At 37.9% G+C, this 65,565-nt stretch overlaps 1 protein-coding gene across 4 annotated transcripts; it reads left to right on the top strand.

Annotated features, from left to right (window-relative positions):
• The first annotated feature begins 5,144 nt into the window (after positions 1-5,144).
• On the top strand, positions 5,145-60,235 carry NT5C3A (5'-nucleotidase, cytosolic IIIA). Of its 4 annotated transcripts, none has more exons than XM_063107759.1 (10): positions 41,287-41,342; positions 45,908-45,962; positions 51,596-51,694; positions 52,920-52,989; positions 54,362-54,408; positions 55,125-55,210; positions 56,747-56,836; positions 58,000-58,162; positions 58,804-59,004; positions 59,558-60,235. In XM_063107759.1, exons 2-10 carry the CDS (start codon positions 45,927-45,929, stop codon positions 59,657-59,659), a joined length of 894 nt encoding a protein of 297 aa, XP_062963829.1. In that variant the 5' UTR covers positions 41,287-41,342; positions 45,908-45,926; the 3' UTR covers positions 59,660-60,235. The 4 variants fall into 4 exon arrangements, with proteins under 4 accessions (XP_062963827.1, XP_062963829.1, XP_062963830.1 ...); XM_063107758.1 differs by lacking the exon at positions 41,287-41,342 and adding an exon at positions 46,425-46,518 and having other exon boundaries at positions 45,912-45,962; XM_063107757.1 differs by lacking the exons at positions 41,287-41,342; positions 45,908-45,962 and adding an exon at positions 5,145-5,322.
• Positions 60,236-65,565: the final 5,330 nt, after the last annotated feature.

Below are 65,565 nucleotides of genomic sequence, written 5' to 3' on the forward strand. Positions count from 1 at the left end.
ACTATGCCAAACTGTACCAATATATCTTATTCATTCATTCAATAAATATTTATTGAGTATCTAATATATACCAGATACAATTCTGGTGTGTGTGTATATAGTAACTTTTAAAGTTTAGGATCCTAGTCATGAAATACAAAGCTATTGCTACACATCCATTTGGAAATCTATGAACTGTTGTAACCATACACATTCTACCACATTAAAAAAAAAATATGGTAAGAACACAACATAAGGTTTGCCCTCTTAACAAATTTTTAAGTACACAGTACAGTCTTGTTAATTACAGGCACAATGTTTTACAACAGATCTCTAAACTTAGCTTGCAAAACTGAAATTTTCTACCCATTGAACAGCAACTCCTCCTTTCTCCTTCCCCCGGATCCTGGAAACCACAATTCTACTCTCTATTCCTTTGACTTTGACTACTTTAGATACCTCATATAAGTTAAATTATGCACTATTTGTCCTTCTGTGCCTGGCTTATTGCACTTAGCATAATATCTTCCAGGTTCATCCATGTTGTCGCACATGGCAGAATTTCCTTTTTCCAGGCACAGTTCTAAATGCTGAAAGTATATGAGAAAACAAAAATCTCAGCCATTAAGGGATTACTCTAGCAGGCAGAGAGATATAACTGATAAATGAATAAATTATATAAAATGTTAGAGGCAATAAGTGCTATGGTAAAAGTGAAGCATATCAGAATTGACAGGGCTAGAAGGATTGAAATTATATATAGGAAGGTCAGCTATATAAAATGCCTGCTAATATGTGGGTACATCAAAAAGGTCATGGAGGGCTGGCCAGTTAGCTCATTTGGTTAGAATGTGATGCTGATGATAGGATTAGATTCCTGTACCAGCCAGCCATTAAAAAAAAAAAAAAGGTCATGGAAAGATTCATATTGTCTTTTGATTCTATTTTTCCACAAACTTGAAAGCAGAATTGAAAGATAACATGAATCTGTCCATGAACTTTTTGCAATATCCTCCTATGTCATAAAGGATGAAAAACTGAAGGCACAAACTCCACTTGGAGACAGAGCCAAAGACAGAAATTAATAGTAATCAACCAAAAAGTAAGTGATCATCTGCTCTTGTTCTGCATCAGTTAATTGAAAAGGCTCTCACAGAGAGAAAACAGGAAGGGAAGATCTGCCCAATACCCTAAGGAATCTTCCTCATGCATGCAGAAGAGCAAACCTTATGGGGCCTGCCTAGAGAATGTACTAAACACCCTAGTATGGAAGAAACGGAAGAGTTTTTTTGATCAATGCTATTGAGTGATATATAAAAAAATCAAAATGCTTACATAAGAGACATAGCTTCAGATTGAATTTAAACAGAAGTAATTATATCAGATGAAAATAGCTACAATGTGACAATGGCCTTGATCACTTTTGTTAGTTAGCAAATTCTGTAAAGTTGCTAGAATGAAGAGAAAAATTTCCACAATATGCAAAACTAATGTTCCAACATTGTCTATAAGTGTTCTGTTACAAACACTAATTTTCCATGGACTAACATAAATTGATGACCTATTTCTATTTACAAAATAACAATGGCAAATTCTATTCCATCTTGTCTCCTGTTTTAGCAACTCTCTTTAGCCGCCTCCCACTTTGTTGCTCTGCAGATCCCTTGAGAGCCCCCCATGTACAATTTAGCTCCTTGCTACTCAAAGTGTAATTCCTGAACCAGCAACATCAGCATCACCCAAAAACTTGTTAGAAATGTAGATTAGAAATGTAGATAGAATCTTGGCCACACCTCAAACAACATCCCCAGCTGATTGACATGCACCTTAAAGTTTGAGAAGCATTGATTTAACTGATACCTGATTGCCTAAGTGGATGTATTCTTGTAGCAGGGCTTCCCTCTTCTTCCTCCAAGGACCTCTGTCAAGTTACCTTCCAGGGTATGAGAAAGACAATTACTTTTTAATTAATGAGCTTTAAAAGCTAGAACATATCCATTAATCGTTGGTTCTTCTCCTTTTGCAGGACAAGAAAGCAAGGCCCAGAGAAGTTACATGACTTCCCTAAGTTATACACCTAATTGTAGAACCTTGCTTCTATATACTCTCTCCCTGATCTCTAGATTCTTGTCTTGTTAGGCTCCCAACATACCTGAGCAAAGTGTAAGGTAATGCATAGCAAAAGTTTATAGTAGATTCCATTACACCAAATTCCTGAATATTGGTTCCCCCTATCCCAGGTGGTATCATGTACTATTGTGGACAAAAAAGTTAAAAAACAGCAGAAAAAACAACCATTTGGGTTGATGGTCAGTAGTCACTATGTGTTTCTCAGTTCTGCTAAATGTTTCAAAGGCAGAAACTACAAAATCTCATTTGTGGAAAGATTACATACCATTAATTTCCTTTTGTAAGAAATTAGTAAATTAAAAAAAAAAAGATGCTCTTAACCCTTGACTTGGTGTTGCCAGCACCACACTCTCCCAAGTGAGCTAACCGGCCATCCCTGTATAGTGATCTGAACCTGTGGCCTTGGTGTTATCAGCACCGCACTCTCCCAAGTGAGCCATGGTCCGGCCCAGAAATTAGTAAATTTTAAAATAACTTGTATGTTGAAAAAAGGTTTGTTTCCTTTGGGTTTCAAAGATGGAGCTGATAGTATATCTAAATGACTTCACCTAAGGTTTCTGAATATTCTTGTTTGTCTCCAACAGGCTTAATAAAGATCCTTTGGTTTGGGGCTGGCCTGTGGCTCACTTAGGAGAGTGTGGTACCGATAACAACAAGGCCAAGGATTTGGGCCCTATATAGGGATGGCCGGTTAGCTCACCGGGAGAGCGTGGTGCTGATAACACCAAGTCAAAGGTTAAGATCCCCTTACTGGTCATCTTTAAAAAAAAGATCCTTAGGTTCAAACAAAACAAATACACAAAACATTTTTTCTTTGTACACAGCAGTTGCATTAATAATAAGCTTGTATATAATTGGTTTCTTTTAACTGAAGCTTGGTCTTAAAATCAGCTAAATTAAACTGTAGTCTGCAAAGTAAAGAGTGTAAGGAGAAATCATCCTATTAGAAGAAGGAGTTATGGGATAATAGTATGTGCATCCTACTCCAATCATAGGCTGAAATTTCCTTTAACTATCGCTGGGGACCTGTTGAAATGTAGGTCACAGGAGGAGGATGCTAAAGCACCACATGACATTTTTCAACAGAATCCTTAACACTACCTGACTTCAAATTATACTACAAAGCTATTGTAACCAAAACAGCATGGTACTGGTATAAAAATGGACATTCAGACCAGTGGAGTAGAATTGAGAACACAGATATCACCCCTCAGGCTTATAGCCATCTGATATTGGACCAAGGCAACAAAAATCTACATTGAGGAAAAGACTGCCTCTTCAACAAGTGGTGCTGGGAAAACTGGATATCCATCTGCAGAAGAATGAAACTAGATATGCATCTCTCACCATACACTAAAATCAACTCAAAATGGATTAAAGACTTAAGTATGACTTGAAACTGCAAAATTACTAAGGGAAACTATAGGTGAAACACTTCAGCAATTAGGTCTGGGCCCAGGCTTTATGAACATGAACCCAAAGGCACAAGCAGCAAAAGAAAGAATAAACAAATGGGACTATATCAAACCAAAAAGTTTCTGCACAGCAAAGGAATCCTGAGATTTCTTGTCATCTTCTTCTCAAAGATGTTCACAAGAGCTACAATATGGTGACTGTACTCGTATTTCCCCCGAACCATTACATGGCATCAGAGGGTGAGTCTTGTCCACAAAACATGGAAACGGCATTCATGAATCCAATGTATAATTCTAGACTTGTTTTCTTATCAGATGCTGATCAGGTGGGCCCTGCTCCACCTTTCTGGGAACGCTCATTCTTCACATTTCCCTTTAAGAATGCCTGAAGAGGGACCAAGGGATGGAGCAAGAATGTTGGGTGCACAGAAGAGCAACCCTTATTTCACTATGATGGGGTTCAGGACATGTCACACCGAAACATGACTGTAGGAGATCAGAATATGCCACTTTGTCATATTACTTTGACCTAAAGACTTTTGAGAATCAGCCAAAGCAGGAAAATCTCTTTACCTACCTGCCTAAAATAAAGTACAAAACTTCCTTCGTGCAGAGGAAATTTACATCTATAAATGTACGCATACCTTCGCCACTCCAAAATCATCTGAGACTTTGATCTGCATAACAAGGCTACCTTTATTTACCATAACCCCCTCCCCTCCCATAATTTGTTTCCACATACCTCCCCAACCCCCAAACCCTATTCCTTTCTGTAGCTCAGGTTGATATACAAGCCTCAATCATTTGGCCATTTCTTTCAATCTGATATTTTTGTGGACTCCCGTGCGCACGTAAGTAGTGAAATTGTTTTTCTCATGTTCACCTGTCTCATGTCAATTTAATTCGTAGACCAGCCAATGTATCTAAAAGAGTAGAAGGAAACACTTTTTCCTCCCCTACAAACTATCTCCTCTCCTCCTCCTGCTCTAAATTGTTTCACGTCCCGGGCAAGAGAGAGCCCCTCCAGGCAGCCCCGCCAGGTCCCCAGAGTTGGAGCCGTTCTCCCCAGCACGCTCGCCGGCGCCCCTTTCCGCCACCCCCGGAGACAAGCAGGGGCAGCGCATGTATCCCTCGGAAGACACCAGGCAGGCGAGAACTGCAGATGCAGCGGCTCACAGAGGAGGAACTGATGGAGAAGGCGGGGAGTGGGGTGCAGCACAAAGGGACAGACGCGGCAGAGAGGACACCTCCTCGCCCTGTTGTCACGGCGCTTTACAGCGGGCGCTACTGCGCAAGTCAGCGCTGCGCCGCGGCGCCTGCTGGGAGTTGTAGTCCACGGAGGCTGAGCCGAGGAAGGTGGCGGCGGTTTCCGAGGAGGCCGCACTCGGATCGGAATCCTACTGGGCGGGGCTCGTCTGAACCGCCGCCTAGTCCTCAGCAGAGAGAGAATCAGTGCAGTTCCCTCCCCTGCGCTCGCAGCCGTTCCTCCCACCCAGGCTCTACGAAGACCCCGCTCCCGCCTCGGCTCCGGACGCGGGCCACGCCCCCCGGCGCTCGTGGGCGGGACCTCCCTGGGGGCGGGGTTTCGCGGGCGTCTCCGAGGCGCGTCCCCGCGAGTGGCCTGTTGTTTCCTGGCGGGAGGCGTGCGAGGGCCCTGTCCATGGATCGCGCGGCCGTGGCGAGGGTGGGCGCGGTCGCGAGCGCCAGCGTGTGCGCCCTGGTGGCGGGGGTGGTGCTGGCCCAGTACATATTCACCTTGAAGAGGAGGACCGGGCGGAAGACCAAGATCATCGAGATGGTGAGTGCTGGGGCTCGGCGCGTCCGTCGCGCTTCAGGGAGCCTGCAGGGCCGCCCGTCCGGCCTCGTCTGCCTGTCCTGGGCCGATGCTCGAGTGTGATGGGGAGCTGTCGGCGGCGCCGGTCAGGCTGGGTTCACACAGCTCGCGGGACCCGGGCTCCCCGTATGCGGCGACCCCGCGGACTCGGTGACCAGGACTGGAGCCCCGGCGGCGTTACTCGGGTGCTCGCGGCTTTCGTTGTGATCCCGTTTGAAAGAACAAGGATGGAAATAGATGATTCGGAGACAGTCTGCCTCGTGCTGCAAAACCGGTTTCTGTAGAAATAAACTGCAGGTCCTAGGCAGGTGGCTCCTTCCCATCCCGTGTCCCCCAGCATCCGCGCCAGACCGGTGCAAATAGTGCACTTCCAGTTCCCACGTCGGGGCTGCGATGAGTTACGGTATGAGGGGGTGCAGTATCTTCAGTGTCTGAAGAATGCCGGTCAAACCAGTGGGAATTCGAATATTTTATTTTGTATGTGAATTATTCCTTCTTGTTTCAGACTCTCAAAAAGTATCCACGTGATTTATTTTTCCATAGTTTGAGATGTTTAGTTTTGTTGTTTAATTAGATCCGACTCAGCAAGTCATTCCCTGACATGCATTCTAATGTACTTACTGGAGTGCATAATCCTGGGTGTACTCCAGGTCGTGTGCTGTACTTGTGAACATTTGCGGTGAAGTGTTTATGATAGAAATAAGTTGAGAATCTACTGCTATACTAAATAACATCATTTTAGGTTGTACTACTTGGAATTTTTCAGCATCTGTCGTATTTTCAAACTGTTGAGATGATTTGTCCCCTTGGTTGGTATTGGCCCCAGGTTGAATACAGGAATATTTTGCAGATTAAAAGAAAAAAAAAAAGTTAACTCCCGCATGTCTCATATTCCAATAATATTCCTAGGTTTTGAATTAATTTATTCTTGGGTAACTCCTTTTCTCCACCTGTATATACCCACAGCAGCAAATGTTTTTGTCTCAGAAGTTTCATTTTATTCATGTTGGGGCCTGCTTAGAGAATTTCAGTGGCTTTCTTTTGCCCAAAACCCAAAGTTTATAATGCATATATGGGGGGGAAAACGAATTGCCATGCCTTCCTGTGTTTACTTAAACTGTGGATTGGTCTGTTACATAATTTCTCTAAACCAATTAGAGCTAAAAATCAATTGCTTTTACAAAATCCTACAATGATACCGTCATAGGAACAGTTTGCTATCTTTGTGAAAAATAATGAAGGCCCATCAAGAATACCAACGTTACTTATACTATAGAAATCAGTCAGTATTTACATATATACATAAGAATGCATTATTTTAATTCAGATTGTAATATATGTGTGGCCTGCTAGTAGCTTTTCAATGGAAAAAGTGCAAAGAGCTTCATGTTTTCAACTTTTGTAATTTTAATAGGTTGCTTTTTCAAATGGGATAATGTGACTGGGAGTCAGAAGACCTGGGTTCGAATATTGGGTCTCTCTCTGTAATAGCCGTGTTTTAGGGGGCCTGCTCTGCCCATCCCCTACCCACTTCCCTCAGAGAATTTGTACAAACCCATGCTGTCCAGTGAACATAGCTCATATTGGTTACAGTTAATGGAACCAGAGGTAACTACCTAATCTAGGTGGGTCTGTCTGTAGCTGGGTAGGGAAACAAATGACTTCTGGGACTTGGCTCAAATTGATGCTTTGTCTTTCAAGAGTTTTTAATTGAGAGACTTGGGGGAGTTGCTACTGGACTGACTGTGCATAGTATAGCTGAAATGTCCTGTAGGGCAACAAGATAAATATACAGATGAAGCCAGTCAGAGGACATGCTGGAAATGTTCAGAGCAGAGATAAGAAGAGCCATTTAGTGAAGCTGGCTCTTTCTTTCCTCCCAAAGCTAATTATTCGTGCTTTTGTGTGTTCCCTGAGACCAAGAAAAGTGAAACAATTACCTCCACTTATTTATGGAGTTAGTTTGGGTAGATTTCTCTAACTTGCACCCAAAATCTTTTAAAGATTACTAATTAATTTATCATAGTCAATACACTTTATTTTTAAATAAACTTTTTATTTTAGAACAATTTTAGATTTACAGAAAAATTGAGCAGGTAAGTATGGAATTCTCATACATCCCACCCCCAGTGTCCCCTACTATTAACATCTTGCATTAGTATAGTACATCTGTTACAATTAATGAACAAATAATGATAGATTACTAAGCACCCTTATTTTATTCAGATTTCTTTTGTTTTTACCTAATGTCCTCTGTCCCAGGATCCCCTCCAGGATACCACTTTATACTTAATTATCATGTCTCCTTGTCTCCAGTTGGCTGTGACAATTTCTCATATGTTCTTTATGTTCTTTACAGTTTTGAGTAGTTGTGGTCAAGTATTTTGCAGAATGAGCCTCCATTGTAATTTGAAGTTTTTCTCATGATTAACTGGGGTTATGGGTTTTGGGGAGGAAGAGCACAGGTGAAGTATTATTTTCATCACATCATATCAAGGGTGCATACTATCAACATGACGTAGGGCTTTACCCTTGATCACCCGGCTGAGGTAGTGTTTGTCAGGTTTATCCACTGTGAAGTTATCTCCCTCACCCCTTCCATACTGTGCTCTTTGGAAGGAAGTCACTATGAGAAGTCCATACTTATAGAGTGGGGAGTTTTGCTCCACACCCTTGAGGGTGAAGTATGTATAAATTAATTGGAATTCTACACAGGAGACTTGTCTATTCTTCCCCACTTATTTACTTATACATTCGTATTTATAACAGTACTCTTATTTATTTTATGTTTTGGGTTATAATCCACTACTTTTATTTTCTTGCTGACACAGTTCCAGCTTTGGCTATTGAGAGCTCTGTCAATTGGCTTTTAAGTTCCTTAGAGTTCCCTACTAAGTTCCCGATTGTCAGTAGACTTTCTTATTGAAACTGAAATATTGGATGCCAACCAGATGAAACTGTGAGAATGAAAAGGGTTAGAACAGAGGTCTTGGAAAGTATGCCCCATAGGCCAAATCCCACCCACAGTCTTTTTTAGTATGGCCCTTTCAGAGAGCTAAAAAGGGTTTTTTCATTTTTAAATGGTTAAACAAAATCAAAATAATGCCATTTTGTGACAAGTGAAAATTATTTGAAATTCAAATTTCATTGTTCTTAAATTAGTTTTATTGAAACACAGCCATAGCTTTCATTTATATACTGTCTGTGGCTGCTTTCATGCATTAAACATTCCATGCATTATGCTACTCAACATAATGATCCTTCACACTACTTATCGGGACACCATAAATACCAGTGACTATGGGGTAGCTCGACAGTGTTTCATATCGCCTATCTGTGTGAAAAGACATTTTCAGAGATGAAATATGTAAAGTCTGATTACAGATCAGCATTACAGACAAACATTTACAATAGATTTTGATGCTAGGGAAAATGCTAACTTTTGAGCCCCAATTAAGTGAGAAATGTTACTCCCCCAAAAAAAGATTCCATGCTCTCATTAGTAAACCTGTATTACCAAAAAAAAAAAAAAATTACTATTATATTTTAGATTTTACAATAAACTTGTGGAAATTAGTTTTTTTCTCTAGTTATGTAAGTACCTCTATAATATCCTCAGTTGTGTCTCTCAGACCACAAAGCTTAAAATATACAGTGACTGACCATTTATGGAAAGTTTCTGGACCCCTGGGTTAGTAGATAAATTCTTGCCTAAAATTTTGTGATCTGGTTGGAGAAAGCAGAATGTACACAAAAACTAACAATTTATATTCATAAGCATACTAGAGCAAAATCTTAGCCTATGAAATGAAGTGTGAGTACTTCTATTTTAATCATATTCTATTTGTTATCAAATAATACATATGGTTAAAGTTAGATCATAAATTAAAATGTTATAGAGAAAAACTCTTTGGATATTTGGAGCTTTACAAGGTGTCAGTATTTCAGTTTGTCCTCTGATTCAGGGCTTGGTTCTCTGCTTTAAAGATGTAAAAACTCGGGCCGAGCCCGTGGCGCACTCGGGAGAGTACGGCGCTGGGAGCGCAGCAACGCTCCCACCGCGGGTTCGGATCCTATATAGGAATGACCAGTGCACTCCCTGGCTGAGTGCCGGTCACACACACACACACACACAAAAAAAAAAATATGTAAAAACTCTGGTCATCATCTCAGTGACAGATTCATGTTAATGGAATGCATAAGCAATTGGAGTTTGGATCAGAATGACAGCTTTTAAAGGTATAATGCCCATAATCCTCATGTTCAGAGCACTCTTTTCCCAGGATCAAGGAACCTGGGAGACTTACATAAAAATAATTGCTTGTTGATGATGGAATCCTGTTGTCATGAGGACTCTGGAAATGCTTGATTAATTTCTCTAGTGACCATAAATATTCATTTTTGCCAGATTCAGCATCTTTCTTCTCAGGATGTTGGTTAAAATATTCTTTTAACAGATTACTGCATAGTTCTAAGATTAAATCTTTCTTGTATATTCAGACATTTCCCCAAAGCTGTTTCCTGGTACCTGGTATGGCCGTTCCTCAGGGCAGTGCTTCTCAAAATTTTCCGGTAAAGGAACTTCCCAACAGCAGAGGAGAGCGAACACTTACACCTGAAGGTCTGGAGGTAGACTACCACACATGAGAGTGCTTGAAAAAGTTTGTGGAAAAACAGAATTAAAAGATAATATGAGGGCTGGCCAGTTAGCTCACTTGGCTAGAGCATAGTGCCATGTGTAACACCAAGTTCACGGGTTGAGATCCCCATGCCAGCCAGCTGCCAAAAAAAAAAAAAAAAAAAAAAAGATAATATGAAGGTTTCCATGCACTTTTTGATGACCTCTCTGTATATATTTTTTTCAATCTTCTGTTTTAGCTTTAAAATTCATTCAGATTTTGCACTCTAATCCAGGATTATCAGACTAAATTTGTTTTAATATTAATTAAAACTTTTTTCTTTTCTGAAAAGAAAAACTTTGATTAAAATTAGTTCTTTAAGCAGATTACCATATTTTCCCCTTGTTTAGGGGTTATCTCCAGCATACCACTGAATGCCCATGAGAAGCCTAGTAAGAATGGGAACCCAGTCATAAATCCTTCAAATTCTTGCTCTTCCACTTAACAGATGGTGTGGCCTTGAATAAGTTATTTAACCTTGCTAAGCCTTGGGTTAAATAAGCTGTAACTTTGAGCCAGTTCCTCCATCCCTGTATGCCTAGATTTATTCTCCATATCTGTAAAATGGGGAATACTCATATCTATCTCTAGTTGTAAGAGTGAAATGAATTAAAGTATGTAAAGCATTTAGTAGCATCTGGCCCATAGTAAGTGCTTAATAAACTGTAGCTACAATTATTATACTAAAGCGCAGACTATCAGTCCCTCTTACATCCTACTGTCATCTTTCCTTGTGGACACTAGTAGGCCATAATTTTGAACTCCTGGTCTTGTTTTCTCTAATCTTTCTTTATCTCTCCTAAGCCTTCATTGTAAAAACTCCACTCTTTCTTTAGCCATCCATTACCTTTTCTTGTGCCCTATTTTTTTGTAATTATCCCCAGTAAGGATGACTTGGACTTTTTTTTTTTTTTTTTGACTGGTAAGGGGATCACAACCCTCGGCAGGGTGTGGTCCGCACCGCGCTCAGCCAGTGAGCACACCGGCCATCCCCATATAGGATCCGAACCTGCGGCCTCCGCGCTCTGAGCACCGCTGCACTCCCAGCGCCGCACTCTCCCGAGTGAGCAACGGGTTCGGCCCAGACTTTTTGTAGACTGAAACAAAAAGATAAAAGTGGCCAGACATGTAGCATCTAGAAGTTTGTACAGTTTACACAGAATTTTGCACAAATGAAACTGGTCTTTGAAGGTGAATTACAATAGGTAATTGTAAGCCCCCTTCCCCCAACCTCTCTTGGATTCCTGCAGTTTCAAGGCCTTTCTCATATCTAATCACCATCACTTCTCACTTGCTACTTAGTTTAACTCACCGTTCCAGTCGAGCATGCCAACACAGATATAACCTGTTCTCTCTGGGCCCTTCTTGACCAGGAGTGGGTACTCTCTTGGTAAAAACAAAGATTCTGGAACAAAGCTTGAGTGCCCATTGGAAGTTTCCTGCCAGGCAAAGAAACCTGCTCTAACACAGCTTTTGAAGGCTGAGGCTCCGAGGGAGGGAAATGTAATCATAGGTGTCTTTAATGTACTTTCTTTATATTGAATGATACATAACAACTTACTGTGTTTTACTGGGTTTTTTTTTTTTTTTTTAGCTGTCCAGTATGGGAATCCGAACCTGTGGCCTTGTTGTTATAACACCATGCTCTAACCAACTGACAGGCTGATTATTATGCATGACCATTACTTCCATATTTTATGCCCTCCAGAGATCATTTACCTGCTTTCAAATTAATTTAAGTTTAAATATAAAAGCATTACCAATAATAAACTTTTGGAGAAATAATAGAAGCTGTGATTTTGTCTTATACAAAAAAAAAACCCTAGTACTTGAAACTAAATAAAACTGCCAGTGATTAAAAAACAGCAGTATACAAGTACTAAACGTGGCTTCTAGAGAAGACAGTCATGGGAGAATCTTTACACCATTTAAAAGTGTGTGTGTGGGGCGACCCCGTGGCGCACTCGGGAGAGTGTGGCGCTGGGAGCGCGGCGGCGGTGCCGTGGGTTTGGATCCTATATAGGGATGGCCGGTGCGCTCACTGGCTGAGTGTGGTGCGGGAGAGACCACGCCAAGGGTTGTGATCCCCTTACCGGTCACAAAAAGACTAAAAATAAAATAAAATAAAATAAAAATTAAAAAAAGTGTGTGTGCGGCTGGCTGGTTCGCTCAGCTCGTTAGAGCACAGCCCGTTAGAGCAAAGCCTTGTAACACCAAGGTCACGGGTTCGGATCTCCAAACCAACCAGCCACCAAAAAAGGAAAGGAAAAAAAAAAAAAGGAAGATAAAAAATGTGTGCAGTTAGCTATAGGAGGATTGGGAAAGCACCAATGAAACTTGTTATTTTTTGGATAAGGTGCAGTCACTTTCAAGAGGAAATACATTTTGAAGTGAAATATTTATTTTATTTTAAATGCACATATGTGTATATATGTTTATACACACACATATGCTGTTTATAAGAATTTGTCTTATTCTTTCTAGAGTATGGTGGTAGAAGTCTTGCAAGGGTTATTACCAGTTATTTGTGAATGAACGATATATTTCCTATTGTATAATTATCATCCTTCATTTAACTCAAGTTTTCCACAGCTTCAGGAATCTTAGTTTTCCCTGCTATCCCTCCTTGGTTGTCATTCTTATTAGATAGGTTATCCAAGAGTATGGGTTTTATTTGTTTCTGTTCAATTTTGCATTTGGCTACCCAAATTTACTTTGATCTCTCAGTGAAATAATTTAGAATTTGGTGTTCCATTGTATTCATTCCAGAGAGTAATCCAGAAAATTTAGTGTACTATAGCACAGAATAACTCTTAATATATTGATAACAAATTGGATAACTATTCTAATTATTTAAATTCTATATGCTTAATTTGTACTTTGAAATTTCAGAAAGCTAAGAAATTTTTCTTTTAAATCCAAGGTGTTAAAACACAGTACTAAAGCTGATTTTTAAATTTAAGCCCCTCTATACTTGTATACAGCATTATTCTGTTGGCTCCTAAAGTAAATTGAACCCAGACCTTTCCTAGGAAGGTTTTAAAAACTAAAATAAGGGATCCCAAACTAAATTACTTTCACAGAAAAGAATGACTTTATTTGATAGACTGTTCAGTAGGCAGAAAGAGCTAGCCGATGAGAGCAAATAGTTCTAGCTTCACCTATTTACTGAGGGAAATAGAATTACGATCTTTAAACTAGAGAGAGAATAAGAGTTTTATGATCTAAAATAAATAATTAAATTTGATGATCTCTAAGATCTCTTCTTTTTTTGGGAGGGGCGGCTGGCTGGTAAGATCACTTCTAAATGTGAGTGGTTTGCTGAATAGACATGACGCAAAGAATGTAAATAAAACACTTAATATTTTTCTCTTTTGTGGCTCCTTTAATATTTATTCACTGGTGGTAATCTTTTCCTGGTGAAAACAGTAATAGGTCCGTGACTCTTGCTCAGTCTCAGGTAAAAGAGAATCTTGTAATACATATATCTGAACAACATGTACACAATACATACATATAGTTTTTCTTTGTCAATTTAAAAACTAAGTCAATTTTTAAAAAGTTTTTAAATCACAGGAGTCAGTCATTTCTATAAATAAAAGTGGGCAGTTCTGTGTAATATTCACAATTTCAGAATTAACTTTGAGGTGAGACTTGGAAGTGGACATTACTAGGACTCACCAGCATGTTCAGTTCCTTTCCCCTTCTTGTGTTTCAGCCCTCCATGTTGTTGGGCAGGCTCTGTGACTAATCCAGCCAATAGACAGTGTCCGGAGACCATATGGTCACTTCTGGGATAACACACTCTGAGCAGTTGTCCATGTTCTTTCCTTCTGCTGGGGCACACCCTGAAGCATCATGTTGAGAAAGAGGTGACAGTATCAAAGCAGCATGGAATATTGAGCCAGTATTGGGAGGACAGCTGCCCTGTGGAGTCATCTGCACCCATATCAGACTTTGTGTCAATGAAAAATAAACTTTGTGTGTGTGTTAAGGAACTGAGATGTTGGCGTTGTTACTGCGCTATAGCCTGTCCTAATACAGACTTCTTCACCACTCCCAAGCTATGGCTTACTGCAGGTGGCTTCTCCCCTCCTTAGTTAATGGTGGCCGGAAATCTGGGATGGGAGAGGACATCACAGTCAACTTCTTCCCCCAACCCACCTCCCCCACTAGCCTGGGACTTTTGGGTCAATGGGATAGGGGGAAGGGAACAGCACTGAGGAAATAAAGAAATGAAATAGTTCTCATTTGACTGGGTAGATTGGTGCTCTCTAGGCCTGCAAGATGCTTATTTCTCTTGTCCTTCACTGCTTCCCCTCATGTGGGCAGTGCCTTTCCTTCAGCAGCCCACTCTCTCTCTGCCCTTAATGTTTTAAAGTGACCCCATTTGGGCTCTTGCTTTTGATGTCCTTCTCTCTCAGGTGGTTTTTTTGGGCCAGATGTAAATAGGTTCCAGGCTGGTTCTAAAAAAGGAGGAGAGACATCAGCGAGACATGTACACAGAGTGACGACCATTTGCGAGCCAAAGAGAGAGGTCTTGATCTTATGCTTCTAGTCTCCAGCACGGAAAGAGAGATAAATTTCTGTTGTCCAAATCACCTAGTCTGTGGTAATTTGTGATGGCAGCCCTAGCAAACTAATATAATCCTTCTTTTTTTTCTTTTGAATTGTTTTAATGGACTTTATTTTTTAGAGCAGTTTTAGGTTCACAGCAAAACTGAGAGGAAGGCAGAGATTTCCCTAATCCCCCTGGCCCCTCACACGCACAGCCTTCCCATTACTAAAATCCCCCGCCAGAGAGGTACATTTCTTATAACCGATGAACCTACCTTGACACATCATCACCTGTGTATTTCTTTTCTTTTTTTTGTTTACTTAAAGACGCTCATGAATATCTTTGATTCTGCTTTATTTCTTATTACAGCATATGTCATCGCTTTTTTTCCCCAAAGGGATACTCAAAAGTTTTCTTGCCCAGAGTCAATGTTTAGCACTCAGAATCAAAACAGAACGACCTCACTTGATTAGAAAGTTAGATGTTCCGGGTAGCACAGAACGTCTTCAAGATGATTTTCATATCACAGAATCGTGTCTGTCTCACTGCTGACATCCTGCACGGAACCTACAGGATGAAAGTTTCACCCCAGGAAGTGACAGCCTCATCAAGGGTAAGATATGGGCCTGGCAACCAAGAACTCTTCCCCCAGAGAAGATGTGGATCTGTGTCTCCTCCACTTTTTGAGGAGCCAGCTAGGGGTCCAGCATACACCCTCCCCAGTATCATGTGATGGTCACCTGTGCACTCATCCTCCCACCCCTCTTGGATTAAGGAAGACTGAAGACCAGCCCTTTCTCAGGGGAATGACTTTCCTCCTCCCTGTATTGGCAGGGCTGTTGGGACAGTGTGATTTCTCAGTGATTTCCTACAGTGTGGTTGCCTCCCTCAAGGTTGGAAGGGGTTAACCACCATTCCGGGAATTAATAAATTTTATTATTTAAGCTGAAGTAAAAAAAATAAGTGTTTCATCTGTAATGTAAAGAAACTGAGTCTCACCTTTAAGAGAATGAAAGTTGTAAAGTATTATATTTTCTGAAAACCATTTATATCAGTGGATCTTAAATTAAGATGAGTTTGAAATGATTTAAGAAGTTTCTTTTAAAATACTCATTTTCTGGGCCAACCCTGTGGCTCACTTGGGAGGGTGCGGCGCTGGGAGCGCAGTGGTGCTGGGAGTGCCTAGGTGGGTTCGGATCCTATGTAGGGATGGCAGGTGCTCTCACTGGCTGAGTGCGGTGCTGACTCTAAGCCAAGGGTTACGAATCCCTTACCGGACACACACACACACACACACACACACACACACACACACACACACACACACACACACACACACACACACACACACACACACACACACACACACACACACACACACACACACACACACTTTTCTTTTTTGAGTGGAAAGGGGATCACAACACACACACACACACATACACACACTCACTCATTTTCTTTTCTTCTTTTTTGAGCGGAAAGGGGATCGCAACACACACACACACACACACACACACACACACACTCATTTTCTTTTCTTCTTTTTTGAGCGGAAAGGGGATCGCAACCCTCCACACGGTGTTGCTGCACCACGCTCAGCCAGTGAGCGCACCGGCCATCCCTGTATAGGATCCGAACCCGTGACCTTGGTGCTACCAGCGCCGCACTCTCCCGAGCGAGCCACGGGCCGGCCCCAAAAATACTCATTTAAAAAGTCAGATTGTCCTTACATGCAGTGTGCAGCATAGTTTGAGGACTGCAGTGTTACGTGGTATGTTTATTGAGTGCCTAATATGTGATTGACATCTTGCTCATGCCTTATGAGATGTAAAGAATGATAAACCCCATCGAACCACTACATTAATCAAAAAGAGATAAGAATTATACATATTTGGAAGGAAGAGTCTAAACACCCCACTTATAGACAATATAATTGTCTACCTAGAAAACCTTAAGGAACCAGTTGAAAACCTGTTAGAATTAATAAGTTCATTAAGGTGACCAGAAATAAGATTGAAATACAGCAAAATCTACAGCATTCTGATATACCAGCAAAAAAATTTTTCAGTAAATTGGAAAATGCAATAGAAAAAGAATCCTGTTTATCACAGCAACCAGAAAAAAAGCCCACAAAACACTAAGGAATTTTAAGCCTTTGCCATTGAGGAGATAAGGCATATATAAACATGAGAAGTTAAATAACAGAATAAGACAGTATGTGAGAATGTATATGAAACAATAAACCCTATGGAAATTTATTCATTCAGCAATTACTCGTTTGCATATCCTTTGTATGCCAGCACTGTTCTAGCTACTTAGTAACAGCAGTTAAGAAAACACAAAAATCCCTGTCCTTATGAGTACTGAGGTTGGGGAGGATCAGAGAAAGAATTAATAGTGAAATCGGAAGAAGCAGAATTTAAGCTGGGCCGTAAGGTTAAATGAAATACAGAGGGAGCTTTGCGGTACCTGGTAAAATGAGCAAAGCCGTGGAGGTAGATAATGAAAATCTGGTTGGAACAAAGATGCTTGTTACCTATTAAGGGTTGATAGGAGACAAGGTTTGAAAGCAGGTTGGAGTCAAATTTCAGACAGTTTTTAATACCATGCTGTAAGTTTTTCTTGTGCATGAATGGGGAATTTCTCATTGAAAGTAGCATTTATAAATTCTACTTGCTGGATGTGGAGACAGTGGGGATCAAAGATGACTGTAGAAATTCTCTTCCTGTGTGACAAGATATGATTGACAGAAACAAATGAGGGAGAGCCAGTTACGTAGGGAAGGAGTCAGCTGTGTTGAGTCTAAGGTGACAGCATGAAACTGAAATAGAGCTCCCTACACCCTCATAACGTAGGCTGTCTGCTTCTGTAGAATTGTTGCTTAACCTAAGTAACTCCATTTTGCCCCCGTCTGACCTGCAGACTACCCCCTCTTCTGCATGAGAAACTGTTGACCTCATAGAAACAAAAACCATTGCATAGAAACAGGAGCTGTACACAGTGAATTATTACATCGGAGCAGGAACCATACACAATGAAAACTTGTATGCTTGACTGCTCAAATGGCTCATTATCGGCCTCTGTGACCCAGCTCCCTAGCTTGCTTTGTGCACATGTATAAACCTGTGTGCCAACGGGATGTAGTTTTTGCCTTTAAAAACCCCACAAGACCAAGGCCTGAGGCCACTCTTTCTGGTTGCTCCTTGGGAGACAGATGCTGGCCAGCTGGAGTGAATAAACTGCCTTTTTCTGCACGAGTGGTGTGTAAGTGCATTTCTTGTGAGAGGGTGCCTCACAATATTTTGGAGGCCCCAGCAAGATACTTTCTCTCGCGAGTATATCCCTCCCTGCACTTATCTCCTAGGAGAAGATAGAGAAGCTGTTCCTCTTCTCCCTGGAGGCAGATGGGGCACTTTACTCTCTCCCCAGGTAGGTGAGATCTCAGTAAGGGACGGTGCACACACCAATGGTTGGACTTAGGGGGAGGCTGGACACAGCATTAACTCCCCTAGTCCTTGGGCTCCCAAGACATCACTGAGCCCATTGATAATTTGGATTTGAGTTTGGGACTTTCAAGTCAATAGGAATTGTGTTTCTGTGTTTCTTGTTCATCTTTGTTGTTGTGATTGTTGTGTCTGTGGATACCTTAGAGTAATTTTGGACGTGGCCACTTGTCTGTCTTTTTTGTGTTGCCAGCTGTGTGTTTTTGTGTCATTAACTGTGGTCTTATATAACAAATAGGACAAAATTCCTCCTAACAGGTCTGTGGGACAACCCCCTTACATACAGGTTTGGATTAATATAATCTCTGACAAGCCATCATGACTAAAAAGGTGCCTTAAAAAAAAAGTCCCAAGGTGGATGGAAATAGAACACCATCTGTGCTTTTTAACTAAGCCTTCTCTTCCAGCTTCTCCAAAGAAGATCACCTCCCCCACAGCGCCTCCTGTACTCTCTGACACCTCTGAAGACCCAAGGTGGCTTTAAAAATTGAAAATAATCTAAGAGTATTTTCTTTAGTAATTTCTTCTCCCTTCACTGGAGAAGATTTAAAAATTTGGGGAAGGTCGATGATAAGTTAAACAGCAGTAGTTCATAACAGCAATGATTTAATCTCTGAATATACTGTAACCAAAGAAAAGAATTTGAAAAACTGTTGTAGTACTGCTAGATTAGTCCCAGAATGTCATTTTTGATTTATTGGCTTTTGTTACTTTATGTCATGCTGACCTTATTGTTAAACACAGGTTTGTTTGCATTCTTTCCACTCATGGAGAAAATGGGGAAAACATTACTTTTAAGTTGGTTGAAAGCATTAACTGACAAAATACTTGAGAAAAATGTGAATTAGGCAGCTAAGAAAACATACTCTGTTCACTTAAAAAATACAGCCTTATTAACTCCACAGTGTAAGAGATGTCAGAGTCAACATTTAGGTAGATATAAATAAAATATTTAAATGGTAGTGTAAATAGTTTTTAGGGCATACACATAGCTTTTTCCTAAAGAATTGCTCTGGCAATTTTGTTAAAAACCAATTGACCAGAACTGTGGGTGTGTTTCTGGACTTTCTTTGCCTGTTTCCCATACTCGGAGTGGCATTGCCTCTCCCTGCAATTCCTCCAAACCCCCCCTCGCTCCTCCACCTGATCTTTCCCTCTGCATACTCAGAGTGGCACTGCATATCAGTCCTCTCACTGCAGTTCCTCCAAACTCCCCTCTCACTCCAACAGGCTCCCTTGCCTCCTGAAACTCCTCAAGACCAGGCTCTCTTTATGGTTTACAACTGGAAAAATCAAAATCCTTCTTTCTCAGAAAAACCTCAGGGCCTCACCTCCCTCCTGGAGACTGTTTTCTTTACCCACCAGCCTACATGGGATGATTGTCAGCAGCTCCTGCAGACTCTCTTCACGTCAGAAGAACGCAAGTGGATTTGGAGGGAGGCCCTGAAAACTGTTACTGGTCATGATGGCTGACCCTCTGATGACTCTGTTCACCTTGAACGCATGTTCCCCTCTAACAGACCCAGGTGGGACTCAAACATGGACCAAGGTAAGGGAGCTCTCGACCTGTATCGCCAGACTCTCCTTAGGGGACTCCGCACAGCAGCCCAGAAGCCCACTGACCTATCAAAAGGTGAAACTATTCAGGGACCAAAAACAACCCCTGCCACTTTCCTGGAACACCTTATGGAGGCTTACAGGACCTACACTCCTGTGGACCCTAAGACCCCAGCAAACCGGCGGGTGATAAATATTGCCTTTGTTACCCAGTCAGACCCAGATATTAGGAGAAAGCTTCAAAGACAGGAAGGATTTAAAGGAAAATTGTTATCTGAGCTGGTTGAAATTGCCCAGAGGGTCTTTAATGACAGATAGTCCAGAAAAGAAACAAACCAAAAAGCTAGATCTTAAGGATGCCTTCTTCAGCCTCCCACTGGCCGAAGTGGGCTAACTTCTCTTTGCCTTTGAATGGACTGACCCTGGGGGAGGATACTCTGGACAATTAATTTGAACTCACCTCCCCCAAGGATTTAAAAATTCCCCAACCTTATTTGATGAAGCCCTTTACCCTGTTTGTTGCTGAGATGTGAGACATTGCCAAGGGGGTGCTCACCCAAGCCCTGGGACCATGGAAGAGGCCTATCGCCTACCTCTCCAAGAGGTTGAACAGTGTGGCCACAGGATGGCCAACCTGTCTCTGAGCCATAACGGCAACTGCTTTACTGGTAAAAGAGGCCAACAAGACATATGCTTAGTGGTCCCCCCACTCTGTACAGACTCTCTTACAAAGTGTACTTGAATGCTGGCTGTCAGGCTTTACTTCTAGATCAGCCCCTAAAAACCATGGCTCTGAATCTGGCTACCCTCCTCCTGGATGACAACCCAACTGAGCCTGTCCATGACTGCCTCGAAACAATCAAGACTCTCTGAGGTCTCTGGCCGGACCTGATTGATGTACCCTGGACAGAGCCTAATGAAATGCTATTCACTGATGAAAGCAGTTTCATCTCCAATGGAATCAGGTATGCTGGGACAGCCATGGTAACTTTAGATCGGGTCATTTGGGCTCAAACCTTAAGCCAAAGAACATCTGCTCAAAAGGCTGAACTCATAGCCTTAACACAGGCTTTAAAGCATGGAAAAGATAAAACTGTTAACATTTATACTGACAACGGATATGCTTTTGCCACTGCCCATGTTCACAGGGTTTTATACAAACAGGACTATTAACATCAGAAAATAAATAAACAAATAATAAAGCAAAAATACTAGCCCTCCTTACGGCCATATGGTATCCAAAAAGAGTGGCCATCATACATCGTCTGGGGCACCAAAAATAATCATTTGAGTCCCAAGGCAATGCTGCTACAGATTTAACTGCCAAAGAGGCCACATGAAAACCAGTTGGGCCATTTGACTCTTTAATAGTTGTTCCAGCACCTCAATTGCCTCTGACTCCCCACTATAATAAAGAAGAAGAAAAACATGGGAAGATCTTAAAAGCCTCCAACAATGCCATGAATTAGAAAATTCTGCCAGGCCACAGGATTTATTTGCCACAGGCTCTAGGCAGATTGCCGATTAAACAGATACATCAAGGAACACACCTGGGATCCACAAAATTAACTGAACTTTAAAAAAATATTGTTACACTCAAAATCTTGACAAAATAACAAAAGACATTGTTACCAGATCACAAATCAATCCAGGGCCAAAATCAAGGCTGCCCATTGGAACCAGAATGCAAGGAACCAACCCTGGCGAACACTGAGAAATTGACTTCACCGAGGTAAAACCTGGACAGTATGAGTATCGCTACCTTTTGGTGTTCATAGACACTTTTTCTAGATGGGTAGAAGCCTTTCCTACCAAAACCGAAACCACTCAGATAACACTAAATAAATTGTTACAAGAAATTATCCCCAGATTTGGCCTACCTGTAATCTTGGGGTCTGACAATGGCCCAGCTTTCACAGCACAAATTTCCCAATTATTAGCTAAAACATTAAAAATAAATTGGAATTTACATTATATTTATAGGCCACAAAGTTCAGGATGGGTAGAATGAATGAATCGGACTTTAAAAGAAACATTTAGCAAATTAAAACTGGAAACTGGCAAGAACTGGGTGAGCCTCCTTCCCTTTGCCCTCCTAAGGGCTAAATGTACCCCCTACATATAAGGAATTACCCCTTCTCTGTTGCCCCACCTCAAAGATGATAAACTTGCTGAAATCACTAACCATAACCTTCTTCAGTCTCTTCAGGCCCTCCAACAGGTAATATGCCAGATTCACCCCTTGGTCAGAGAGGCCTACCCACTGACAAAAGCAGTTGGTCAATTCTGCAAAAAGGCCTCCTGGAATTTGAGAGGGGTTACATTGAATCTATCGATCAATTTGGGAAAGATTGACATCTTAACAATACTGTCTTCTATTCCATGAACATGAAATGTCTGTGCATTTATTTAGATTGTCTTTAATTTCTATTAGCATTATTTTGTAGTTTTTACGAGACAAGTTTTACATGCTTTTGTTAAATTTGCTCCTAAACATTTTATTCTCTTCAATGCTATTGTGAATGAAATTGTTAAGTTCATTTTCAGACTGTTCATTACTAGTATATAGAAGTACAATTGCTTTTTTCATTTTAATCTCAGGTCCTCAAACTTGACAAACATGATTAGTTCTAGTAGCTTTTTGTATGGATTCCTCAGTATTTTCTACACACAGGACCATACTATCTATGGATAAAGAGAGTTTTACTTGTTCCTTTCCAATCTGGACCTCCTTCTGTGTCATGAGCAGACTGGCTAGCATACAATGCTGGCCCCATACAGTGCTGCATAAAAATGACAAGAATGAGCATGCTTGCCCTATTCCTCAGTTTATTGGAAAAGCACCCAGTTTTTCACCATTAGGTATGATGTTAGCTGTGAGCTTTGTATAGATGCACTTTCTTAGATTGAGAAAGGTGCTTTCTATTCCTAGTTTATTGAGAGTTTTTCCAATTAAAAAACAATTTAAAAATGTAAAGTGCTTTGATAAAAAGATTTACACCAAGTGGTCAATCTGACAATGTTGTAAAAAGTTAATTTTTTCCTCTTTGCTGTGGTCATTGTGTCCTACACAGAGGCTGGACCTATCTGAATGTGCAGCAGTAGCTGCACCCATACATAATCCACACAGTCAGACTAACGAGGTGGATTGTACATGGCTCTAGGGAAATCTGTTGCTTCCATACCAACCATTCAGGTGTTATTAGAAACAGCCTTGTATTAGTCAGAAAACACATTAAAGAAAGAGAAGAGTCATATAGTAATAATAAAAATGGGTTTAAAAAAAAATCTCTTTCCTGGTCACCTTGGTGAATGAACAATCAACCAAACTCCTTGTTTTACATACTAAGTACAACAAATTAAGTACCGATGAATCAATGGTTTGATTCCTTCCTAAAGAGAACTTGGGAATGAAATAGAGCTCCCTGCATTGTCATAATGTATGCTATCTGCTTCTGTAGAATTGCTTGCTTAACCTAAGCAACTCCATTTTACCCCCTGTCTGACCTGCAGGCTACCCCCCTGCTTCTGCATGAGAAACTGTTAACCTTCTCATAGAAACAGTGCTGTTGCATAGAAACAGGAGCCATACACAGTGAACTACTACATGGGAACAGGAACCACACACAATGAAGACTTGTGTGCTTGATGGCTCTAACAGCTCATTCCTGGCCTCTGTACCCAAGCTCCCTAGCTTGCTTTGTGCACCTGGACAAACCTGTGTGCCAACGGGATGTATTTTTTGCCTTTAAAAACCCCACAAGAACAAGGCCTGAGGCCGCTCTTCCTTGGTTGCCCCTTGGAAGAAGGATGCTGGCAAGCTGGAGTAAATAAACTGCCCTTTTCTGCATGAGTGGCGTGTAAGTGCGTTTCTTGTAGGAGGGTGCCTCACAACAAAACTTCATGTGGAAATGTCCGTCAGGCATTTAGAGACAGGACTATGCTAGGGAGAAATGGAGATGAGTATTTGGGAGTCACCTACATAGAAGTTAAAATGTGTTCCAAGGAGAGAAGAGCTAAAGGCCAAGATCTGAATTTTGCAGAAAATTCTGTTATGGAGCTGGAGAAAAAAAAAAAATTGAAGAAGTATGACTTTAGGAGTAGTGTGTAGCTTTACCAAAGCCAAAAGGTAAGATAATGGTTAAGGAAAAGAGTGAATATCCAATTATGGGAGAGGGGGGAGTAGTGAATCAGAAATTTAGTGGAGTGAAGGCACAGTAGGGTAGCTAATGTAGGCTACTCATTTGAGAAGTTTTTTTGTAAAAGGAATGAATTAGGGGGCTGTAATAAGAAAACCAGAATCAAGCAAAGGGTTTTTGTGTTTTTTCAAAAGAAAAGGTTGAAAATGTTGGTAAAGGGTCTGATATTTATGATTTATATAAAATACAATTTGGATAAGTTACATTCAATTGTAATTATGTCTTAAATTCCATTCATTAAAAAGATTAATTCACACTCTAGTTATTAAGAATATACAAAGTCATTTATTGACTTTTACCATCATCTGGGTTTTTTTCCTCCCTAATGCATTCTGCTCTGAGTGAATTGAATATTTACTTCCAGTTTGCTTTATAGTATTCCTCTCGTGTTACTTAAGATGTCATTGATGTTTTGGGAAAAGCCTTACCTGCAGTTTCAGAAATGACCAAAAAAATAGTGAGATTTGGCATATTCATATTTTAGTTTTACATTGCAGAAATAGAGTAACCATTTATGATGTTACATAACTGAAAGAGTAAAAAATAGTAATAAGGTGAAAAGTAATAAGGTATGATCATAGTTGTTTTTTTTCTTTTTTTCTTTTTTTCTTTCTTTCTTTCTTCTAGCTAGCTGGTATCAGGATGTAACCCCAGACCTTAGTGGTGCTGGCACTGTGCTGTAACCAAGTGAGCTAATCGGCCAGCCATAGTTCATATTTTATTTGTTAAATATATTGCCATTTAGAGCAACAGGACTTTGTGGCAGCACAGATGCTACAGTTATACAAACCCAGCTTTGAATCTAGTCTTTCTCATTTATCAAGCCACGTGACCTTGGGTAAGTTACTTAACCTCTCTGAGTCTCCATTTCTTCACATATTAGTTGGGAGGTAATAATAGTACCTGCTTCACAGGGTAGTTGTGAAAACTAAATGAAATAACCTAGTGCCTTGAACATAGTCGCTGTCTTTGAGAGCTTATTTCTTATGATCATTAAATAAAGGGATTAATGACAGGCAGGAATGACTTTAAATTTACCAGATAAACACTGATTCTGGTTACATTATTAGCCAAGATAGGAAATGGGGTGTGTGTGTGTGTCAGGTTTGAATAACAGCAAGGAGGTAGGAAAATGTGGAATAATAAGTTCACTTTAAGTCATATTGAATTTGAGATAATCAAGGAATAGCCAAGTAGAAATGTCCATGAATTAATGTAAGTAAAGGGCTTAGAAAAGGGCCTGGTCCACAGTAACCAGTATACATTACCTATTGTTATTAGCAACTGAAAATGTAAAGCTGGAGCTCTGTAGATAAACTGGGGCTAGAAAGAATCTCTTCCAAAATGCCTGGCCTCTTGACAGTAGTAATGGGAATGGGTATGGTTTCTCATCTGTAGTTTTACAGCAAGAAGAAAAGAGAAAACCTGGCAATGCCAGCATTTAAGGGGTGTTCAGTAAGGAAAGTAGAAAGCTGTCAGAGGTGGAATAACGGGAAATGTTTCCAAAAGAAGGGGCAGAACCAGCAGTGTCAGTCTGCGCCAAGGTCAGAAGTTGGACTGAAAGGCTATTGTAGCAGTGAGTTGAGCAGCCACTGGAAGAATGACAAAGTGAAGAAAACCAGAAAGCGACTTAAGTAGAGGAAATAATGGTGTTAGGACAGGTGTTTTGTTTTGTTTCTGAATGGTTGACACATGAGCACGCTGATGAGCAGAGGAGCAGTGAAAAGCAAATGATTAAAAAGATGTGAGAGAGGAGGAGCAGGAGTAATCAAGTGAACAAGATTCCAGAGGAGCCAGCAGGGCAAGGGCCAGAGACACTAGTGGACAGGTGCCTGTTGAAAGGAATATGGAGCTTGTCTCTCTCTGAGTGTGCTGCTCATATTGTTTTACATATAGTTACTTATTGTGCATATTCTTTTTTTTTCTTTCCTGGCAGCTGGCCGGTACAGGGGCAGAACCCTGGACCTTGGTGTTATCAGCACCACCCTCTAACCAACTGAGCTAACAGGTCAACCCCCGTATTCTGCATATTCTTGTTTACATTATATCTTATTTACAGCGTTACATTAATTGCCCCTACCTACTTCATTTTGTACTTCTGTCCAGTTGAACTGATTTTTCCTGTTAAATGGTGTCTCCTTCCAAACTTAGTATATAACGAACTGCTTTTTTAATTTCTCCTGCATTCCCAGAATTGTTTTTTTCTAATTCTGTATTTTATCAGCAAATTTCTCATTTTCCTTTACTTAAACTATCCAAAAAAAAAAAAAAAAAGATAAGATGACTTAATTTTATTCAGTTCTTCTCATTGCCTTTATTACCCCCCCCCCCCCAGCAGGACTATCTGTCCAGTGAGGTAAAATGCAAGCACAACACCAGAACACACGTGTAGTCCTAACATTATTCATTAAAGAGCAATATGGAGGGGAGGAAGTTATTTGGACAGCAAGATGAGGGAGATGGAACTGTCACTAGAACCTCTCCAACCTGTTAAAAACTGTCATTTCTAATTTAAACATTTCAACTATTTACGGTTTCCTTGTGAACATCAACTATTACTCCTTAAATAGCTGGTGTTGTTTTTTGAAACTTTAGTATAGTGTGTTTCTTTCCAGGAGATAAATTTCTAACGAAAACTTCTTCCACTTTAAGATAATATCGGATGTTCTCTAAGTACTATACTGAGTCGAAAGCCCACTATTGAGTCTATATTTAGAAGAGGGGTGGCAGACTAAGATTTAAACAACTGCTTAAGTGAATAAACACTATGATAAAGACTTTAAGAATATCTCTGTATCTCAACTTTTATCTAATTTATACTAGTCCTAAGGTTTATGACCTTTTAGGACCTGTTTTAAATTCTTTTATCTTTTTTTTTTTTCCTTTTTTCCTTCATGCAAAGGAGCAGAATGTTTTGAATTCTTGATTTGTTTTGTGAAACTTTTTCTCTGAACTCCGTTGACATTTCCTGATGATTTCCCATAGTTTAGCAATTTATATAGGGTCTTATATTGTTTACTGTTGTGTATGGTCTTTGAGAGCCTGAATAGATTTGTATATTTTTGTCTCCCTTTTTTTAATACTTGCGCTTGACTAAGAGAAACAGAGAAACCCAAAACAGTGGCTTCAGAAAACAATACAGATTTTATTTTTCTAATGGAATGAGAAATCTAAAAAGCAGGCAGAGGCTGGCCAGTTAGAGCATGGTGTTATAACACCAAGGTGAAGGGTTTGGATCCCTGTACTTCCAGGTGCCCTCCCCCATAAATAAGTAATAAAAAATAAAAATTTAAAAATAAAAATAAAAAGCAGGCAGTTGCTGGTGTTAACTGGGGGTACAAGGATATCAAGGCACAGATCTTTGAAACTTCCTTGGCTTTTCTCATGGTCACAAGGTGGCTGTTGCAGTCATGGCCAACATTTCCATGTTCCAGGCAACAGAGAGGATGAAGTAGGAAGGAGAATGCTTATTTAGGTCAATCTGAATTTTCTGCCTCCATGTCATTGGAGAGAACAGAGTTATATGTCCACCCTAATGTAAGTAAAGCTGAGGAATTTTTTTTGCTTTAACACATTGCCACCCTCCAACAAAACTGAGATTTTACTAGTAAAAACGAAGGGGAGAATATTAGGTACTCAGTAGAGAACACAAATTCAGAATAGCTTTTGTCTTTTGTCTACCTCAAGAGTAGAGATATATTCACTCACACCTGAAATATGTAGATTTTAAGTAGTTCTCAAGATATGCCACGGCATTCATGCATTCATTCTAGTGAGGTTTAGAAGGTAGATTCTCAATGATGTGTCACAACTAGCATAAAAGCTAAAGTCCTAGCAGTATTGCAGGAATGAATGAATGTAAGTATTGTGAGAGAGACCAGCAAAAGGCTGCAGTGCAAAGAAATAGGAGATGACATTGGGTAATGAGTGATGGCTCTGGTGGTATTTGAGAGGTGAGTCATGATTGATCCAGTTTGAATAAAATATATTATAAAATAAGAGAAATACATAAACTTTTAACATTGGCAAAAGATATATCCAAGATCATCTTGAATCCCCAAATTTGCAAATATGAAAATGTTTGTATCAGGCATATGACTTTGTCCTTTCAAATCACATTTGTCACGTTTCCTGTGTATTATCCTCATGCCACAAGTTAACCACATTTTCAACTTTAATGAAAAGTTTGATCTCTTATCTAATGAGCCATTTTTATGTTAGCTAGAAACAGTTACTTCCTAGAACAGTTTCAGTTTTACCAATTTTTTTTTCTTATTCCTTTTGTTGTGAATTCATTTATGCAGCAGATGGAGCCACCTTTGAACTAGACATTAATATTTTAAATTTATCCAAAAACTGTTTTCTGGCCAAAAGCCATCACATTGTTAGATCCTTTCAGCTTCACTTGGATTACCAATAGTCATTGATTTGGTGGCAAGGAGTGGTTTTTTTTTTTTTTTTTTTGGCAAAAAAGAGTAATTTTCAACCTGGCTAAATAAGGTTTATAAGAGCTGGTTATATAAATCGTGACAACTAGAGGGCAAAACCTTGTTTTGAAATATAGGATCCAGGGCCGGCCCATTGCTCACTCGGGAGAGTGCGGTGCTGATGAAATATAGGATCCCACATGCTAGTGTTTTACACCAATGGTTCTTAAAGAGTGGTCCCAGACCAGTGGAGTCATCATGAAGGGGAAACTTGTTACATATGCACATGACCTAGCCCCACCCCAGACATTACTGAATCAGAAACTCGGGGGGGGGGGGGGGGGGGGGGGGGGGGGGGGGGGGAGCAGTGTTTTAACAAGCCCTCCAGGTGATTCTGATGCATGCTAAAGTAATGCTGAAGTAAACAATTCAAATTCTTAAGTAAAATATAAATTTTATGACACAAAACTTTCTGATTACTTGCTCACAAATAGTCAAAATTGGGAACGCCAGACAAATACTGTGAAAAGAGATAAAGCAGAGTAATGAGGATGTAGAAAACTGGACCCTTTCATTTATAGTACTCTGTTGAAGACAGTATATTGTATATTGCTTAAATAAATCATGTTGTGTTCATATAGTAAAATATTGTACAGCTGTTTGAAACGAAAGTATCGATTGAACAATTTGTCTCTCAGATGTATTTAATTGAACAATTTGTCCCTGGATATTTGTACTAAACCCTGCTAAAATCAAAAGTCAAACCAACAGGAAGTTGTTTGGATATATGCAGTAGAAGGGAATTGAAAGCATGATTTCCAAATCCATCGCACCACATAAATTCAGGCGTATATGAGTCCAGCGTGTCCGGAGGAACTCCTGTGATGGTCTTGTACTTTGCTTTACAGTTGTTCCGATAGGACTTGATATTTTGAGTATGCATGCCAAGAGGTGACACAAAATGGGCGTTGGGATCATTATGGTTAACCTGAGCATGTTGGAAACTTAGGAGAGGCTGAATGTTATATGCAGCCCATGAATTCGAGTGAGTGGTAGAACCTGGTTGCAAAATTGGCAGCAGAGTTTGTGCAGAATGGTCACCAACAGTGTCCAAAGAACCAATGAGCTGGTTGATGGGTAGTATTTACGATAGCAAAACCCCACATTTGTGGCTAAAACAGGAAGAATTTGACCCAAGGGACAAACTGTTCAATTGATCCAACATAAAAGTAAATCTGTATGAATTAACATTTTAAAAAGCTCAAGAGATAGCAAGTTGCAGAACAGTTGTGCCCCCAAAAGAAATACACGTGCATATGCTTGTATGTCATTGGAAAGTTTTGAAAAAATACATTAAAGGCTGTTTGTAGTTGTTACTGATGATAGTGGACTTGGAAGGATGAGACTGGGAAGGGAGACTTTTCATCCTTTAACATTTTACACATGCCAAACGTAGAAGTATGAGTTCTTAATACATACTCTGTTTTCCTTGTGTCTAATCAAAGTCTTATCTTCCTCTAATGTTTTATCTAAACCTTCATCAATAAGTTCGGTTTCCACGTTTTGGTTTTCTTCAGCTTTTAAAGTGTCTGGAACACAAACTTTTGTGCGATGGCTGAGAACTTCAACACACCAAATGTTTCATCACAGGCAAAAACAACACTGGCTAATACTGACAATCATACATATTTTCCCTTTACCATTAAAAAAACATTTAGAAGAGTGGGTCAGTTTGCTTTCCCGGAAAGGCATATACTCTTGAAATTTTGACTTTTCACTGTTCTTCAAAACATTATACAGTTCCCCAGAGTCACAAAGAAGTGTTGATGTTCCCCCCTCTTAACCTTTCACCTTTATTCTGTCTTCATGCTCCGTTCTGAACCAGCAAGATCGCATAAAGACAGTTCATTGACTCGAATTATATGAGACATTTCAGAATCTTCAGTCTGTAATATTCTAATAGTGAATATGCTGTGACTTCTATTAGAAGCACTGTTCAGTTTTGTGAAGGCTACACTCTGGTGTTTTACTCCTAGTTTTTGTTTGTTTTTGCCGGTGGCCAGTACAGGGATCCGAACCCTTGACTTTGGTGTTGCGACACCACCTCTAACCAGTTGAGCTAACCGGCCAGCCCTATTCCTAGTTTTAAAAGTCTTTATGCTTCTTTGGAATCAGACACTTGAATACATTGTAGATATTTTATGAAAGAATATCCCTTTACATTTTGGGAAAAGCGCAGCATCTTTCTCTTTTGGAACTTAGATGATACAGAATCAAACAAGTCATAAATACATTCATTGTAAGTCTCAAAGAAAGCCACACAGAAAACTTTACATTACTGTCCATATTCAAGCTAGCTTGTTCACGGTGTTTCATGGAGTTTTCAAACTCTGGGATATTCAGAGTTTGTTAAACTTCGTAAGAGTTTCATAATTGTCCTTATGCATACAGCCTCTTCAATTTGCCGAAGTAATGCCCTTTGCTAGCAACTTCATCTGTTTTTTGGTCTGGTGATAACCGTAAGTTTTCTCTGAATCTATGTGGTTTAAGGTTCGCCTCGTATGTAGTTTTTTCGGAAGACTCAATAAATTCAAAGTTCGAGACAGAATGCCAGTATTTTCTTCCGTGCCTTGAAATGTATATGTTTTTCCTGAATTGGTTAGTCCATAAGTAAAAACCAGCCGACTTTGTCCTTTCACGAGGGTTTTTACCCAGGTTGCATATGCAACCCTGAAAGACTACCTCCTGTGTAGTTACTGGGCCAAAAATCTTGGAAAAACTGAATTTCTGTGTCGTCTACCCAGAGCTTTTCTCACTTAACTGACCAAGGATGTTCTGAGGCTCTTTCAGCAGAACAGCCTGTGAATCCAGAACATGCATACAGCCCTTAGAGTCATGTTCTTTTTCTGACTGTCAATGGTCTTAGTCTAAGACAAACATGGAGATAATCTTTAGATTCCAAACTGTTTGCCTCTGTTTGAAACAACTAAGGAAAATTCAGGAGAGATCAAGTTTAATGCCATCAAAACGTATTAACGAAGGCCCTGCAAGTGGGTCTGCACTGAAAACATAAGATGGTCTGGGCAACCCAGTGTGATTCCAGCTAGATTCCTTCTGCAAACGTCCTGGCCAGCCCGCGCTGCGAGCGCCCCCGCGCCTGCCTTCTCAGATTCAGGCAGCGGCGCCGCGGGCGGGGCTTCCGGGCGTCAGGGGCGGGGCTTCCCGGGCGCTGTGGGTGGGGCTTCCGGGCGCCGCGGGCGGGACTCCCGGGCGTCAGGGGCGGGGCTTCCGGGCGTCGCGGGCGGGGCTTCCGGGCGCGGCGGCCCTGACTACCTTTCGCACTGCAGGTCGTGATCTGTGTCTAACACGTATTTGAAATGTAATGTCATTGACCTTGATAGTTCTTTTCCTCCCCTTAAAGCTAGCAGTCAGGGAAGTCTATATACGACAGTTTTTCTGTCAGCAGGTGGCAGACTTTTCTCTCTGCTAGGACACAGTGCTACTTTTCAAAATTACCTTGCTGTGTTTGTTTTTTTTGACCTTGGTGTTATCAGCACCGTGCTCTAACCGAGTGAGCAAACTGACCAGCCCTCAAATTACCTTTCTTGTGTTATGCACTTTCATGTTAACGCTCAGAGTTGCTTAAATCATTAATCTGTAACATTTAAACCGGGTATGACAACCTTTTGCCATTATGACTTAAATGCCATTTTGTCCATTTTTTTAAATATATGTTGTTTATCTTAATTTTCAAGGTGCTAGTAGATTACAAAATTGTTTATCAGTTGATTAGTGAGTTGCTTCCTTTGTTTGGCAAGTTCCTCCTAAGTAGGTGGAAGTAGGTAGTGGGTGCCTGCAAGATCCTTCCTGCCCCCTTTCTGTCTCTTCCACAGCCGTGTCATGGCACAGCCCTCTTATTTACCTAACTCAAATGTCCTGCCATTTGCAATTAAGGTTAGGGAAGGGATTCAAAATACCATAGTCAAAAAATCATCGTATTCAGTCTTCCCCCATGAACGAAGATCAACGTAACGTGTTAGTCTACCTAGATTTCTCTGTCAGACTGTCAGGATTCTAAGGGAATAAGCCACTAGATCAATTTTGATGAAGGGAAACAGGAAAAAGTTGAGAACCTAAGCATTATAGATTTTTGACCAAGTACACCTGCATGTTTACCTTATTTAAGCCTTAAGACACAGTCCAGCTGGTAGTTATTGTCATAATTTTCGATTAACTCGCTCAGGAACTAGCTAGTTAAGTAGCAGAGTCAACATTCAATCTGATTCTGGCTCTGTCTGAAGCTTTTGAGTAAAATTCTTACCCCAAAAGGGGTAACTTTAGAAGACGTAAATGTGTTGCTGATCTGTAAAATGTTTATGTTTTTCCAAGCTAGGTACTTTATTTTGTGTACAACCGTGTTTTTATAAATATCCCCCCCCAATTCAGATTCATATTATCTTTTAATTCCATTTTTCCACGAACTTTTTGAAGTACCCTCGTGTGTGTGTGTGTGTGTGTGTGTGTGTGTGTGTGTGTATGTGTGAGATTTTGTCACATGTTCCTAATTTTGGTAGGATAGGTAAATAAAGCTATTTAGTGTTCCATAATTATTGTTCTGTAATTCTCTGTGTTCTTATAAGTATTGTGGCTTATCTAGTAATGATATACTGTGTCTTCTTCCTTTAACAAGTGATGCAATCTGTGGTTTGAACACTAGACAATCTTGTAAGGGAATGGGGTCAGGTTTGAGAGTTTGGTAGTTGATTCATCCTTGGTTCACATCTTAGCTCTGTCACATTTTAAGGGTTTAGCCTTGGACAAGATACTTAACTTTTCTTAGTTTCAGTTTCTGATTATCTAGAATGGAGATGATTCACTTAAATATTCTCCTGCACCCTTGTTTTCTTCAGGGTATTTAATTAAGAAGGTGTTCTGTCTTAGTGTTTGTGTATTATTTCACTGGGTATTTAAAATATATTTGGGAGAATTCCAACAGTATACTATTCTAAATGTCTTCCTGAGTTATTAAGATTAAAAAAGAGATGATGTACATAAAGTGGCAAACAATGCTTACTATATAGTAGTTATTCAATAAATGTTAATTTTCTTATTTTCTCCCTTCTGTTAATAAAGCCAATTTTGTCCAATTTTCTTTTAGATATGATGCTCTCTTATAGTATCATAGATGTTCTCTTATAGTTCAGTTAAATTATGAATTGAAAAAATTTTCTCTGGACAGTATTCCATTTGAACCCTCAGATTTGGAGATAAGAGCAGAATATTTAGTCATATCATGCATCTTTCTTAAAGTTTAAAAAGATAGGATATAAGGAAATGTCCATCATTATGCCAAATTTTAAGCAACAGTTTTTGTTTTATTTTATTTTTATTTTTTATTTTTTGCTATATGTATTCTCTTTAATTGAAGGATTTCTTAATGAATTTTAAGTACATAAAATACACTAATTTTAAACATAAAGTGTTTTCAAAATATGTGTATATTGGTTTAACATCAATAAAACTACCACCCACATCAACATAAAACACTTATTTTACATATGAATGTCATGTTATTTATCACATAAGTCTCTTAAATGTTGCATCCTGTCATTGTATGTTTTGTAAATATAAACTATCTTGTTATATGCTTGGATTCTGTCTAATAAAAATGTTGCTCTCTTTCTGACTTATAATTTCCATTAGATTCATATTATCTTTCAATTTTATTTTTCTATGAACTTTTGGTACTTTGGTAACTCCAGGTACTTTGAAGTACCCTAGTACCTTTAAGCCCTTTTATCGTTTGTTTTACACAAATGAATTACAAGGTAGAAACTGATTTTTGACCCAATATGAATCTTTGTAGTAAGAATACTTAACCAGTTTATGGGTATGATAATTTATCTGTACCTCTGTCAATTTATTTTATGCTAATTTTAATGTTTCCTTGCTGTTTTTCTTTTTCTTTTTTTTTTTTTCCGGTGGCTGGCTGGTATGGGGATCCGAACCCTTAACCTTGGTGTTATAAGGCTGTGCTCTAACTTGCTGTTTTTCTTTTGCTTATACAATCCAAAATATTGGAATGTATATGTTTTATTTTTGACTGCAACACTTATCTCAATATGAAACTTATTTATATTGTTACTGAACCCAAGTCTGGCTGCCTGCCCCATACAAAAACCTTGGTTTGGCGTGGCTTGCCAAAATCTGTTACCCAAAGGCATTCAGCTCTTGGCTTAGGCTCGCCAAAATCTGTGACCCACCCCAACTCTAGTTGCCAGCCCCAAATGAAAAACAACCCGAAAGTCAAATTATTGATGGAATAGGAGAATTGCCAGACTAAAACCATCTCAAAGACTCAGTTTTACTATGGATTTTTAAAGAAGTGGTTGAGGGAATGAAATGTGGGGAGTGGAAAGGACGAAGGGAGATGTGAGCTATGAGGGCTCTGAGCAGGAGCCAGAGGCAAGGTCTCCCCAAGGCTCAATCTGGTTTCTGTTCCCATCCTTGGTGTTATTTTAGGGTTGTGCTGGATTTTGATGAGCTTCAGGGTGGAATCCATATAGCTTTTATTGATACATTTTTTGGTTTTCTGGGACCAGGATAATTTGTGTCTTGTGACAAGTTTGCAATTACAGGCTAACTGAAAAACATTAATTCTTTCATACAATTGCCTCCCTCAGTTTATGTTCTCTGTTTGCTGCAGTAAATCATTCAGCAAACTTTTCAGGGAAGGTTCTTGGTTGACATATTCTCTTAACCTCTGCATATTTGAGAATGTCTTCCATTTGCCCTTGTACAGAAATGATAACTTGGCAGGGTGTATAATTCTTGGCTCAAAACTATTTTCCCTTAAAACTCTGTAGATATTGTTCCATTGTCTTCTGGCATTTAGAGTTGCAAGAGAAAAATCTGAGGTCAGCCTGACTTTTGCCCCTTTAGAGGTAACTTGCTTTCTCTGTCTGGATACTTGGAGAATTTTTTCTTTATCCTTGAAATTTAAAAATGTCAACAGATTATGTCTAGGTGTTGCTTTTTTTTCATTGACTTTTAGAGGTACCCTGTGTGCCTTTTCCATTTGTAGATCTAGTGTGTTCAACTTTGGAAAATTTTCTTCAATTAGCTCCTTAATTACTGTGTCAGCTCTATTTGCTCTGTATTCTGTTTCAGGCATTCCTGTTCTGTGTAGATTGTATCTCCTGGACCGGGCCCTCTAGGTCTCTCTTTTTCTCCTCTTTTCTTGTCTTGATTTCTTTCCCCTTTTTCTTTGCATTCTGTGAGATTTTCTCTTGTTTTGCATTTACTTCAGTAATTTGATTTTGTGGACAATCCAGCTTGTATCTTCTCTCTATTAACTCTCTTCAACACCATGATAGATTTCAAACTCTCTGCCCATCCCTTCTCCAACAGTGGGTATAGTTTGTTAAACTCCCTTGTTATACAATTCCTAAATCTTTCTATAGCTTCTGTTTCGGGCGCTACAACTATTTCAAGAGGAGGCATTTTCTCGATTACTTATCTCTGTTCCTTTCTTCTGAACTGCAGTACTATGACCTTTTCAATAGCTCTTCTTAGCAAAGAGGACCAAAAACGAAAATTCTGAGCAACAGTTTTTTTAAATTTTTTTTAAATTTTTTTTTTTACTTTTATTTATTTATTTATTTATTTATTTTTTAAATTTTATTTTGTCGATATACATTGTAGCTGATTAATGCTACCCATCACCAAAACCTCCCTCCCTTCTCCCTCCCCCCTCCCCCCCAACCATGTCCTTTCTGTTTGTTTGTTGTATCAACTTCAAATAATTGTGGTTGTTATATCTTCTTCCCCCCCCCCCCCCCCCCCGGTTTGTGTGTGTATGTGTGTATGTGTGTGTGTGAATTTATATATTAATTTTTAGCTCCCACCAATAAGTGAGAACATGTGGTATTTCTCTTTCTGTGCCTGACTTGTTTCACTTAATATAATTCTCTCGAGGCTGAGCAACAGTTTTTAAGCTGGGCACCTTAGCACCCTAGAAGACAGGGCCTGCTCCGTGCATGCCTGCCATAACCCTTGAAAATGGTTAGAATGAGCAGAAAGTCTTGGAGCCTTGGCATGTATAATTATTTCATTTTGAGCTACTGGAATTTAATTTTACTAAAATTGTATGAGAAACATGGATTATTATAAAGAATAAAGCTTCCAGATGTGTTTGACTCACTTTTGAATCCCCTCTATTATACTTACAATGAGTACAGATCATGTGATTTACTACAGATTTAAAAAATAAACTTATGGGATTCACATTCATAGATTTCTGATCATGTGACTCAGCTTTAGGGAAGTTTTAATAATTAAGGATTCATGAGTACCTGAATTATGATCCAGCTTTTTGTAGGGAATTTGTTCATTTTTAATTATTTACCTACTTTATTTTCCCTTGATTCTCTTTCTATTTCTTATATAATACATGTTGATATAAAAGTCAGTGAATCTAGATGAGAAAAAAGAAGTAATCTATAATTTTCACCACCTAAAAAACTGTATTTTAGCAAGTGTACTTCCTTTCTTTTTAAGTACAGTTTTTCCCCCAAAGGAGATCATATTATAACATTGTTTTTAACAAGATTATTCATTTATTAATTTATTCTTTGATAATTTATACTTATACTTTAATGACTATATTAGTTATTATATCACATGGATATCATAATTTGCTTAGCCAGTTCTTCATTATTGAACATTTAGATTGTTTTCTGCTTTTCATTATGGTAAATAATGGATCAATAAACATCTTTGCAGTGTCTGTACATGTCCATTATTATTTGTTTAAATAGATTTGCTGGGTCAAAGGGCATGTACAACATTTTGTGGTTTCTTCTGTTTGTATTCTATTAAAACTCACATTACTACCCACTCATCCTTCATATAATTTCAAATAATTTGCTACTAGTTCCTAGTTATTAGTTTATGAATTTGAATATCAAAATAATTTTCTTCATTGTTTTCTTGCCTTATTTTTTAAATGTGTTTTTCTGGCACAGCAAGAAGTGGTGGAGAGTAAGTTAAATCTCACTTTGTACTCTCCATTCAAATGTACTAGATATAATGCACCACTAATAAAAGCTTAAATTGCATAACCTTTTTGCCATTTTTAATATAACCTATAACAGAGTAGCAATCTTAAACAGTGTTGTTTCTGTTCAGTAGACAGAAAACCAACTGTGTGATGTGCAAGGTGTCCAAAATTAAAACAGAAAGTTTTTCATCTTGTTCCATTTCAAGCACAGAGATCCAGCTGTGATAAAATGGAAACAACAATTTTGGTGCTAAGCATCTTGAAATAAGAGAACCATAGTGCATTTGAAAGGAGAGCTAGGAAAGACTCCCCTCATTTGCATTATTGTCCTATATCCTGTTTTCTTGAACCTGACCTACCTATTGCAACATAAACTTATTTTTCCTCTAAAAAGAGTTTAAACTACAGAATTTAATGCTTTTTAAGTGAGAAAGTAAAAAAGATATAGTCCATGTTAAAGAACTTCATTTAAGTTTCTGAATATTAAGTTACTCAGTCTAGATTTTTGCACAGTTTTTAAGAAATGCATTGAGATAGAAACAGTATGTTTTCCTCAATTTGTATATATGAGGGTATTTCAAAAATTTCGTGGAAAAATATAATTAGTACTAATCTTTCTAAGTGTTTACAATGATTTTAAATGATATAAAACCTGAGAGATAATCTTCATTTTCAAAAAATATAGTAATGCATTGTTTCCTCTGTTTCTGGTCCTTACTTATACATTTTAAGCCATATTCATATGAACATTTTTTTCCCCTGGAATACTGTGTTGAGATAAACATTTACAGTACCTTGTTTCAATTCTATTTTGAACAGTCACGGTATTGAAGTCAGTTTACTGTTGTCTTCTTCAGGAAGGTTTGAAGAGAAGTCAAATACCTAGATTGATGTTTTTTGTATGTTTAAAAAAAAACTTCTATTTACATCATGTAGCAATTAGCAGGAACAAGTTTTGCAAGAGTCAGTATAGAGAGACTTGCATCTTACCTCCTACTGAATTGTCTTCCTTATATGGCTTCATTGTTTTGTTTGGAATAACTTCCAAGGGTGTTAGTCAAGTTCAGATTTAAGTTTAAAAATATGTTCTTTGTTGGAATGATAATTGGATTTTCGTAACGCAACTGTGAGTTAGTAGTTAAGTCTTAGATTGGATTATTGTGAAATAACTGTATTTACTGCAGGTTTTATATGGGATTATGATGTGATTTCTTTCACATACAACTGTTAATTAATGATACTTTTATTCCCTTTTCTTCCCTATTACAATATTAAAGACAAAAAAAGAAACTTTATTAAGGTTTAACTTAATTTGATTTTCTGTGGTCTTTTTTGTTATTTGGAATTTCTGAGAAACTTTTTGATAGCAAAATAGAAAGTGATAACTTTTAGCTTTTCAGGTTGATTGAATAATTGACAGTATCTCAACTCTAACTGGTTACTCAGAAATACAAGTGGGTATCCCTTTCTCCACTGATGGGCGCCCAGTTTCAGTGTTACAAGAGAAGGAAAATAATCTTCCAAAGATTTGGGTTCTGTGTGAGAAATTCTGTGGTCTTTGGTATACAAATTTGAGATCTGCAGTTTTCCATTGGGAGCTAAAGAGTGAAGAACCTCCAAGGCAACAGGACCCAGTCATTGTGTACAGAGATGAAAGTCCATTATGCTGCTAAAGAACCTATCTTTATGACTTCTTTCTCCTAGATCCTTTCTATCCCTTCTCAAAACTCGAAACACACAAAAAACCATTATCCTAGAGCTATTTGAAACAAAATTCAGTTTCAGTGCTTTGCCTGTATCCTTGTTCCTGCTGTGGCATATTTTCAAAACGTTCTTATTTCTAGATTTCTCAAGCCCTCTCATGTAAGTGTTTTGTGTATGCTGTTGCCTAGAGACAGCATGATATAGTTAAAAGAGAAAGATCCAACTCGTACATAAGTCACATAAGGACTGTTATAAGTGATTTATCTTCTCTAGAGTTTAGATTCCTTATGTATAAAAAAGGGTAGGTATGTAAAGAGCTATTGTGTGCTTCCAGGACTCTGACAAACAGGGTAAGAAAGTACTCAATAAATGTTAATCCCTCCGCAAGGGACACCCCAGCAGACACTCCATCCAACCCTCACCCTTACCACATACACATAGTTAGTGGGTAGAATTAAAAAGATGAAGAAGTCCCTTATAGGCAGGAAGCAATACCCATATTTTCTCTCTTTGCTGTCTTTAGTATCAGACAACCAGGACAGGGGAACACCACCAGCACAGCCAAAAATCATCCATCCTTAGAGACTGACACTTGTCTTGACATGATACTAGCCCACTTTGTTTTCATGCCATAAAGTGGTCTGTCTATACATCCTTGCAACTAAATCTTCGTGTACCGCCTTATTTCGTTAGTATGAATATTGGTTTGTCAAAGGGAATGTATATTTCTAAGGCTTTTAATAATAGCATTTCTAAGTAGCCTTCCAAAAAGGTCGTGGAACTATAATTCCAACATTCTTTGATGTTGTTGAAGGTGAGTCATCTTTCAAAGTGATACATTTAAAATTCTTTTCATTGCTAACTATAGTAATACATTAAAGGACAGTTAAGTCTCCATTTTCATTCATAACACAGAAATATTTTCAAAATGGAGCACCTTTGCTGCCCTTGAGCCTTCATTACTAATTACATATAATAGGTTTTCCTCTTAGAGGGAAGTTTTGTTGTGAATTTTGTCACATCTTAGAAAGAAGATAGCAATGCCAACCATTTCATATTTGGTAGAGACTGAATTAATTTGTTAGTGACCTTTTTTAGAAGTGATTTCTCAATTTTTTGTGTTGCTTTTAATAGAGACTAGTACTTCACAGAGTTTACTGAAATCATTGCCTGGGGTAGATTTCTCTGAGCACAACAGAGAGAAAGCTGATCTAAAAGTTTATTGACATCATTGTAGATTAGCCATGTTCTTAATGATAAAGCTTCCCAGAACCCATGGCCTAGCTTATCAGGACCTGACACATGGTATTAGCATATTGCCATCCTACTACTCAGGTTAAAAACAAGACTGGTTCCCTTTAAAAAATGAAATCGTTTTCTTCACAACAGTTTGCTCTTATTTCTAACAGGAAAGGAACACTTTTTTTCAATTTTTTAAAAATAAAAATTTATTTGCATGGTTTTTGGATTTTATGGCATGGACTTGTTAAAGTTTATTAAAACTACAGGGAAATATGAAGAAAAACATACAAATCACTTTAAATCCCACTGCCCTGTGACACTGTGAACCTATGAATGTTTGGTGACATTCTGTGCATTCACACTGTGGTGCAGCCATCACCACCGTACACCTCTGGAATGTTTGCATCTTCCAAAAACTGAACTCTGTACTCATTGAGCGATAACTGTCCACCCCCCCCACCCCCCACCCAGGTCTGGCAAACACAACCTAACCTTTTTCACTTTGTACTGAAATACTGAAAAGTATTTCATACAGAAAAGTGCACATATCACGAGTACACTGACAAACCAAAATACACCATCAGGAAAGGAATGTTTTTAAGTGTTAATGTAGAGGTTCCTTTTTTTTCTTTTTGCAGAGCCAGTTGCCTATGTTCTTTCTAATGGTATAGATTTACCTCCTCTTAACCGTCATGTAATTTCTTTTTTGTTTGTTTTTGTTTTTGCTTGGCAGCTGGCTGGTACAGGGACTGGACCTTGGTGTTATCAGTACCACACTCTAACCATCTGAGCTAACAAACAGGCCAGCCCCGTCCTGTGATTTCAATTGATTATGTTCTGTAGACTGATGAGTGACTAGCTCAGAGCTAGCAAGGCTGTAGCCCAGAGCATAATAAAGCACCGTGCAGTAGTGCAGTACGTCACAAGGTTTTTGCATAGGGCTTAGTCAAGGCTTTTGGACCCGCCCTCAGTTGCACCTTGTGCTATATTAGTACTTCTCAGACAGGAAGAATTTTCTTTTGCTGGCGTAGCTTGTCTGGTTACCTTCAGGGTAAGTGTGTACAGTTCTTGTATACATATAAGTTTCTCTTGTTTAACTTCATATGACTCTTATTTGATTCAGTATCTTTTGAAATTTTGGGCATTAAAAAAAACAAACTTAGGAAATAAAAGTAGAATGATCCAGTATAATGTACAACTTCTTTATAGTTTGCAAAGATATGAATTCGTGCAAAACTTGGAAGTGTCTTAAGTTTCAGAAATTACATTTTATTTGTTGTAATTTTAAGAGTTTCTTGTTTGACATGAGATGTTAAGAAAAAGTAAAGTACCTTCAGAAATCTCTTTCCAAGTTGGGAGAAGACACTGTAAGATCTGATTTTGTTGTTCATTCAGTTGCTGTGTGACTCAGTTTTGCTGATAGCCACATGCTTTGTGTCACTCGGATTAGGAACAATTTACTATGGCTAGTAATAAGGATTATTGATTTTTATTTTGTGCCTGCAAGCTTTGCCCGGGATATAATTAATGGGATTATACTAGTAGGTTTTATGAATTGATAAAAGCTGTATTATTGATTTATAACAAATTGTGTATTGAAAATTTAGATTCGAACATGGATATTAAAAAACAGACACGTATGTTACAGTAAAAGTCTAGAATATTATGGCTAAGTTAGATTTAAATATTTGAATTCTCCACACTTTAGATAGTTCTTTTTCTTTTCTTTAAATTAGAAAAATTAGATCATGCAGCAGACTGTTTCTTAAAGCAGTTTGCTTTATCTGTTGGCAGCTTGTATCCAAGCCCTGCATCTCTGGATATTGTTTACCACCTATGCTGTTGTTCTAGGACAAATTCAAGGACAGAATTCAGAGTGCCATAAGGGTCATCAGTATAAATTACTCAATTCTCATGTGCCTTGGTTTACTTGTCTTGAAAAATGCTATTAGATATTAGAGGCAGTGAGGGTGGGAAGGATAGAGGAATAAACGCTAAGCTCTGAAATTGTTTATTTTCATAAGTATCTATAAAATTCTGACCGAGAAGCTGTTTTATCATTTAAGAAAATTGGTACAAATTGCCAATTTTTACATAACTACTGTTTGATATCTATTTTTTCTCTCTTTCCTCTAACACCATCTTCTTCCCCTCCCATCTTTTGCTGTTCAGTTTCGTTTTTGTTTTATGTCAGTATCGAGAAGGTTTCACTTTCCAGTTTGTGTATTTTTTTTTCACTGCTAAATTTAAAATCTGATTAGGGAGAATTATTTAAATGCCCCAAGAAAATGATTACACCCTACAGAAAAAATACACTTATAGTTTAATTTTCCACGTGCTAATCACCCTAAGTGACATTTTTAAAAACCCAAGCTGAAGACAAATAATGCAGGTTGCTGATAAGTGCAGTAAAAATTGATTCATCATGGATGTTAGTACTATTGTTGATACCTTGTCCATATTATATTAATATATACCTTTTTTGTGCAAGTAATACACAGTTTACCATTCAATATTTTATTACCTTATTGGTGCAGTTTACATGTTTCTGCAAGTATAAAAATTAAAGCAGACACAACTTTTAAAGCTATAATAACAAATTTAATCTTTTTTCACTTTCCTATAAGACAGATTAAGTAGGCCTTTAAAAATGCTGTTTGCATACAAATACTTTAACACTTGTTTTAAAGCAAGTAAATTTCTTTCATGTAGACACACCAATTTTCATTAATTGATTTGTAAACTATCATCTCAGAATGAAATAACATGTTAACTAAAATTTTCAATTGATTAAGTTTGTGCTGTTTAAGTGAAATTCTTCTTACCTCTTGCTTCAGTCTTTAGCCTTGTCCTACATACTCCTTGTAATGAACAGTTATAGTAGAGACCTTATACTGAAAGCACATAAAGTATTTTCCATTTTCTGTATTTTCCAGTCCACTTTTAAAGATTCCAAAGACTTAAAACTTTTTGAAAAAACTTCCTTTGAAGAGAGTTCATAGTTCAAGGGTAGTATTTTCTATTTTTGAACACATCTTCTACACTTGATGTGTTTTTTCCAGCAGCTCTTCTCTTGAAGCATTTGCAACAGATGACTGTTGGCAAAGTAAGCCAGAACTTTATATATCAGGTATAGGTTTACAAGTCTGTTGGTTTAAAAATACCCTGCCCTAATTTTCAGTGTCTTCCTTTGAATAATGCCAAAATGTTGACATTTATGCTTTCGTCTTTACACTTTTATAATGATACAGACTTCGGAGTGATTTTTGCATAAGGACCGCAATATCACTTCATGTGAGATCATTTTTGAACAAGGGTAATAAATTCTGATCGACTGCCAGTGAGAATTGGAAATGGAAGATCTTCAGTTGAAACTTGCACGAGCTGTTTCTTTACTTATCAAAAAACAAACAAACAAAAAGGCCTAAAATTGGCCATTATCAAATTTCTGATCACTCTTTGTCTTTGTTTTGTTTAAATAAAATTTGAAGAGACCATGAGAGAGGTGCTTATTCTTTTATTTACTAATACTGGCTTTTTTCTCTTTTTAAAAAATTAAAAATGAATGCTGAAAAAAAAGCCATACTTAGGGGTAGAGGCTAGAGAGGAACTGTGTTTCTTGACTGTGTGTAACAAAAAGATCTTGGATTCCCAGATATTAAAATGTATTTAGTTCTTTACCACTTGAATTCCATTTTCTTTTGAGCTTTTCAAACTTTTCACAGATTATGTGTTATTTTTGTAAACTCTGCTGTACTTTACCACGTTCTTTTTCAAGCTTAATAAAATGGCTTTATTATTATTATTTTTTGTAACTGGTGAGGGGATCATAACCCTCGGCTTGGTGTTGCCCGCACCGCGCTCAGCCAGTGAGTGCACCGGCCATCCCTACACAGGATCCGAACCCGCGGCCTCGGCGCTCCCAGCGCTGCACTCTCCCGAGTGAGCCACGGGGTCGGCCCTAAAATGGCTTATGATTTGGTTTCTATAAATGAAGAAACAGACTTGCAAGCGGCTTCTGTGGTACTTTCCTTGAAGATAGATGACTGTTACAGAAAGACGTTAGACTAAGGAAAGTTTACTTAAATTTGACTATAATTATCTAAAGACTGCTACTACTGCTACATCTGTACAGCTGTAGACACTACATTATTTCTCAGATGTGAACAATCGCAAGTGTCATCTTACTATTTGGAAATACTGTTTACTCACTTCTAAGATGCCATCAATGATCAATCCACCAACTTACTTGCAGCCTTTCTGGGAGCAGGGAGAAAAGACGTTTCTCAATTTCATGGACTTAAAATGGAAGAGGGAAGTGGGCTGGATTTTAGGTTTGAGAAAATTTGACATATCTGTTCTAACACCTTTTGATTATAAAGAACACAGATCTAATGCCTAACCTCTTATTAGAGATCTGTTTAGGAAACAGATCTCTACCCCTCCTCCTTCAGCTAAGTTGCTCTTTTATTTAATTTTTTGGGGTGGCTGGCCAGTATGGGGATCTGAACCCGGGACCTTGATGTGATAAGGCTGCGCTCTAACCAACTGAGCTAACTGGCCAGCCCGCAAGTTGCCCTTTTAAATGGTGCTTTGATTACAAAATTTTGCTTATCTGGAATAAAGTTAAAGTCGAGTCATTGTGGAACAACAATAAATTAGTAATTTTCCCTGAGATATAGACTGCAAAAACGAAAAAAATTAGCATAATGATGAGGGATATTTTTAAAACTGCATCTTTTGGCTTAATGAATAGGTATGTATAAACTTCACCCAAACCCCAAAATATTCATTCAGTTGACAAACCCCGTCACATGTCTGTTTTGTGGCAGAGACTACGCTAGATTCAAATGCAGCTCAGATCGTAGTCATATCATATCACAAAATTAAAGATTTTAATATAAGAAGAAGAAAAAGAAAAATTGGACTTTTGTGCATTATATTTCTGCTGACTTTGTTCTATTCATTTTATTTATTTATTTTTTTGGTGGCTGGCTGGAACAAGCATCAAACCCTGGACCATGGTGTTATTACCACCACGCTGTAACCAACTGAGCTAACCAGCCAGCCCTACTTTGTTCTATTTATATATCCCTACATTCATTCAGTAGTAGCAACACATCATATTCCCACAAACTTCATCCTTACAGGTAGAGAAAATATTCTTGCATTAAGGCATTTTCTATTAAATATGTACTTCATCGTAAGTCTTTATTCAAATATTCTTAACACAATGAAAGTTCTTATAGAACTTCACATCCTCCATACAAAAATTTTAACCCAAAACTTTGCCAGATAGAGCAAAACCTTTGCCTATAATAACTTGGTATTTAAATCATACCAAAAAATACCACCTTAGGGCTGGCTGGTTAGCTCATCTCATTAGAGCACAGTGTCGTAACACTGAGGTCAAGGGTTCATATCCCCAAGGTTCTGATCCCCAGACCAGCCAGCTGCCAAAAAAAAAAAAAAAAAAAAAAAAAATATATATATATATATATATATGTATATATCACCTTAGTATATTATTAGTATACAGGAAGAGCCTGAAATTTATGTATGTCACGTGTACCTTTTTTTCTCTCTTTTGCTGTGACATCACCTGGGAAAATCCAGAAGATTGGATAATCAAGAAATGACTAATCGAGGGTCTGCTGTACATGTGAAAATGGTGGGTATTTGAATATTTCCAGTTCCATTTATTAAGGGTGAATCTTCACCACTTTCACCTTTGTCTCTAACCAGATAATTATGGGACTGAAACTTTATGCAGATCTTTCTTCACAATGCTTGATAAACACAATAGAACCTTAAATTCTTGTTGAATTTCAGACTATCTCTGAAATTTTTCTGCTTGAAATATAATGTGCATTAATAGTGCTTCTCAGCATATGAGGATTGCTCTATTCCTTTTTATGATAACTTTTCTTTGCTAAGCAACAACACAGTTAAATCATACAGTATGAAATATTTTATCTCAGGCCTCTGAATTAAAATGACGAGCATTCAAAATTTTAAGAAATACTTCTTGCATAGCAGTAAATTCATTGCATTTTATATGCTAGGATGAGGTAGGAAAAACATAGGCTTTGAAGTCAGAACTGGTGTCACATCTCAACTCCTTCCTTAATAGCTGTGGTGCCCTTGATCGAGGACAATAATCTCACCTTCAAGAGATGGATGTGGAAACCAGCCTCACGTTGTTCTTATTTATAGCTAATGAAAAAGTATGTGAAGTCCTAATTACACATAGTGAGCGCTCAGTAATTAATCTCCTGCATCATGTTAGTATTTTAACCATGTCTGTAGCATATTTATTTGTTTTTGTGGGAGAAAATATGTCTGTTCTCTGTTTTCAATTTTTAAAATTCTGTCTTTTAAAGAGGACAACAGCCCCGTGATCCCTCTTGTTTTGTCTTCCTATTCTTTTTGTTATTTCTCCTCTTTTTCTTTTTTTCATCCTTCTCTTTCTCTCTAACTTTCTTTTTCTGGTTTGAGCCTATAAACTAGGACATGGCTTAGCAAGCAAACAGCCTTGTCATATTTAATAAATGTCTTATTCAGCATAGACACAGTCTTTGTATCCATTGCATGATTATCATTTCATTCACTGGGATTGAGTATATATCTCTGATATGTAGTATTAAACCATCTAAAATTTATTTTATTGTTTGAGTTGATTTTTTTTAAAACCAAAATGAGTACAAATGATGTAGGAATCTCCAACCATAAAACCAATGTAATTTTTTGTTTGTTTTCCTGTTTTTGTCAGCTGGCCAGTACAAAACAATGTAATATTAGTGGTACCCTGTATATAATCTGTTGTTACTTGGGTCTTAGAACCCTTTAGCATGTGTCTCACAATTTACTCAAGCCATAATTGCTCAGACTGTTAATTCAATTTATTAATTTAATTATTTAATTTTTAACTAATTAATAATGGATACTTAGCACATCTGTATTATTGCAGTGATTGACATAATTTTTATCTTGGGTTCGCTTTTCTAAAAATGTTGATAGATCTTTTACATTGACAGCTCTGTACGGTGTTGTTCTCTGTGTTTACATCAGTTCCAAAGAGCTATTTCTCTCTTTCCTACATTAGACACTGCACTTTGACTCTTCCCTAGTGTCAGCATATCCAAATCCTGTTTCTCTTCGAAAACCTTGCTCTTTGGCTCTTAATTTGTTAGCCCCAGCAGAAGTAATCTCTGTTTCTGCTGTTTCTCTCTATTTATCTGGACATCTTGGCAATGTGTTGTTAGTTATTTGGGTTCCTATATTACAATCCATGTTAAAGAATATGTGTCTTGAGTATAAACTTTCATAGCTCTTACAGAACTGCTTAATGCAGTGCCTTATACTAATTGACTGTATATGGTGAATGAATGAATGAAAGAATTTGGCCTACACTACCTTAATGTGGAGACAGGCCAAATATGTGGTAGGCAGGGGAGATGGTTGTCGTTAAAATGTAGTAATGCATAGTCTTCCAAATAAATTATAGAACGATCTATGTGTGTGCGTAAAATACCACCAGTCTGAATAGGTGGCTTTAAATCTATACGTTTAGTGTAGTGTCATAAAAATTGTAGTGCCCACTCGTTTGTACCAGTGCAGTAATAAGGTCTTTTGCCTGTACCAAATACGAACAATGAAAAACCAAGAGAGACTATTTCCCTGACAGCATCTGTCTAAGATTCTTAAGTGATTTAAACAAATTTTTATGCGGGCCTTTTCCAGAAAAATACAGGATAATATTAAGGTAATTAAAAACTCACAGAGATGAGCATTATATATATATATATAAAAAGTATAAGTAATTTTTTAATCTTTTGTGAAAATATGAATTATACTATGTGTACATTGTGAGTTATACTAACCCTTAGTTTATTTTGTGTTTTATTTTTAGTTTAAGAATAACAATACATTATTACAAAGAAAATGCATTTGTGTGTCTTTCTTTTTTAATCAAAACTTAACATTATATTTTTAATCATAGTTTAAACAGAATTAAACTTTGAAGTTGTAATAATCTCTTCTTGGGAAGTATGATGATCATTGGCCTGGGATATTATCACTGGGTTGATAATACCAAGCCAAGCCCAGAAACCTGGTAACATGGAGATACTCATTTTTGTCTTATCCCAATGTATCCAAGTAATCTAACGTTGCTACTGAGTTGTCAATAAAATGTGGCATGACTTGGAAATCAGCTTCTTTGGAAATCATTACTCTTTGAATGTGGAATTAGACAGACGATTAAGAGATCATTTCATGTGTACAAATACAATATCTTAAAGATCAGTCAGAATAAATACATTTTAGGTCTTTCTTAGTCATCTTCGTGTTGATTCAGATTAGGCTCCAGCCACCTGACATGCTCTGATTCTTGTCAGGACGGCTTTGCTCCTTCCCCAACATTTCACATTATGGCCTTATTATAAAATGAATTTGTTTTCTTTTTATCACAAATGGAAATTTTTAGCTCCTTATTTATTTTCCATAAAATTGTATCATAATCAAATTGAAAAGGTTTTGGACAATTCAAAATAACTTGGCCTTCTTGTTACCAAACCAGGTATATTTTCGTCCACGAGGAATATGGAAGGGAGGGATTTGGAAAGGTAACAAATATATGTGACCTAGTTGCTCTTTGACATATTTCATGCAGTAGTCAGTCTTCCCTTGTATTTCTCAGACTGCATTCTAAAATATTTGAGTAAAATGCCCAACAGGTCAAGTTCCTGAGAAATACTTTTCATATACTTCAGTGACATAGTGTGTGTGTTGCCAGAGAAGAGTATATAATCCTAGGCAGGTATAATGATCATTTTTACATTTCATACACGTTTCTTCCACCCTGATGTGCTCTGTGGAGAAAGTAGCTGCTCTTTCATTCATGATTCCCACCGTTATTTCACTCCAATGCTGTTTGGGTATTTACTACTTATTTATCTGAAAATGAATGGTTGCATGTTGCACAGAAGCAGAACTACCAGTGCTTGTAGCCACTGGTTCCTTTTCATCCATACTGATTTAGAATAAACCTTCCTTGCAGTTGTTAGCTCAGCAGGAACCTGCCTCCTTTGAAGTGGTCTTGGTGTGATTCTCCTGAACATTATCTGAAACTTAAGGATGTGATTTGCTGGAGGCAGGACATCTTACTCAGTTTAGACACACTGGAATAAAATGTTTAATTTTCTTGGTGAAAATATATTCGGAGACATATATCCTCTGTTGCTTTCACTATAATGGGTTAGTTATTGAATCAAGCATGTGCTGATTACTATACATCTGCTAGTTCAGGCTCAGGTAAGAACAGAATTTAGTTGTCAGGAGATGAACTTACTAGCTGAGGTATTTGGAAGACAGCTACAGAAGTGATATTTCAAAACAGCAATGGTCCCTAAAACTCAATAGGAAAACAGTATAAGTACTGCTTATCTGATATCATACTCCTAGCATCTAGCAAAAGTGTGTGGCACAACGTAGACACATGGTAAATGTTTGTTAAGTAAACAAACGGATTAATGAATGAAAAAAGGGGAGCTGACCCGTGCCTCACTTGGGAGAGTGTGGAGCTGATAACACCAGGGCCCAGGGTTTGGACCCCCGCACCAGCCAGCCTCTGAAAAAAAAAAAAAAGAATAAAAAAGGAATGTAGGAACAAGTGCCTATTTGTCGTTCTCATCTATTAAAAATCATTATAAAATAAATATTTTGATAACCTTTGATCCAATGAAACTCTTTAAAGTCCAGTTAAATTAAAAGAATCACTATATCAAGGTCAGTTGCATTGCACGTTTTCCTATCATCCTATTTAAATATGACTTTTAAAAATGAAGTATATCGTAGGCCTAGGTCTTTCATACACGGAGAAAATTTTATGTTAGAATTCTCTTTTCTGTACATTTCTGTGATCATCTTCCAGTCTTTGGAAGACATTCTAGCCTTTTTTCAGTTTCTGCTCTTGTGCTTCTGTAGGAAATACATGGAACCTGGTCAGATTCTCTTGTAGCAAAGACAGAAGGTCTAGGGAGTTTTTCATAATCATGTCCATAACACACACAAAGTACAGGGGTACTTCAAAAAGTTCATGGAAAGATTCGTATTTTAAGTCTATTTTTCCACGAACTTTTTGAAGTACCCTCATATGTTAATATTGGCAAAAACATACCCAGAATAAAAGCATATAAGTAAACAAAGATTATCCAGAACAAACCAGTATAGAATCTTGATTTGAGCTTATACTGTGTAAATTATGAAATTATGAAATGGTTCATAATTTCCCCCTCCCGGTTATCTTGCACGTGTGCACGTCCTGTAAGAGCACTGTGCTTCTTGTACTGATTTCTGTCTGATCAGCGTCATTCTGTTTGTGATAGGGTAGAAACAAGAAACAGTACTTAACACTAAACTGTGGAGCAACCCTAAAGTCTTCATAATAAACCAGCTTAGCAGCAGCCTAAGCCCAGGTGTTCTAATGCTATTTAGGAGTTACTTTAACTTGAAATAAATCTGTTGAAAAATGGATTCCAAGAACAATCAATAAGTTGTTTGGGACATAGTACAATTAAAAGGAGCAAAGATTGTGAAGCAACCTCTCAAATTTTAAAATATTTTAAATATTTTAATTATCTATACAAATACAAACCTGGTAATAACAATATAATATTTGTTTCCTATTCATATTTATAAAAGTGTAAATACAAGCTAAAATTTAAGCAAAGGTTCTTACAAGAAATAACTTTATCACAGAGTTCAAATATTATTGTCCATTCAACTCTACTGTTCCATTTTGATGAAAAAATTCTGTTAAAAACATTTTTTATAACTATACATGTAATAACATTAATTTTAAAAAGCCAGATGCAAAAGTATATAATGAGAATGGGATAAAACTAGGTACAGATACATGCATGTTTGAAATCACAGAAATTAAACTAATGGAAAATAAATTTAAATGTTTACTTGTTTTTCAAGTAGTAGAACTGTGGGCAATTTTCTTTTTAATATTTTTGTTATTTCTGTGGTAAGCATGCATTATTTTTATAATTAGAAAATTATACTTTCAGATAAAGTAAATGAATTACAAATGTAGTTGTCTTAATCTTCTAGTTGGAAATTACTGATGTGCTTTAAAATTTTTGGTGTGTATTAATGGTAATTTGATAGAGCGTCTTCCTTTTTAAAAATAATGCTTCAGCATTTTTATATCTCTAAATAATACAAGTTTTTGCTTGGTATCAAAGGAACCTGGGAAAAGAGGAATTACAAAGTTAATTTCTTTTTACTTTTTAGATGCCAGAATTTCAGAAAGGTTCAGTTCGCATCAAGAACCCTTCAAGAGTAGAAGAAATTATCTGTGGTCTTATCAAAGGAGGAGCTGCCAAACTTCAGGTGAATAATTATAAAGAAGGCTTTATTATTAAGCTTTTATTTTTAATGTTCAAGCAAACTCATTCATCTCCTGTTTTGGTAAAATCTGAATAAAGCAAGTTTAGGTACACAATTTTTGCCTGTCCTTTAGGAATGTAAAATCTACAAAATATATGTATTTATTTATTTATATTTTTTTTTAAAGATGATCAGTAGGGGATCTTAAGGGTTGACTTGGTGTTGTCAGCACCACACTCTCCCAAGTGAGCCACGGGCCGGCCCCTACAAAATATATTTAGAGTTGGTCTAAAATACCCAGAATACCCTGTTGGAAACCAAACAAAAATTAATAGCCTTGAGATAAATTTAGGTTTTCTTTAGTATTAAGTACTAAGCTAACTAATGTGCACAAGTATTAAACCATTTTAAGAACAGTATTAAAAAGTGTACAGTTTCATGTGTTTTAATTAACTGAATCATAGTAGTTCAAATTAAGATATAACCTTATTAGGAGATAATTGAATTTTTAAAGAATTCTCTTTCTTTTTTTAAGGAACATTTTAAATGTAAATTAAACTAACAATCTGGATATTCAGTAAAAAAATTTCTTTTTTTAAACATTTCTAAAAAATGATATTTAACCCAGTTTCCTAAGTCTCAAGTGGGGGAAAGCTGTTTCTTTCCTCTTCTTTTGTGGCCGGCTGGTATGGGGATCCAAACCCTTAACCTTGGTGTTATAACAGTGCAGTCCAACCAACTGAGCTACCTGGCCAGCCTGTGGCGTGCTATTTCTTTGTGTCATTCATTCAGTGGTATAGTTTCTCTTAAATGAGAAAGTTAAATCCAGCATGTAACAGTATCAGTAATTAAGAGCTTCATATAGTTTATTTGCTTCCACTGCATTTTTGTACATTGACCAAGTTGGTTGAAATTGTGCAATGTTTCATCTCTAGTGAGAAGAGTGACTGTATCACTACAATTGCACATTCCTGTATTGTTTAATCAGATTTTTGGTGGCAACGCTAGGGCACTTAAGATAGCACCTTGTAGTTAAGGTCATTATAAGGACTTTATAAATGAACTGCTTTGAGAAAACTCAGTGTAGAGAGAATAACCCACAATGGTGGCCAGAGACCAAGCACAGTTCCATGCCTCTAAGAAGCATGCAGTGTGCATTCGGATGGCACACAGAACTTCTGGCCATGGTGGCTGTGTTTACATAGTGCCTTTCTCCCTTTTCTTACAGGTGATAACAGACTTTGATATGACACTAAGTAGATTTTCCTACAAAGGGAAGAGATGCCCAACATGTCATAGTAAGTGTGGTATTCTTAAACAAATTTTTGAAAGTAATCATTATTTTAAGATCCTTTTTACCTGTACTACCTGTGAAATGACTGGGTTTTGAAAATTCTTTTTGGATATTAAAAGTGAGGGGACCTGCTTTTTCTTATTATGTTTTAAGGATTTGTTTTTCCCTATGTTATATAAATGGTTATTTTCATGTATGGCTTTGGCAGCAGAGGGAATGGAGAATTTTGAAATATTTCTAACCAAATGTGGTCTGTTTATTAAAAGAGTTTTAAACTGTGGGTTAACCTAGAGAAACAGCATTCATCAAACACTGTGTTTTTTAGGAATTCTACCAAATTTTTCTGTTATATATGTATAAATTAAATAAAAGGTAAGTTATTAAATAAATCTCAAGTTGAATTTTGTGGCTAAGATTATATATCTTTTTCGCATTCCTAGTTGGCAGTGAGTTTTTAAAATAATATTCATCAGCGTAACAAGTACACAGTGAAATAAGCCCTCTCATTTACCATTAGTACATATATAAATTGAGAAATTGTTTTGATAATTTTTATTTTTAAAAACACTAAAAATCTTCATAGCTTTTGACCCAGTAATTCTTCTTTGGAGATTTCTAAGCAAGTAATCCCAAATGCAGGGGGAAAAGCTTTATTCACAAAAGTAGTTGTAACTAAGCTCAAAATATTATTTATAATAGCAAAAGTCTGGAAGCAACTTAAAAAGCTTAACACTGCAGAAATGGTATAAATCTTGTCCTGCTCTGCCCACATACCTGAGATTATACAACCATTATGAATGATGTTTATGGAGAACTTTTAATTACATGGAAAAATATAGACTACAATGTGAAATGAATAAGAAAGGATTCAAAACTATGGATTTGGTATGATCTCTTATCTAATTGATATACATAAAACTTTAAAAGGAAATATAGTAAAATATTATTAGTAATTTATATTGAATGGTAAAAATGTAATTTTTGTTTTCTTCTTTACAGTAATCTGTATTTTCCCGATTTTCACATTGAGCATTTATTATCTTTTTATTAAGAAATAGATGTATTTCAAGGATATGTTTCTTGCTTCTGTTTGGTTTTTAAAAAAAGGAGGAAATGGAAACAATTGGTACACAGTTCACAGTGTCTGAAGATACTGAATTATCTAGCTCAGTAGCCTAACCGAGCAATCACTAAGTCTCAGCTTTTAAAACCATTAGCTTCTCTATTAGTGCTATGTGAATTGTGCCACTGAGACCAAAGGTGGTCATAACCCGGCTAGTTGACTTAGCATTTCAACTTAAAAGTAACGAGTTATTCATGGTACTGGTAGCATGAATCGGAGTATTTTTTTAATGCCTACTTTGCTTTCTCTTTAGATGTCATTGACAACTGTAAGCTGGTTACAGATGAATGTCGAAAAAAGGTAAACAATTTCAGTAATCCAGAGTTCCTCAAAGACCTCATAACTCTTTTGCCTGAGGATTCCTTCAGGTTCTTTCACGTAAACAAGAACGGATGCAAAGCGCTTAGAGCTGTACCTGGCACATAGTAAGCATTCAATAAAGGGATTATTATGTGACTTACATGTTCTCAACATATTTTAAAGAAAAAATTAACAGTAACTTTTTAACAATAACAAAACTTAGATTAAAAACTTTTAAATGATTACCAAAATACTCTGGTGTCCTTACATTAACTGGAAAATTAAAACCAATGGTTTTTTGTAGGTTTTGCTCCCTTGAATTGGCCAGGAGATTGCTTCAGTACTTTGCTTAAGTGCCTATCTGTGTATGTCTTAACAAAATCATATTCAAAATGTGAATCAAATTTAATACTTTTATATGAGACCTAAAGTTTTTTTTGTAGTAATAGTTTGATTATTGGTTAATTTTACAGAATTGCTTACCTGAAAGTACTTTACAAAAGAAAGGTAGCTTTTTGCAAAGTATATTTAATTTCATGTAAACTAAGATCAACAAAAGTCTCTTCAATTGATTGATACATTAGTTCAATTTAATCTTTACCTATAAAGCAGTTTATGGAAAACACTTGTTTACCTTGTTTTGCTTTCTATAAAACTAAGCAGATTAATGACAAAGCTCTATAATCTTCAGGATTAAATGATTCATTTCTTTCCAGTTATTTCAACTAAAAGAAAAATATTATGCCATTGAAATTGATCCTGTTCTTACTGTAGAAGAGAAGTACCCTTATATGGTAGAATGGTAAGTGTGTATTGAGTGGTGGGAGGATTAAAAGATAAAACAACATTACAGTTACAGCTGATGGTTTATTTTTCCCCTATATAGTGTATAAATAGATTAATAAATTGTACAGTGAGAGTTAGAGCAGTGAATTAAGTATAACAAAATGAATTCTAATCCTCTAATCACTCTAACAGTCTAAGATTTGTTTCGTTTTGTTTAATTTAAGATGAAGTTAGTAGAATAAATTTTAAATCCTGTATATAAGTCTTAAATTAAAACAAGAATTTTTTAAAGAAGTATACGGACAAGACGTGGCTTAAGGTGTAAAGAAAATGAGTCAGGATTTAAATTGACTGTGAACTCAGCTGGAGCCAGCGGATGATATGGTTACTGAGACACAGACCCCTGGTGTTGGGCGCATTAATCACAATCTAGCATTCCAAGCAGACCACACTGAAAGCCTTTTGCTGAGTTCTGGGAGAGCGCTCTTGAGAGAAATCTTGACGAACTTAGAGGAGTCAGCAAAGTCCACCAGGATGATCAGAGGAATCAGAGCCATCCCATCTGAGGAACATTTCAAGGAATAGAAAATGCTTTGGTTTGAGAAGTAACAACCTGTTTAAAATCTGAAGAGAACAGGGATGATATTTGTCTTCATCATCCCATTACCTAACAGGGTACCTTGCACACTTCATCTGTGTTTATGCTATCAAATGTCAAAAAGAGATTAGATTTACTCCACGTGCCTGTAGCAGCAGAACTGGGGCTAGACTTGGAAGGCTTAAGAAGATTGATTCGAGCACGATAAAGCAAAGGACTGTCTAGTAATTAGAGTTTTCTGGCAATTGTATAAGCTTCCTGGGAGAATGAACTTCCTGATGTGTGACAGAAGCTGACATAGGCAGAAAGTGTCACTTAGGAGTATTGTAGGGGTATTTCAGGAATCAGACCAAGAGATAAGTTCTTTCCTTTTATTTTTTTTTTTGTGGCTGTTTGCATGGTTACGATGGGTGAGAGTTAGATTCTGAAGGCCCATTATACTGAAATGCTGTGATTATAGGTGTTTTTACATAATTATAAAGCAGGCCAACCTATATGTTGTATAATGCTTTCCATGACAAGGATTTTCTCTTGCTCATTAGGCAACATCTTCAGTACTTAGCATGAAAATTCTAACTACAAGAAGATGAAAAAAAATAGCTTTTTTCTAATTCTTATTGCAGTCAGAGAAATAATTATGCCTCCCAAGGTTGGATTGAGTTTTTATGTGTAGACTGAAGAAAGGCTTAGAGCTAGTTTCCTTTCATTACCTTATTGACCCATTTAAGCTAAGCCCGAGTTTGAGAGAACTGGAAAATGCAGTAAGAATGTGCATGTCACATTTTGAGACACATGGGTATTCGCTGATTAGTGATGAGTTTAAATCTCTAAAATTTAAATCTTGCTAAGATGAATGAAACTCATTTTTTCTCACTGAAGAATGTTTTGTAATACAGATAATAGTTTTAATTAGTTTTAATTGATATTCTTTTTTTCTTCTCTCATAAACTCCAGGTATACTAAATCACATGGTTTGCTTGTTGAACAAGCTTTACCCAGAGCTAAACTTAAAGAAATTGTGGCAGAATCTGATGTTATGCTGAAGTAAGTAATGTGGGTGTTTTTTGTTATTGTCTACGGACTTGAATTATTATTATATATGTATTTAATAGTATATTTTTAATAAAACAAGATATAACAACATTCCATATATAAGCATATCCAAAATATGCCACCTATCTCAAAATAGATAGTGGTGAGATAAGAATTTAGAATGACACATTAGGTCTTGGTGTAGGTAATAAGAGCCTTATGAGATTTAAGTACTAATTTCTATTTCCTTCCTCCAGATTAAAAATTTCAAGACTAACCTATAAATATATGAAACCAAGACTATTTTGAAATTTTCTATTTCGAAACTTTTTAGCAAAATATTTTTGAAAGACATGAAATAAGGAATGTTTATAAATCAAGCTGAAAAGGATTTAACTGAGAACCCTATTTGTAAATTTACATGAATCTACTTTCTGAATTCTCAAACTTCTTTAAAAACTCTTTCTAAGAAAGGTGAATATGTTTTAGCTCATAATTAAAATATTTGTAATGGATGAATTATAAGATATAAAAAAGCTTTAAGCTTATTTTCAATACTGTTTACTCCCTGTTAAAATTTTCAATTCATTGGACAAATATAATGATGCTACTTTTGGGGGGAGAGGGGAAGATGCTGTATTTTAAGATGATCACTTCTAAGGAGGGAAGCATTAAACTGTCAGAAAAAGTGTGAGGACAGCTAATAAGTATCCTTTGTAGGCAGTGACAGCTTTATTTAATCTATAGCCCAGAAAGAGTCAAAAGGGAAGAAAAGGGTTTAAGATCTAGGAAGGAGAGCTGCCAGGTGTGAAGAGGACATAGCTGAGTTCCCGTTGCTCTGCCTTTCTGTTAAGCAGGTGGACTTCCAGCTTACCCTAAATGGGTTTTTTTCAAGGTGTGGTTTAATTATTTCTTTTTAAATGGTATAAATTGTTAACTGTAAGCTTATATCCATATTCAATGTGAGTGTAAAAACACCTAGTTTGCTCTATTAGAATTGATTAAGAGGAAGGTAAAGAGGTAACTGTTCCTTGGAAAACTTGTACCGGGGGATCATTTTGAAATGACAATACATGGGCCACAGAATTAGGTAGAAATATTTCTCTTTGTTAACTTCTAAATGCAAAGGAGACATATGTTGCCCTTTAACAATCAGTTGTACCTCTACCTTACAGGGAAGGGTACGAGAATTTCTTTGACAAGCTCCAACAACACAGTATTCCCGTGTTCATATTTTCGGCTGGGATTGGTGATGTACTAGAGGAGGTTATCCGTCAGGCTGGTGTTTATCATCCAAATGTCAAAGTAGTATCCAACTTCATGGATTTTGATGAAAACGTAAGAATACCAAATCATTCCTCATAATCACTTTCAAACTTGAAAATACTGTAATCTTGTAAATTCATTTGTAATTTATTATTATTTAATGTACATTCATTAAATTAGGCCAAGTTGATAGGCCTACTAGGGGACTGACACATTATCTTTCCCACTGTTATATACATATTTTTAAAATAATGTACTGCTTTTAAACTTTTATTCCCAAGTCATAGACTAATATTAAAATTAGCAAAACTTCTATTAAAGTAATTTAATGCAGCAACTCTGAAGACTTAACATTCATAGGAGGAGAAAAAAAGTGAATTAGAACTGACATTATTTGAATAAGTTTTTCTAATCAAGACAGTTTATTATGAAGTACATAAAATGGGATTGCTTGAGGAACAAAATGAAAACTGAATTTTCAACTCATCGTGTTTTACCATTTAAAGTAATCTCTAGAAAACCATGTACTTCTTGGAGCCCTTTATACTTATTGTGAATGTGAAGGATTTAAGTGCTGCTATATTTCTAGTGTCAAAGATAAATTTACAAATATGATGAAATAGTAGTGACATCTGCTAAGAGCTCCAAAATATGAAAATCCATCAAATAGAATTTCAAAACCTATTATTTCAATAGATTTATATTTTTAATAGGGGGTGCTCAAAGGATTTAAAGGAGAACTAATTCACGTATTTAACAAACATGATGGTGCCTTGAAGAATACAGGATATTTCAACCAACTAAAAGACAATAGCAACATCATTTTGCTGGGAGACTCCCAAGGAGACTTAAGAATGGCAGACGGAGTAGCCAATGTTGAACACATTCTGAAAATTGGATATCTAAATGATAGAGTAAGTATACAAATCTGTCATTTAATTTTCTCTTAAGAATACATTTGGATGAACTCTGTAGGTAATGTTGCCAAAGGCACCTGAGAAAGTAATTATCGTGGAGACTTTTTGATTGCTCTTTACCCCTTCACTTTGGTGATGACTGAAGGGGTTGATATGCACAGACGCACCGTACAGGTACTGGGGGAAGGGAGGGTACAATACATTCTGAATGAGGGCCTCGCTGTCCTCTGCCCACTAGATACTGGGCAGCACTTCCCAGTCATGAGAATCAAAAATGTCTCCAGACATTGCCAAATGTTCCTTGGACACAGTTATCCCAGTTGGGAACCACTGGATTGGAGAGAGATCGTTTGGGGAGAAAAGCTACCATGGGGAGAAACTTCTATGTCAATGAGTCTTAAGTTGAAAGTATTTCTTCATTTCAAAGGTTTTAAGGAAGTGAATTTACTACATTTTGCCCACAGATCTAACCTAACAATGAGACACATACTGAAATTTTTTGCTTCTTCTCCCTGCATGTTAATTTTATTTTTGTTTTGCTGTTGATCAGGTGGATGAGCTTTTAGAAAAGTACATGGAGTCTTACGATATTGTTTTAGTGAAAGATGAATCATTGGAGGTAGCCAACTCCATTTTACAGAAGATTTTATAAACAAGCCTCTTCAAGAAGACCTCTCTCCCATGGCTGTGACTGATGCAAGAGCTCATCTGTCCGTCTTGCTGAAAGACTCTTATTTATAACATATTCTTGCATAACTGAACTGTTTTCAGACATGTCAAATCCATCAACTGGAAACTCCTTTTTCTCACCTCTCAACACACTCCTCACCATATTTTTAAACAAATTTTTAAAAGAAAAAAATCTTAAAGCCAAAATTAGAAGAATAACTCTCAAGGTGTATTTTGTAGTTAATGTTATCATGCTGTTTTTGAGGAGTCTTTTTTATATCAAGAAAGTTTGTAGAAGTTTAAAAGGAAGTTTTATGAAGTGGTAAAATGATGTGCATGATTTTAAGTATTGCCATTTCTGCAGTTTGGGTGAATTATGCTGATGGTATCACCACCTCCTGAAATTGTATTATGTTGGTTATTTTGTCTGGGGAAAATCAATATTTACCAGAAAAGACTGATAGGTGGTAATTGAAAAAACTATTTGTGTCCACATGTCACTAATCATTACACGATCTTCTATATGGAAGCATTGATAATAAACATGAAATGAAAAGCCTTTTTAATTCTACTGTCAAGACTATCTTCATACATTCAACAAATATATATTGAGCACCTGCCATATTTTTCTCCCTCTCTCCCTCCCTCCTTCCTGATTTGTGAATCCTAATGTCCTTGTGTACTGGCTATTTAGATGGAATATTTTCAAAATTTATACATTATAACTCTAAGGATAAAAAGATACTTGTAGGGAAAATTTAATCTGACCTTCAGAAGATACTGAGGCCTGTGAAAATTATTTTCCCTCATTGAAAACATCAGTAAAAGAGGGTACTATATTGTAAATACAGAATTTTCAGCAACAGCCACAGGTAGGAAAGAAAGTGTAGCTTGGTCTCACGGTAACTAAAACACTACAGACAGTCCCTGACTTACAGTAGGCTCGACTTTATGATGGTGCAAAAGCAATACGCATTCAATAGAAACTGTACTTCGAATTTTGATCTTTTCCTGGGCTAGCAGTATGTGGTATGATGCTCTGTCATGATGCTGGGTGGTGGCAATGAACCACAACTGACCAGCTCCCAGTCAGTCACGTGATCATGAGAGTAAATAATTGGTTCTCTACAGTGTATTGTATGCAATAAGTTGCATGAGGTATTCAGCACTTATAAAATAGGCTTTGCGTTTGATGATTTTGCCCATCTGGAGGCTATTTCAAATGTTCTGAGCACGTTTAAGGGAGGCTAGGCTAAGCTATGATGTTTGGTAGGTTTAGGTATATTAAATGCATTTTCAACTCGCTGTATTTTCAACTTAATGATGGGTTTATTGGGATGTAACCCCATTGTAAGTCGAGGAGCATGTGTACTGCAAAGTTAGGAATCAACATTTCTCTCTACAGTCTGATTTCCCATTCCAAATCTCTGCTGCTGCCTCGTAATTGTTTTTTACAGGTTTCGACTTGCTATTGTGATAAATTTGACCCTGACTCTAATCCTTGAACTCCAGATCCTAAGGGCAACTAATTGGTTTGATTCATACAAAGCATGATCTGACTGGTCTGGCCATCCAGTGTGATCAGCAGTCTCTAGTCCAATAAGATGTGGCAGGAAGACAAGTCACACGATAAAAAACCTTTTTCCCTTGAGGATGCCCATTCTTAGCCTCCACCACTACTTCTCATTTTATTATAATAAACAATGAAACAAAATATTTTGCAATGGCAAAAGGTAGACTAAATCCTCCTTAGGTATTTCCAAAGTCAAACTCCAGAGTTTGACTCTTGAAGTATTTTCAAAGTCAAACTCAAGAGTTTGACTGTTGAGGTATTTCCAAAGTTTGACTCTTGAGTCATTTCCAAACTCTTGGATTAAAGCAGACAGCCTGGCATGACAGTATCAATTACCTGGAGGACTTTTTCACGTGGAAAAAAAAGGTGGGAGTCACTGATCTACTGACAGCTCACAACCCCTGTACTGCTATCAGAGCTGGTCTTGGCTGTTTCCCAAAGGAGTTTATAATACGCTTCCATAAATAAGCATATTGCGTGGTATAAATATAAAGAACGCTGAAGTCATGACCTGCATTCTAGTCATGGCTCAGCCCCTTAGTAAGACTACAGGTTCAGTCGCCTCCCTATGAAATGAATCTCTTGACAGCATGCACTCTCTAAGGCCCCTTCTAGCCAGTCCAATGATGACTTGATTATCATGCCTCTTCCACTACATGCTTGTGACCCTATCACAGCTCACTACCACTTGATGCTACTGATATTTAAAACATTTGTATTCAAGTTCAGCTTTTAGAGCAGTTTAATGTAGCCATTTAGAAATGGGCTATGGAGTCAGAGTGCCTGGATTCGAATCCTCTTTCTACCACTTAGTAGGTGTGTGACCACGACAAATTATTTAACCTGTGTCTGTCCCAGTTTGTTCATCTATGAAGTGAAAATAGTGATATTCTCTAGATTTGTGAGGATCAGATGTGCTCATCTCCATTATGTATGCATTTCAAATCTATGTGCACATTTAGAAGAGCTTAGCACAAGTATTCAGTATTGTTAGCTAGAATCCATCCATCTACAAAAGTAGAAGTTGTCATATCCCCTGGGACTATGTCTGATTGAATCAATGAAATGGAAGGATCTGCTGCAGTGCTGGTGAACACTGGTAGTGATGGTAACTACCACATTCTCTAAAGAGCTTAGTATTAGCCAGTGGTTTTATTAAACTTGGTTTTTTTTGGGGGGGGGCAACTGGTTGGTACTGGGATCTGAACCCTTGACCTTGGTGAACACCACGCTCTAATCAACTGAGCTAACCAGCCAGCCTCTCAACTTTAAATTTTACATCATAAGGTGAAGCAGTTTTGAGTGTTAGAACTAACAATTTTGATGAAACTGGAAAAAAGCACTCATGTCAGTGTGATACCAGCTTGTTCCAGAGTGAAATCTACATTCCACGGTGTATTTAATAATAGACACAGAAACTTAGATTGTTCACTGGAGATCTGTTTAACCAGCCTTCAGGTTCAGCGTTTTCCCTTTTGTATACCCTATGGAGAGTCAGCAGGGAAAATATAAATGACTTGAATGACTGTCCTGAAACTTCTCCAGGTTACCCTGGGATTCAACAATCATGTTGCTTTTTGTACGTAGTCTGGTGTTTCAGTACAGGCTTAATAGATAAGATAAAGAGTGCCCAAGGTGTAAGGAGCACAGGTTCTGAAATAAGTCAAACTTGGATCTGAGTCTTTGATTCCAACTGTGACTAGAGTAAGTTTCTAACTTCCGTAAGCCTTAGTTTCCTATCTGGAAAGTGGGGTGTTAGCTAGAGGTGAGGGTTAAATGAAGTCCCTCATTCAACAAGTCCCTGCAGTGTGCAGCTTCCGCTCCTAGTGGATGAGACAGGGGAGAAAAGAGTGAGTTTATAAAAATGACAAATGCTACGAAGAAAACACGTAACAAGGGAACTATTTTAGGTACGGTGGTCAGAGGAAGCTGAGGAGGTGATATTTAAGCCCGGGCCTGAAGGACAAGGGGGAGCCCGCCCAGTGAGGAAGAGGAGCATTTCAAGGAGAGGAACTGCTCACACTGAGGTCCTAGGTGAGAAAGCGGAGGGTGTTCAGAGGACGGAGGACTGGTTTACCAGGACTGGCATAAAGGGAAGCATGGCATTGTGATGAGCGGGACTGGGTGGTCGTCAGATCATGCAGGGCTTTGTACACTGTGAGTCTGGTTTTTCTGTCCCTGCAGTGGAGTGCCGTGATCACTCTGCTGCCACGTGGAGAATGGACTGCTGGGGGCAGATAGTCGCAAGCAAAGCTGTTAGAGGCTCCTGCAGCAGTCCAAGCTAGAGATTGTGGTAGCTGGTGAGGCTAGGGCTGGAGCTGTGGAGCTAGAGAGAAGTGGATCGTTTCTAGGAGTGGTTTGGGGACAGCTGACAAGACTTGCAGCGGGGCTAAATGTGCAGGGTGGGAGGACAGAGGCTCACTGGTGTCTGCTTTCAGCAAATGGGCACAAGGGAAGACTGGGAGAGGAATAGGCTCGGGTGGAGGGTGTTGGGAAGGGAGTGGGAATAGACATTTTATTTTGGACATACAAAGTTTGAGGTGTGTGTGAGATTTACGAGAAGATACCGAATAGGGAGGCTAGGGCACGAAGGAGAAATTTTGGCAGGAACTATATATTTAAATGAAACTTAAATGTGGCCAATGTAAGCTGGAAGGAATCCCCCAACCAATCAAAATTCCAACATTAAAGATGAAGACCACACACAATTAAACGTTAAGAATAAAAGTCATATGTGCAACTAGCAATAAATAATTAGGAGCAATATTATTAAATAGAAAGACCCCAGATCCCTGAGACAGCCAAGGGAAAATGGGTTCAAAAAAAGCAGTTTTGTTCCTAGAAACCCAAGATATTAACAGATGGGGGCAGGGAACAGTGCTGACGTCTTGCAGTCAAGCCAACTTCCCTGCCAAAATGAAGTCTTTTTTCTTTTTCTGGTAGCTAGCCAGTACGGGGATCCAAACCCTTGATTTTTTTTTTTTTTTAAGTAAACTACTTTGAAAGACATTATATATTCCTATATAATCAGAGATCAAAACTCACTGGTTTTAACAAAATAGCACAGATTGCTTACACTTACGAGTGGCCAAGTTGTGTCACACGCATACTTGGATGTCATGTTCTCTAAGATTCTCTCATCCCACATTGAGTATCAATGACCTAGTGCATATTTAAGGTCCAAAGTTCACAATCTGTATAGGTCGTGAGTGAGGTGGTCTCAACACCTCTCGACAGCTGTTCCTGTCAGAAGGCCCTCTGTCAGGATGCCTCTAGAGGCAACAGAAACTGGGGGCATGGCTGGTTAGCTCAGTCACAGGTTTGGGTCCCTGTACTGGCCGGCCACCAAAAAAAAAAAAAAAAAAAAAAGTTGGGTATGAGCTGGGAGGAGGAACAGTGCTGTGTGGTGTCTCTGCCCGTATCTGGCCCCATAATGAGCACTCACAGCCTCGCTGGCAGAGCCGTAACCCACAACCACAGTGCAAACACGGGCGAGTGCTGAGAGGGTGGGGCCAGCCTGGCCTGCAGACACACGGATGCCCCTGACGTGGCCGCAGCTAACTGAACACCCTGCTTAGCAACAGGAAGCATGCAAGTGCCCAGGCAGCACTCATCTCAGCAAACCAAAGGGTCCCTCTGTTCCTGAAGTTCTAAGGCCCACGGTTTTTAATTTCCCCAAAGAAACTTATTTCTGATGTAGCCAACCTTTCTCCACCACTAGGAAATGTCCAGTAAAAATCTGGGATAGAGAATAAGCATGAGGTTTTTATCTTCCTGAAGTCAAGTAAGGATAATGAAGGGTACAGGTCAAGTGCATTCCAAAGGGCAATTCAATTTAGCAAGAAGCAAGATTAACCCAATGCACTTAAGGAATTCTCTAAGGTGACAAATGAGTGACTGTAAGCTGGGTGGAAGAGGGCTGAGGAACACTAGTGTCCAGGGCAGCGGCAGCCCTGAGGTTGCTTCTGCAATGAGTAAACAATAACATTTGCTTTTAAAAACGATTTTATATACTTTTTTCTACGTCTGTGCCAGTTATTCTCCATTTTCTCCCACCCCGACGCTACGTAGCTTCATTCTCCACCTTTCTCTGCACCCCAAGTGGCTGACCTCTGAAAACTCCAGTCCCCGGGCTTCTTCCCCTCTGGCTTCGGATGGGGTTCAGCTAATGGGAGCCCGTGGCAGGTGGCAGAGTGGGAGGACAGAGAGCATGGGGTGTCCCATCCCTCATCCTTGGCTGCAGTTTCAGCCACAGTTCTGGGGAGGCTGCGTCCCTCTGTGACTCCCACCACACAAGGCAGCCTCCTGCTGTTGCT

Source organism: Cynocephalus volans, chromosome 9 (genome assembly GCF_027409185.1).
Source record: "Cynocephalus volans isolate mCynVol1 chromosome 9, mCynVol1.pri, whole genome shotgun sequence".
In the NCBI taxonomy this organism is placed as follows: Eukaryota; Metazoa; Chordata; class Mammalia; order Dermoptera; family Cynocephalidae; genus Cynocephalus; species Cynocephalus volans.

What these genes read in the sequence shown, in the direction of transcription:
- NT5C3A (XM_063107757.1), top strand. Translation starts at nt 5,185, where the DNA reads ATGGATCGCGCGGCCGTGGCGAGGGTGGGCGCGGTCGCGAGCGCCAGC. An exon ending in AGACCAAGATCATCGAGATG is followed by an intron (nt 5,323 to 51,595) that starts GTGAGTGCTGGG and finishes TTTACTTTTTAG; the next exon opens with ATGCCAGAATTTCAGAAAGG. An exon ending in GAATCTGATGTTATGCTGAA is followed by an intron (nt 56,837 to 57,999) that starts GTAAGTAATGTG and finishes TCTACCTTACAG; the next exon opens with GGAAGGGTACGAGAATTTCT.